Source organism: Perognathus longimembris, chromosome 20 (genome assembly GCF_023159225.1).
Source record: "Perognathus longimembris pacificus isolate PPM17 chromosome 20, ASM2315922v1, whole genome shotgun sequence".
Taxonomy (NCBI): domain Eukaryota; kingdom Metazoa; phylum Chordata; class Mammalia; order Rodentia; family Heteromyidae; genus Perognathus; species Perognathus longimembris.
Window position 1 is genome coordinate 25,505,218 of NC_063180.1, and position 67,559 is coordinate 25,572,776.

Consider the following 67,559-nt stretch of genomic DNA (forward strand, 5'->3'; position numbering starts at 1 on the left):
GAGCAGCGGCTGGATACTGTGACCCATAGGGCAGGCAGGGGCTGGTGTGTTCTGTTTCATAATCTTTCTTTCCAGGGTTCTTCCTGGTCCAGGAGATGTGGGTACAAGTGATGAGTCTTTCCCCAAACATTAGGTCAGCATGCATCCCAAGTAGAAAGAGCTTGTTGCAATAAGAAAGTAGGCAGCCCACGGGTGTGTGTGTGTGTGTGTGTGTGTGTGTGTGTGTGTGTGTGTGTGTGTGTGTTGGCTCTGGGACTTGAACTCAAGGGCAGGGTACTGTCCCTGAGCCTTTTTGCTCCAGGCTGGTACACTTCTACTTAAGCCACAGCTCCACTTCTGGGTTATTGGTGGTTCATGGGAGAAAAGTCTCACAGATTTTCCTGCCCTTGATGGTTTAGAACCTTAGTCCTCAGTTCTCAGCCTCCTGAGTGTAAGGTCTCCATGCAGACGTCCCCTGCCTGTTTAAGTCTCTCCCAGTACCTGCGTTACCTAGGTAACTGGCACACTTGGAGGCAGTTACCTCCCCCTTCTCTGAGGTCACATCCAATCCACCTGGCCATACCTTCCACCTTTCCCTAAATAATCAGGCTCAACAGGAGTCCCATTCTCTTTCCTTTTCTCTCTTGCTGTTTTCCTCTCCTTTCCCTCTTTTTCTCTTCTTCTTTCCCCTCTGTCTCCCTACGCTTCCCTCTTGTCCAGGCCAGCAGTTTGGTCTCCTCCCAATAAACTTTTCTGCCTGAACCATGAGCAAAAGAGCTCAAAGACAGCACCCAGATCTTGAGTTCAAGCCCCACAACCAACAAAAAAAAAAGAAAGAAAGAAAAGAAAAAAGAAAACGTTCTGGTTACTGAGCAGGCTCTTTCCACAGTTGTGTACAAGAAGCCTTCCATCTTATGACACCAGGAGTCTGTGGTGAGGGCAGGAGAGGAGGTGACCTTGTCCTGCAGCGCTGACCAATCTTGGTGCACAAACCAACTCTCCAGGGTGAGGAAGCCACAGGGGAGTGTGGCCCCAGGTATCCAGAGCAACCATGGGGCCCCCCAGGCCCACTTCCTGCTGGGCCCTGTGACCAAAGAGAGGCCTACGGAAGTACAGCTTCACCCATGTCTCCTCCTACTCCTGGTCAGCCCCCAGTGACCCCTGCACCTGTGTGAGGAGCCTGGGGTCTGTTCTGGGTCTTGTGACTCAGACTCACGTGATCATGAGTCCAGGCAGCTGGAGAGAGGGGGTGGGGCAGATCCAGGGTGCCGTGAGGCTGGGCTCCATTCGGGGAGACCTCTGCCAGCATCTCCCACCCTTTCTCCTCCTTGAAGTCACAAGAAGGAGTCATGTCCCCTCAAGGCCCTGGGGACTCCTGAACCTCAGCATCTGGTGGGAAAGGGGGTGCTGGCCCCTGACCCCCTCCAAGACACCTCCACAGTGTAGAAGAGAGGAGCCTGGCTTCCCACCTCTCTCATCTCCCTACACACCTCTCTCTTCTCTCTGCCCACCTCTCTCTTGCTCTTTTCTAGGAAACTCTACAAAGAGTTGTGCTTTACCCTCAGGACCAGACTCCAGGCCTAGTGAATAAACAATTTTCTTTTCCCTCTCCCTCCCTCCCCGCCCCCAGCAAAACCTGGGACCTAAGAAGTCTTAGATTGAAGCCAGGCACTGCTGGCTCAGGTCTGTAATCCGAGCTATTGGGGAGGCTGAATTCTGAGGATAGAGTTCAAAGCCAGCCTGGGCAGGAAAGTCCACGAGACTCTTATTACTAATAAACTACCAATAAGCCAGAAGTGGAGCTATAGTTCAAGTGGTAGAGAACTTAGCCTTGAGGTGGGGATAAAAGCTCAGGAACAGCAACCTGAGTTCAAGCCTCAGAACTGGCACTAAAAACAAAACAAAATTTGGGGCTGGGGATATGGCCTAGTGGCAAGAGAGCTTGCCTCGTATACATGAGGCCCTGGGTTCGATTCCCCAGCACCACATATACAGAAAACGGCCAGAAGTGGCGCTGTGGCTCAAGTGGCAGAGTGCTAGCCTTGAGCAAAAGGAAGCCAGGGACAGTGCTCAGGCCCTGAGTCCAAGGCCCAGGACTGGCCAAAAAAAAAAAAAAATTTAAAAAAGCCTTGGATTCGAGACTTGGCTTAGCCACTCTCCCCTTGGTCCCACAGGCTGGAGCCCTGGGAGCGTCTGGGCAAAAACACTGAAGGACTTGGGTTCCTGTGCAGAGAGCTTGTGCTTGTCCTAATGAGATATGGCAGGTGATTCCCCAGTGATCAATAAATCAGAGGCAATCTGTCCACAGAGTGCTGGTGTGATTTCCTGTTGATGGGTTCACATCTTCCCACAGCGGCCTTCGTCCTCCTTGCCTTCCTCATCTTCCTCTGCCACCACCAGCGCTGTAACAAAAAGAGCTAAGTGGTGGGAAGAATAGAATAAACCAGCACGTGCCCACTAGGACCAGAGAGTGTTAAAGAGAGAGCTAATGGGATGGAAATGAGAAGTTATCCATGGGCTCTGTCCTTGAATCGAGAGAGGCTGAATAGCTGCCTGCATTTTTTATTTTATTTTAGTTTTTTTTTTTTACCTGCCCTGGTACTTGGACTCAAGGCCTGGGCACTGTCTCTGGGCTTCTTTTTGCTCAAGGCTAGCACCCTACCACAGTACCACTTCCAGCTTTTTCTGTTTGCATGGTACTGGGAATCGAACCCAGGGCTTCATGCATACTAGGCAAGCACTCTACCACTAAGCCACTTTCCTAGTCCCTGCCTGCATTTTTAAATAGCTGAGCAACTTCAGGTACTTGGTCCCTTGGTATCTAATATGAAGTGAAGGTTCTAGACTCACTTTCCTGACTTCCTTCCTGTGCAGATGTGGCGGGAATGGGCCAGGAGCCTGAAGTGGACAGCACAGTGGGCGGGGAGGTGGGTTCTCTTCAGTTCTCTCTCTTCCAGAGTGTCATACCTCTCCTAGTATGACTGTACCAGGTGTACATACTCCACATTTGCTCCCCTCAGAACCCTAGAGGAGGACCTCAGAAAGTCACCTACACAGAGCTGGGTCATCACATTTCCACCAGGAAAAAAAAGTGACCCCTGCTTCCCAGAGGCCCAAAGAGGCCTCAGCAAATGGCACGGTGTCCATGGAACTCAGATGCTAAGCCCAGACCAAGCATGGTCTGTGCTCCATGCACGCCCATAGAAAGACCCTGAAGGTCTCTCGTGGGGGCCATGGCCCTTCCTCAAGCCCATGTGGACAGCTGCAGAATTACCACAGTTGGCCTCAGAATTGTGGGTAACCAGTGGTGTTTGGTGTCTCTCCTGTGGACAATGAGGACTAAAGATATCTGCCAGCCAGAGAGCACCATGTCCAGATGCATGCTGGAGGACAGGTAGCCTCCAAATGGAAGACCCTATCTTTCCATTTTGATGCACAACTGACCATTTACCTGGTAGGTGGGCAAAAGGTCTAACGGATCTAGAGCAGGAGATTACCGAGACATAGCCTTCAAATCAGATCACCTACACGTTTCTGCTAATAGTGCTTCCCCGAAACACAACCATGTGCACTCGTCTACTTATTCTCAAAAGATGCTTTCATGCCCCCAACAACAGTATGGCAGAGACAGCGTGACCCAGAGGTTACTTAGTGCCTGGTCCTTACAGAAAAAGTTTGTTAATGCTATGCAGGAGCTAGAGGAGGAACAACGTGGAAAGCTTGATATCATCTCCAATGCTGGCCTAATTTTACATTCTCAACCTTAATCGGTGGGACTCAAGAGAAGAGCATCCAATGAAATGGCCAAAACATGTGTGAAAGAACAGACCTCAGTGAACTCTAGTGGTCATTTTCACCTCAGCCACAAGAGGAACAATCCCCCCAGCACAAACCTGTGATTGATGCAAATGTAGCCCTTCATTTGAAGGACTGAGCTGTGATTGATGCAAATGGGGTCCTTCATTTGCATGGGAGGCAGCACTATGACTCCTGGTACACTCCTTGACAGGTATTCCTATGACACCTGGTACACTCGTACTAGGAGAGGTACGACACTCCGGAAGAGAGAGTGGCAAACATTTTCCACACATACCCTGGTTATGGATGGAAACTCTTCTTGAGTCAGCCGGAAAGATTCCTCCTGTGCGGCCTCCTGGTGCAGCAATCCTAGGCCCCATGAAAGGTTTCTGCTAAACAGAGAGGGAGAGGAGGAGGGACAGGAATCTGATGTAAAGATGGAATTGAACCCCACTAGACATTGGTTTGAGGAAAGCACTCTTTCTCATCTGAAACACAATGGCCATAATGATAGTGGTGATGGTGATGGTGATAGTGAGGGTAATGAGGGTGATGGTGATGGTGGTGATGGGACAAAAGTGTAAAACATGGTTAACTATGAAGGGATCAGCCAGAGTGGGGAGGAGGAAAGGGAATACTAAGAGAAGAAGAGGATCAAAGGAAGTTACAAACACACACAACACACATATATATCATGTACACACACACATAGACACTTACAAATACACATAAGTATCACAAAAACATAGTGAAACCCACCAAGTACTAATTGAAAAGTGGGTGAGGGGAGAGGAAGAGTACGGTGGAGTGAGGTCCACACGTTCAAAGAGCATTCAGAAATATCGCAATGGAACCCTCATGTATTATAAATACACACTAAATTCTAAATTAAAACTTTCCTTTTTTTTTTGCTGCTGCTGCTGTCTTTTTGAACTCTGTGTACTGCCCTATGCTTTCTCTGGGCAGAGCAGGTAGAAATGCAAAGGTTGACCCAGAGAGAATCTGCTAAGACCACAAATGTTAGACCGAGATGTTTCACATACGCCGTGCCTCAAGCCCATGGTCAGGGGTGGAAGGAAAGCTGTGAACTTTCTTGTAAAAATAAAACTCAGTGTAAAATCCTCCCCTCCCCCGTATCCTGTGGGTCCCTGGCCAGCTGGGCTCAGTGCTCACGCAGGCCACACCCTGGCTGGTTGACTCCCGCCATGCTGTCCACACTCGCTGCCCTGCTCTGCGTCGGTGAGTCCTCATGGGAGAGGGGAGAGTTGGGGTGGCAGGAGCAGCGGGTCTCACCATGGCTATATTCCAGGGCTATGCCTGAGCAAGAGCAGCTCTCAGACAAGTGAGTCTTCCCATCAGAGCCCCAGGGTCATCCTTCGGGTTGGGACGGAGTGTCCTTGTGAGAACATCCCAGGGCGTGAGGTGGAGGGAGGGTGCCCTGGAGGAAGCAGGGGCTCCATCTCACTGGAAGGACCCCAGGCCAGCAGCTAAGTGGGAAATGGGGTGAAACAAGATGCATCTCCACCCCCACAGTCTCTCCCCCTTTCAGAGACACTCTCGAAGCCTGCCATCTGGGCCAAGCCCAGCCACACGGTTCCTGTGGGGAGTCAAGTGGAGATCTGGTGCCGGGGAGCGCCGGATGCCAGAGAGTACCATCTGCATTTTGAAGGTGGTCATCGTGCTGTGTCAAGAACCCAAACACCGGGGTCAATGAACAAAGGAGTCAGTTTCCCCATGCAGGTCACACCACAGAGCACTGCCGGGCAGTACAGATGCCTCTACTCAAGTGGAGAGCTGTGGTCAGAGTACAGTGACCCCCTGGACCTGGTGGTGACAGGTGACCGTCCCGTCCCACAGATGCATGCCCACCTCCATGGCCCGAGTCATGGGGGCCACGTCCAATCCAGCCTTTCTGGGGTCCTTTGGGGGAGCGGTATCCTGGGAGCAGAGGGCTGTGGTGGGCAGCTGCAGCAAGTGTCCTCAAAAGCTATCTGAGATGGTTGGGAGCTGGCGCTCATACCTGTCATCCCAGCTACTCAGGAGGCAGAGATCTAAGGATCGCGGTTCAAAGCCAGCCTGATCACCAAAGTCTGTGAGACTCTCATCTCCAATGAGCCACCAAAAAAGCTGGAAATAGAACTGTGGTTCAAACGGTAGAGCATCAACCTTGAGTGAAAAAGCTCAGGGTCTGTGCCAAGGTCCTGAGTTCAAGTCCCAGGACTGGAGTGAACACACACACCACAAATCTGCGAAAATCTGTGATGAAGCTCACATCTGTAATTCTAGCCGGTTGGGTGGTACTGAGGTTTGAACTCGAGATTCTGTGCTTTCTAGGCAAGCACGCCACCGTTTTGAATCGTACCTCCAGATCTTTTTGGTCTGTTTTTGTTATTGTTGTATTATTTTGTTTTGTTTTGAGATGGGGCCTCCTTTTTTGTCCAGGCTGGCCTGTACCAGCTTTTTGTATCGAGATGGGGTCTTTCTAACTTCTTTGCCCACCTGGCCTGCAATCGTGATTCTCCCAATCTGTTTCCCAAGCAGCTGAGATGACAGGCACTCCCCACAGTGCCCAGCTATGGATTGAGATTGAAGTCTCAAGAATCCAGGCTAGTCTCACATCACAATCCTCCTGATCTCAGTCTCCACGCAGCTGGAGATTACAGGGATGAAATACTGTTCCGGGCTTTCCCAACCCCGAGTTTCTGACCTGATGGCTCTGGTTCCTACTTTTCTGAGAGGCATCCACTGTAATGGGTCAAAAGCAGAACCATTGGCAGGGACTCAGAGACACTGTCCTGGAAGCTAGACCCTGAGAGGCTGGAAGGAGAGCTCAGGGATGGCTTGTACAAGACAAACACAGATCTGGGAAACAGAAGAGGGGCGCAGATCTAGATGGTGCTCTCTGGTGTTGGTTGCTGGGTAGCGGGAGGGGCTTGGTAAAGATGCTTCGTACATTGTCACTCGTAGGACTGTACGATACGCCCACCCTCACCGTCCACCCCAGACCTGATGTGGCCCTGGGGGAGCCTGTAACCTTCCGCTGCCAGCTGGAGACAGCCACGAACACATTCTTTCTGCTGAAGGAGGGGCAGCCCAGCCACACACAGCGCCGATCCGGGAATCTCCAGGCCGATTTCCCCCTGGGCCCTGCCACCAGATCTCACCGAGGGACCTACAGATGCTTTGGCTCTTACAACAACCATATGTGGTCTTTCCCCAGTGAGCCCCTGAGGCTGGTGGTCACAGGTGAGGCCATGGTCACAGGGCCTCACCTCGCCGAGGCCCCACCTCCAGCCTCTTCCCGATGCCCACTTGAAGTGCTGGGTCAGGGCATGGGGACTGCTGCTCCTGGAGACACGTTTGGTCACTTATGCATGGGACACCAGAAAGAGGACAGGCAGGGAGACCGAAATTCTTACCTTCATCTCCTTTCCCAGGGAATGATGGAAACACCAGCTTCGCCCCCACAGACCCACCCACCACTTCTCTGGGTGAGTCTCTGGCACTTCTAAGCATTGGGCAGGGGGAGGGGAGGTCAAGGCTTCTCAGTGACATTAGAAATGTAGTGTTCAGCCATGCACCAGTGGCTCACGCCTGTACTCCCAGCTATTCAAGAGGCTGAGATCTGAAGGTAGAGGTTCAAAGCCAGCCCAGGCAAGAAAGTCTATCAGACTCTTAGTCTCCAACTAACTGACCAAAACCCAGAAGCAGGGGTACGGAACAGGTGGTAGAGTGCCAGCTTTGAGTAAAAAGCTCACAGATAGTGCCTAAGCCTTGAGCTCAAGTCCCAGGACTGCTGCATGTACAAACTGTAGTGTTCACAGCCTAGTTTGAATTTGCCTCTGGGTGAGGAGAGGGAGATAAGGTTGATCAAATGTGGCCTAGTGGCAAGAGTGCTTGCCTAGCATGCATGAAGCCCTAGGTTCGATTCCTCAGCACCACATACACAGAAAAGGCCAGAAGTGGTGCTGTGGCCCAAGTGGTAGAGTGCTAGCCTTGAGCAAAAAGAAGCCAGGGACAGTGCTGAGGCCCTGAGTTCAAGCCCCAGGCCTGGGAGGGGGGGGCTCCCCCAGAAGAGGAACCCTCAGGGGAGTGGAGTGTGGGGTAACCGTGGATGGTGTGGAGGGTCAAGAGATGGATCCAGGGCTGCAGGCTGGGCCTCCATTCCTTCCTCTTCCCTTTCCCCTGTCCAGCAGATCCGTGGCAGGCCTATACCTCCACCCCAGGGTGGGAACTGCAGCAGGGTAAGTGAAGCCTGGGCACCAGGCTCTGCAGCAGGAGCCAGGCTGGGCCTTGATGGTGGAGAGGAGGGGGGGCCATCACCCTGTCTCCTCTGACTCCAACCTTCGCCCTTGGGGATCCCACAGCCCAAAATCTCCTTCGCATTGGTCTGGCATTCCTGGTCCTGGTGGCTCTGGCGTGGCTCCTAGCTGAGGACCGGCTCCACAGGAAGCGGGCCCAGGCCCGAAATGCAGGATGGGGATGCAGGAGGCGGCAGACAGTGCAGCGGGACCTTGATGGACACCAGGAGCTGCGGTGCCCACGCAGGGCGAGAGGCCTTGACCTTGGGCTGCGGGAGCTGTGATGGGCGGGTGGAGGAGGGGGCGCTGCAGGAAATGAGGATGGGGGATAGGGGTGGGGGAGGGGCAGGGGCAGCGGCCTCGAGTCAGAACTGAAGGGGTTACTTTCCTTGTCCATAAATCCTCATTGTCTCTGCAACATTTTAAATACTTTATTTTCTACTGAAAATTATACTTTTAATGACTAGTCGTGTGTGTGTGTGTGTGTGTGTGTGTGTTACTAGGGCTGGAATTTATGGCTTGGGCACTCTGTCTTAGCTTTTCTACTTATATCTGGCACTCTACCACTTGAGACACAACTCCACTCCTGGCTTTTCAGGTGGTTAATTGGGGATAAGAGTCGCCTGGAGGAGCTCAGAATGTGGCTTAGAGGTAGACTGTTTGCCTGGCATGCATGAAACCCTGGGTTCAATTCCTCAGTACCACGTAAACAGAAAAGGCCAGAAGTGGTGTTGTGGCTCCAGTGGTAGAGTGCTAGCTTTGAGCAAAAAGCAGCTTAGGGACAGTGGCCAGGACCTGAGTTCAAGCCTGGGAATTGGCAGGGGTGGGGGCGGGGAGGAGGAAGAGTCTCAAGGACTTTCCTGTTCAGACTGGCTTCAAACCAACAATCACCAGATCTCAGCCTCCTGCATAGTTAGGATTCCAGGTGTGAGTCACTAGCATCCAACAAAAACATGTTTGTTTTTGTTTCCTAATACAGGAATCAACCCTTTCAACCAACTACTGCTATCAGCAACCCATTGGATTTTCTTTGAGGGCGGGGGAGGAAGGGCAGAAAGTCATTTTTCTGAACGCCTATTGCTTATACACAATGAGCTTTATTGTGATATTCTCATACACTTATATAGTGTCCTTACATCATATTCACCCCCATTACCCTCTCTTGCTCCTCCTACCTCTGGTTTCCTGTCTATTTTGTAACAATCCCTCCAAAACCTATGGGTCTTATTGTTTTTTTAATGGAGATACCACTTGTCTGAGTCTGCTTTATTTTGCTTAACACAATGATCTCTGGCCCCATTCATTTCCAAGTGACATACATTTATTCTTTATAGCTAAATAGTAAGCCATTGTGTTCCTATACAACATATCCTATTTATTTGTTGATGGACACCCAGGCTCACCGCAGAACGTGGCTGTTTTGATTCGGGCCCCACTGGACATGGTATGCCTGTATCCCTGACGGGTGCTTGCTTCCTGCCTTCAGGGAGATTCCCAAGGAGAGGGCAAAGAGCATGGTTCCAGAATGGGGCAGTTCTGTGGAGTGATCTCCACCTCCTCCCACTCTTGTTGGTTCACGCACCCAGAGCCTAGGGTCCCCTGTGATAGCGCCAGAGTGGCCCTCTGTGCTGAGCCCTCATTCTCACTCCCACCACCCCCAAAGGTCACTGCTGCCCACAATTACTTCCTCTGAAAGTGGCTGTTCACAAAGCTGGAGGCGCTTCCTGGAGAGCAGAGCGCAACACAGTCCAGGTAGGGTCTCTGTCTTCCTCCACCCCCTGGCTCACTTTGGCACTTCAGCCACCACTTCCTCCCCAAAGCATTCAGTCAAGTAGGTTTCCTGAGGCTTCCTGCTATTGCTGCTTTTCTGATGGCGGTGGTTCTGGTTCATGTTTATCACAGTATTCCTTTCCCCTTGTCATCAACTAACATGCTCCTACAACTCAAGCCTTTAGCATTGAGGACTTCTGTGTATGTGTGCCAAGATTTCCAGAACTCTGGATTTTTTTTCTCTTGATCTTGGGACTTGAACTCTGGGCCTAGGCTTTGTCCCTGAGCTGCTTTTGCTCAAAGCTAGCTTGACTCTACCACTTGACCCACAGTGCCACTTCCGGCTTTTTCTGTGATTAACTGAAGAGTCTTCAGGGACTTTCCTCCCTGGATTGGTTTCAAACTGCAATCCTCAGATCTCAGCCTCCTTAGTAACTAGGATTACAGGTATGAGCCACCAGGGCTCAGGGTTGATGACTTTTAGATACAAATTTGTATACAGTCAATCAGATCTACTAAACCAAAGCTTCATTAGAAAATTTATCTTTTGTACAAATGGCATGAAGTACTTTGCTTTACAAGCAAAATGCATTAGCCATCCCTTCATTTGCTTATACTTTGAAGTGTATGCTGAGAATATAGAGTTGCAAATACAACATACTTTTCATGTTTGCTGAGCTGGGCCTCAAAGTGACCACCTGTAATATCAGTGGGGAGATGGAAGGAGGGAAGGAAGGAGAGAGGAAGTGAGGGAGGGAGAAGGATGGCCAGCAAAACCCTCTCTCAAAACAACCCCACAAAACCGCACATTGTGAGTAAAAGGATAAAATCAGAGGATTTGGAAAACTATTCCTCAGAGACCAGGTCTGTCCAGCTACTCCATTTTCATAGTTTTATTGTTATATTAAGACAATTATGCCATTTGTTTATTTGCCTACTGTGATTGCTAAGTGTCTAAGATATTAACTATGTGGCCTTTTATGAAAAAAAAGTTGTCATCCTAGGACAAACATGATTTAAGATATTTTGAAACCAGTTCATATAGATCCATCAAGCAACTGTGAAATGAGACTCAGCTACTCCCAGCTCCTCAGGAGGCTGAGATGATCTGAGGATCACTATTCAAAGCCAGCCTGGGCAGGAAAGCCAGACTCTTATCTCCAATTAACCAGAAGTGGAGCTGTGGATCAAAGGGCTAGCCTTGAACAAAAGAGCTCAGAAAGCCCAGGGGCTGCGTTCACCAATAGGGAAGATTAGTGAGCCTTTTTCCTTGTCTACGTCTAGCATCCAGTGAATCCCAGATCTGCTCTTGAGCACACGAATAAATGAAACTTCAGACCCAGTGCTTTCACTTTGTTTATTATCCATGCGAGAGAACTCTGGTCAAAAGTGAAGAACATGGCTTGTGAGGAAGACAACAGTGCTGGGTGCTGGGGATGCTGTGTCCTTCAGCAGTGGCACCCTTGGGCCTTCCCAGACTCCACCGGGAGAAGAGCATCAGGGACTCAGAGAAAAGAAGTCCCAGTAGGACAGCGCCATGGAGTTGGTCACCTCTTCGATCACCAAGCCGGGGTGGCTGGCCTTCACTTCCTGCAGGAGGTTCTTGATCTTCTCATTTGACGGATCCACCTTCAACCTAGAGGACCAGGGTCCTGAGCACTTTGTTTCAGTGCCCCTGGAAATTCATTTCCAGCTGCCCAAAGAACCTTAATGTCTGTTTCAAGCAAGCTACTCATCTCAGGAAACTGTGTGCCCACGCATGTGTGTGTGCCAGTCCTGGGGCTTCAACCAAGGGCCTGGGTGCCATCCCTAAGCTCCTCTGCTCAAGGCTAGTAGTGCTCGACCCATTTTGAGCCACTTCTGGCTTTTTGGTGGTTCCTTGGAGATAGTCTAACAGATTTTTCCTGCCCAGGCTGGCTTTGAACTGGGACCCTCAAACTCTCAGCCTCCTGAGTAGCTAGGATGGACAGGTATGAGCCACTGGAACCCAGCAGAAAAAAAGTTGGACCCAGAAAAATAAGAATTCTTGCCGGGTACTGCTGGCTTACACTGTTATCCCATCTACTCAGGAATCTTGAAGTCTGTCTGAGGATGGAGCTAGGCCAATGCTGTTCTCTTTGAGGGAAATTACCGGATGAGAAACGGGTCATACCTGAGAGTCTTCAGACCAGTGTTGCTAGTTTTTAAAGCTTCCAAGATCACCTTGACTCCAGCCTGCCCCAAGTTATTCTGGCCCAAGTCCAGCAGGTGCAGCTCCTGGTTGATGGTGAGGGTGGAAGCAAGCTCCTGGCAATACAGAGGACTGATGAAGCAGCCCCAGAGCCTGTTGGGGAAGAGCACAAACACAGAAATCACCAAGTGAATCCTCACCGAGGAGCCCAGCTCTCCCTGGAGCATACTTAACTTGCTGAGGTTAAGAGTGAAGTCAAGGGGAAAACAAATCAACCAGTGCCAGGTAGCCAGGCAGCGTGGCTTGTGCCTGTAAATCCTTGCTACTCTAAGATCAGGAGGATCATAGTTCAAGGCCAACCCAACAAGTTCATGAGCCATCCCCCCCCACACACACCCTTTCTCAACCAATAGCTGGGCATGGTGGCATGAACTCCATCTTTCCAGCTGCAATGGGAAATATGAATAGGAAAATAGCAGTCTAGGCATGCCCAGACCAAAAAAAAAAAGTAAGACGCTATCCTTAAAATAACCAGAGCAAACAAAAATAAAAAGGGCTGGAGTGTGGGTCAAGCGGTACAAGTTGTCTAGCAAGGTCAAGGCCCCCAAGTTCAAACCTCAGTATGAAAATTGAAACAAAAAAAAAAGTCTTTGTGGAGTTTTTTCCTGACAACAGACCCCAGGACTTTTGTCATGCAAGTCCAGGGATGGGGGTACAGACCACCATTCCAGTCATTTCTCAGAAAAGAACAAGTCAACCAGAGAGTGGCTGTGTCGATTTTTACTTAAGAGGAAGTCCTTTTCAAAAAGGACACAAGAAAAATACCTAAGGGATGGGGAGTGGGGGGTAGTTTGTGAAATCCTGATTACCAGAGGAGGTGGTGTGGCTGAAAAGAACTAGCAGCAGACAAAACAATTTGGTTTAAGCTGTGCCCTGGTGCTCACACCTGTAATCCTAGATACTCAGGAGACTGAGATGGGAGGATCACACAGTGTGAAGCCAGCCCAGGCAGAAAAGTCCTTTAAGACTCTTACCTCCAATTATCCACTAGAAAACAGGAAATGGAGCTGTGGCTCAAAGTGGCACAGCACTAGCCTTGAGCACAGAGGCTCAGAGATAGCACCCAGGCCCTGAGATCAAGCCCCAGGACTGGCCAAAAAAAAAAAAACACAAAAATGTTTTAAAGGCTGGGGATGCAGCTTGGTGGCAGAACAATTTCTCATCATGCCTCAAGCCCTAGGTTCAGTCCTTAACACAGGGTGCTGAAGAGCAGCTGCCTGCCTAAGGAGTTCGAGCCAGGCACCAATAGCTCATGCCTGTCCTGTAATCAATCCTAGCTACTCAGGAGGCTGAAATTTGAGGATCAAGGTTCAAAGCCAGTCCAGACAGGAGACTCCTTCAGTCTTATCTCCAAAGAACCACTAAAAATCTGGAAGTAGAGCTGTGGTTCAAGTGGTAGAACACCAGTCTTGAGTAAGAAAAATGTCACTGCCTAGGATTCTCTTTCCAGCAGAGCACCTGTTGCAATACATTTGGCTGAGACTTGGTTGAGAGAAGATAACGGAGCTCACTGATGGGGCATTGCCTTGCATGGAGTTCAGGCCCTGCTCCCAGCTCCCTGAGTACTGGATTGGGGGTGTTCAGGCTCTGCTTTCCAATCCTTGGGGCCTTGGAGAAGCAGCGCACCCAGATCTGCCTTATCTAAGCAGCTCCTTCAGCAGCAGCTCTCTGAATATAGGTAGCTGTGTGCGGACAGCGTCAATGTCACTGAAGGCTTTGCTTTGGAAATCAGTTGAGGAGACACAGACAAAATAGCTAGATTGGGGCTGGGGATATGGCCTAGTGGCAAGAGTGCTTGCCTTGTATACATGAGGCCCTGGGTTCGATTCCTCAGCACCACATATACAGAAAACGGCCAGAAGTGGCGCTGTGGCTCAAGTGGCAGAGTGCTAGCCTTGAGCAAAAAGAAGCCAGGGACAGTGCTCAGGCCCTGAGTTCAAGGCCCAGGACTGGCCAAAAAAAAAAAAAATAGCTAGATTGGAATCTAGGAATGACATTTCCAGACACCTACCCGAGGGTTCTTAGCATGGATTTTCCATTCCTTAAGGCATTACAGAGCACGAGCAGCCCAGCGTTGATGGAATTCAGACTCAGGTCCAGGCTGGTGAGGCTGCAGCCTTCCTGGAGAAGCGCGGAGAGGCTTTGGCAGCCTTCTACCCCGATTTTGCAACGACGCAACCTAAGGGACAATCGAAGAGGCGTCTGTCTTCCCTCCAGTGGCATAGCACAGCACACAGCAGACTCCCGCACACAGCTCACAACCCAGGATAGAACTACACAACTTGCCTGGCCCAAGTGCTAGCTAAATAAAGGATGAAGCTGGGGCTGGGAATGTGGCTTAGCTGTAGAGTGCTTGCCTAGCATGCATGAAGCCCGGGGTTCCATTCCTCAGTACCACATACACCGAAAAAGCCAAAGTGGTGCTATAGCTCAAGTGGTAGAGTGCTAGCCTTGAGCCAAAAGAAATAAGCTTAGGGACAGTGCGCAGGCCCTGAGTTCAAGCCCCAGGACTAGCAAAAGAAAAAAAAAAAAGACTTGGATTTAATTGGTCTAGCAAAATAGTGGTCTACCATGAAAACCAACCACTCCTAATAACCTAAAACATCTGTTATGTGCTGACTTAGGAAGGTAATTCCTCTATATATTACCTTTATAATAAAAAAAAACCAAGCAAGCAAAAAAAGAATGGTTACACTTCACATTTACAAGGCTGTAGATCTCCGTAAATAAAGGCTTTTTAACTAACTTCCTCTTGTGCCCCAGCAGAGGACTGAGGTATGGGACATTTCTGCAGGTGGTCTGCAGATTGACACACAGACATGTGTGTGTGCACATGTTTGCACGTGTGCACACACACACACACACACTACGGGGACTCACACCAAGGTCTGCAGTTGACAACCAGCATGAAACAAGCCCTCACACAGGATTTTCACCCCGAAATCCCCGAGGTCATTGCCGGCCAAGCTTAGATGTGTCAGGTGCTGGCTGATGATGAAGATGGAGGCAAAGTCCTTGCAGCAGATATGGGTGAGCTGACAGTTCTCCAGGCTGTGGAAGCAGCACATGGGGCGGGGGGAGGAGCCAAGGCAGTGAGGCCATTTCCTGTACCCAGTCCTCCAGGCCCCCGTGGATGCCCATCCCATCTCCATCCCAGGCTGGGGACGCCATGGAGGACAGAGGGAGGAAGAACCTCGCCCCCCCATCATGCTCTGCTCCCGGAAGCTGGTGCTGCCCCCTCCCCCATTACCCCCCCTTTCCCCCCCCCTTCCCCGGCTGCGGCCCAGAGCTGAGGGCACTCAGGAGACTTACGACAGTTTTTGCATGGCACACCCTGGCCGCAACAGGGTCTGGCAGAGCAGCTTGGAGCCCGAGTCCAGAATCTCATTGTCCGCAATGTCCAGGTCAGTCAGGGACTGGCAGGCTTGGACGGCCAGGAAGAAGTTGGCCCACTGCTGGGGGCTGACGTCACAGCATGTCCCCAGCCTGGGGCAGAAAATCCAAGTTATACACCTAGAGACCCAGTCTTCGTCCCTTCCCTCAGGACTGCCTCCCTGTACCTCCTCCCTCCTAGACTCCCAACTGCCCTGAACCATCAGATCTGGCCTTTGCTCCAATGGTGCTGAGGATGCCTGTGTGGACCATGTGCAGACTCATCTTGAAGGGGTAAGTTAACTTCTCACGTCCCACCGGCATGCTTAAGACTTAAGCGTGATTTCCTAGGCTCAAAGAAGCCTCAGCATTCCATGTTGAATAACATTTTCTCCAGTGGCAAAGGGGCCACTCAGCTGGGTACCCATAGCACACATAACCCTAGCTTTCTTTTCAAGAGGCCGAGACCCAAGGATGGCAGTTTGAACCCAGGCACTCAAGCCCATGAGCCACATCTCCCCGGAACCAGCCAGGATGGCAGCAGAGGGCCTGGGCTTACCTCAAGGACTGCAGGCGGCACTTCTCATTCTTCAGCATCTCGCCCACCATCAGCAGCAGGCGCACCTTGTCTTCCCGGACACGGCCCTCCAGGGCCAGGTGGGTGAGGCTCTCCTTGCCAATGAGGGCCAGGCACAAGTCCTGGTAGGCGATCTCAGGGGTGATGTACTGAATGCTAAGAAGAGAGGTGCAGGTGGCTCACCTGTAATCCTATTCAGGAAGCTGAGATCGGAGAAGTTCAAAGCCAGTCCCTGGGATTTCCCCATAAGATTCTTGTCTCCAAGAAGCTACTCAAAAAAGCTGGCAGTGGGCCAGGCATCAGGTGGCTCACACCTGTAAACCTAGCTACTCAGGAGGCTGAGATCTGAGGATCTTGGTTCGAAGCCAGCCCAAGTGGGAAAGTCTGGGACTCTTGTCTCCAATGAACCACCAGAAAAACTGGAAGTGGCGCTAGAGCTCAAGCTAGAGCTGTAGCCTTGAACAAAAAGGTCAGAGACACGGGCCAGACCCAGAGTTCAAGCCCCAGGAATCCAGTGGCAGAAGTTGGTTTCAGGACTACTGGTGTTTCCATGAGGGGGCTCCCGCTTCCTTTGTATTCTGAAAACCTGGCCCGGGTCCCCAAAGAACACTCAAATACCACAGCAATGCACTCAACAGGCCGCACGTGACCTCCAACCTCTGACCCCTGACCCCCCAACCCCCTTCCCCAGGGCGGGAAGACACAAGACACTTTCTACTTACACTACTTTTTTCACGAGGCAGGTCTTATAGCCCAGGTATTGGCTGAGCAGCCTCGAGGAGGCGGAGCTCAGAAAGCTCTGGTTGATGGTCAAAGCTCTCAGGTTCAGGTTGGAGCAAATGGAAGAGCAAAAATCAAGCCACAGGGCAAGTGTGCTGCCAAGTTGAAACCTATAACCAGGACCAATTGAGTCAGCCACTAGGCAGGTCAGGAGGACTCACTGCCCTTAACCAGAACAGCACCCTTCAACCCACAGTCATTCTTTTATTTGCCAGTCCCAGGGGCTTGAACTCAGGACCTGGCTCTGTCCTTGAGCCTTTGTGCTCAAGGCTAGCACTCTACCACTTGAGCCACAGCACCACTTTTGGCTTTTGAGTCAATTTATGGGAGAAGAGAATCTCACAGAACTTTTCTGTCCAAGCTGGCATTGAACCATCATCTTCAAATCTCAAGCCTACTGAGCAGCTAGGGTTATAGGCGTGAGCCACCAGTGCCCAGCTTCTAGTCATTCTTGACCTGGGTCAGAGTTTTATTTCTATCACTGTGGGCTCAGTGACTTGTTCTGCTCAAAATGACATGTAAATGAATTGCCAACCCCAACTTTTTTAAAAAAATTTAAAGCCATGGGCTGGGAATGTGGCTTAGTGGTAGAGTGCTTGCCTAGCATGCATGAAGCCCTGGGTTTGATTCCTCAGTACCACATGAACAGAAAAGGCCAGAAGTGGCCTTGTGGCTCAAATGGTGCTAGCTAGGCCAAGCTCCAGGACTGGCAAAATAAAAACTGTGTATAATGCCTAGGGCTGGTCATGTATATGCCTTGACTCCCAGCTACTGGGATGGAATTGGATCACAGTCGAGACCAGCAGCCTTGGAAAATAGCAAGATCTTAAATACTGCAGTCGCACATATCTGTCATCCCTGCTACTTGGGAGGAAGAAGCGGAGGAATAGCATGGCCTGGAAATTCACTCCAAAGCTTGCTCTTCCCCCAATCATCATAGCATCTGGCCTCCCACCTGAAGTGTTAGCCAGGAGACAACTGACCAAGACTGGAAAAGGTCAGACAACAGGAGACTCCAACCAAACAGGACATGGGAGGAGATGAAGACAGCACAGCAAAGCCGGGCTCACCTCCCATCTTGAAGGTAGCAGCTCAGCTGAGCGCTGTCTTCCTTGAACAGCCCCTTGACCACCTGTACCGTGAGCCTATGCAGGCCTCGGCAGTGCTTGAGGCAGAAGGAGGCGTGCATAAGATCCTGATGGCTCTTTAAGATCAGAGACATTTCCTCAAAGGGAGCCAGAGCCTCTTCCACCAGCTCCTTGTCCTGAGATTCATATAGCCAGGAGAAGACCTGGCTCCGCTCCATTTGCAAGAGGAAGGGCTTGGTCTTCTCAAGCGGACACTCCAGCAGCTCCTGTCTGATCTCTGCAACGAACGTTTGGCAGCCGAAGACCGCCTCCAGCTCCTGGGCCCTCTTCTTGTTCAAGAGGCCAAACAGGAAGAGGGCTGTCTGGGCCAGGTCGGGGTTCTTCATCTGTGCCTCTTGGGAGAACAGCATGCTCATGTCTTTGATGTTATCGTCCCCGAGATGGCAGCCTTCGCCTCTGCTGTCCTTGGGCTTCAGGATGTAGAACAGGGCAGCCAAGAACTGTTGGACGGTGGGGTGAATGAAGTAGTAAGTGCATGACCCATAGATCCAGTCCTTCTGAATGATGTGATTGGCCCGGAAAGGGTGGAGCATGGACTTGTGCACCCCAAGTTTCTCCAAATCTTCCAGGTAGAACACAGATACCTGCGTCCACAGCCCCTGGGCAGCCAGGCAGCACAGGAACTCCAGCCCGTGGGCCAGGTCACTGGAGCCAGGGCGAAACTGGTCACAGAACAACTGGAGAAACAGGCCGGTGGAGGTCTGGCAGGCCCAGGCGGGGTCAACACCCCTCTCCATTTGTGGCTGCAGACAGGCACACAGCAGCCTGCACATGGCAGGTGCCGTGCTTATGGCCCACAGAGTTTCATTGCTCTTCAGGGCCTCCAGGGCTCTCTGGGCCTGGGCCTGGTCTTTGAAATGCTGGCGGAAGTACTCCTGCTTATCCTCCTCTGAGAAGCCCTGGATACAGAGGAAGCGTGGCTGGCCGGCTAGGGGGATGAGGTCCCGCAGGGCCCGGGGCCGTGTGGTGACCAGCAGGGTGGCCTTGGGGACCAGTTTCCCCTTCAGCAAGCTGACCAGCAAGACTGGCACGGGGTTCTCTTCCAGCCAGTCCGTGCAAAGATTATCTGCGAGGTCCCACTTGGGGAGCGTCATCTCGTCAAAGCCATCCACGACGAACAGGGCATCCTGGGGTTCCTCCAGAAACCGCATGATGTCACTGTCCAACTCAGGGAAGTCCAGGGAGAGCAGTTGCAAGAACGAGCAGGGCACCATGTGGCTCAGCTCCCTGCAGCTGAGGTAGAAGACCCACGAGAAGGGGTAGTCCAGACTGCCCTCCGCCCACTCCAGAACCAACTTCTTCGCCAGTGTGGTTTTCCCACTGCCCGGGGGGCCATACAGCACCACCACCTTTGGCTGGATGACAGACCGGGGAGGCAGAAATGGTATCAACTTCCGGTTTCTGTCTATGACGCTGAGCAGGTCGGTGCCGAGCAGGTCGGTGCTCTCTACACTGAATTTACTCTTCCAGGCCATAGCCACGGTGTCTCTCACATCTCTCCGCTCTTCCGTTTTGTCTGGGGAAGACATTCAAGAAGGGGAAAATTGGGTTGATGCTGACTCAGTTTTCAGGAATAAGGAAAACTCAAGAAGACCACTTGCCTTGAATGCCACAAGACAAAAAACAACACGCACCTGGATCTTCTACCTCACAGCCTTTCGGTTCTACCCCCTGCATCTGTTCTTCCGTTACTGATGTCTGAACATCCTCTGTTAAAAAGAACAGGATAGGGGCTAGGAATATGGCTTAGCAGTAGAGTGCTTGCCCTAGCATGCATGAAGCCCTGGGTTCCATTCCTCAGTACAACATAAAACAGAGAAGGCCAGAAGTGGTGCTGTAGCTCAAGAGGTAGAGTGCTAGCCTTGAGCAAAGAAGCTCAGGGACAGTGCCCAGGCTGAGTTCAATTCCCAGGACTGGCAAAAAAAAAAAAAAGATTGTAGGTCAGGAAAAAACCAATAGCCCTGCATGCCACAAGACAAAAACTACTCACCTGCTTTTTCCGTCTCACAGGTTTTCACTTCTTCACCTTGCATTTGTTCTTCTATTATTGATGTCTGAACATCCTCTGCTTTTAAAAGAATTATATATTACAGGCTGGGAATATGGCCTAGTGGCAAGAGTGCTTGCCTCAAGTACATGAAGCCCTGGGTTCGATTCCTCAGCACCACAGATATAGAAAAAGCCAGAAGTGGTGCTGAGGCTCAAGTGGTAGAGTGCTAGCCTTGAGCAAAAGAAGCCAGGGACAGTGCTCAGGCCCTGAGTTCAAGCCCCAGGACTGGCAAAAAAAAAAAAAAGCAAAAACAAACAAGAAATAAACATATGTCAGGAAAAAAACCACTGGCTGTGAATGCCACAAGACAAAAACTACTCACCTGCTTTTTCCATCTCACAGGTTTTCACTTCACCTTGCATTTGTTCTATTACCGATGTCTGAACATCCTCTGTTTTTTTAAAAAAAATTATATTATATATGTGTCAGGAAAAGACCACTAGCCCTCATGCACCAAGACAGAAACCATTCACCTGGCTCTTCCATCTCACAGGTTTTCATTTCTTCCCCTTGCATTTGTTCTACTACTGATGCCTGAACATCCTCTGTAAACAGAGAAAAATGTTGTATGTACATATATGTGTAATATATATGCCACAAAAAGACTATTTGTCTGCATGCCCCAAGACAGAAACCACACACCTGGCTTTTCCATTTCACTGTTTTTCACGTCTTCCCCCTGCATTTGTCCTTCTATTACTGATGCCTGAACATCCTCTGTAAACAATATGTATATATATATATGTATACGTATACACACATACATACACACACACATATATATATGCGTGTCAGAAAAAGACCACTGGCCCTCACACCACAAAACAGAAACCACTCACCTGGCTTTTCCTTCTCATTATTTTTCATGTCTTCCCCCTGCATTTGTTCTTCTATTGTCAATATCTCAACATCCTCTGTAAAAAAAAAATATATATATATATGCGATATATATAGATATATAGATATATGCGACTCCTGTTATAAAGACCTGCAGCAGCCTCAAATACACTTAAAACTGTGGGAAAACTGAGCCATGAGAGTAGGAGAGGAAAGAAAGAGCAGAAAAACACTACCAATAAACTCAAACGGAGAGCTACTGCGGGAGTCCATGGTGATGGGAGGAGAGCCAGGAAATCCAGGTATAAAGCCTGAGCTGGTCAGGAACTAAATAGGGTCCCAGTCAGGGGGCAGAGTCACAGGGAACCAGAGCGCTCACAACCCAGAGGAGAAGCTACAGTAACTCCACCCCTGCCTCTAGGAGTTCAGGCACGCCCATCATCTGGGGTGGGGCGAAGTCACCTTCATCCACCAAGACAAGATGGTGCCAGTTAGGCCCAATTCCCTATAACCCACCACATAGCCAAGATGACCCTGGTTAGATCCAGTATCCTTGTTTCAATATATGTATGTGTATATATAGGTATATGTGTGTATAATATATACACCTATATACATAGGTACAGCAATGTAAATCTTGACACTCAGTGTTAGGAAAGTAGATGAGAAAGGAAGCAGGCTGGACTTGATCTTCCAACAGGCAGGGACTGTTTATTGAGGAATAGCGAAGGGCAGTAACCTTCACTCAGGTTGTGTGAGGGAGTGCTTTTGGGGGGTGGATTTGGGGTCTGACCTATATGGGTCTTAGCAAGGAAGCAGAAAATAAAAACCAGGCTGTCGTCTTTTGCGGGCCAAGGGCGGGAGCCCCAGGCTAGGCCCAGGATGGAATGCTCTGCCTGGGGGTGAGGGAACTTTCAGCTAAGCCAAGGTCAGAATGACCCAGCACACACCCAGTGTTTTGCTGGACTGGGGATAATAAGGGCTTGACTGGGGGTAATAAGGCGGGAGTTAATCCTTTGCTCAGGGTTACCTGCGCCTCCTATATTAAGCCTTAGTGCAGGTCAAGAAGGTCTCAACTATGAAGTTCCCTTTCTGTGGGACAACAATCGTAAGATGTTACACATTACCATTATAATTCACATCTCAATGGACAAAGACAACATGGTTGCAGGAAGATGGATGCAATCGGGGTAACATTCTGTTGGCTGAGATTAAGTGAAGCTGCAATGAGAGGGAATGTTCTGGGTGCAGGGCTTGAACTCAGGACCTTGTGCTCTCTCTAGGCTAGCGCTCTACCTACCAGGTGAGCTACAACTCCACTTCCAGCTTTCTGGTGGTTCGTGGGAGATTAAGAGCCTCATGGTATTTCTTGCCTGGGCTGGCTTTGAACCAGGATTCTCATATCTCAGCCTCCTGAGCAGCTAAGATGATAAGCAGGAGCCACCAGTGCCAAGCTACCATATCCTTTAGTGTTCTAAGCCCCCAGGGTCCCCAGCCTAGGACAGGCAAGCAGGGTACTTGCCTAGGATCTGAGACAGTTCTGTCCGCTTCATCTTCTCCAGGATGCTCAGGATCATCCTCTTCAGTCTCACACCCGGCAATCTTTCCTTCAGAATTTCGGCTAGTTTCCTACTGCTGGCCTCTTCCATGTCACACCAGGGGAACTCCTGCAGGTCCACTGCCGACTCGATGCACCGCCTCAGCAGAGATTTGAAGTGCTTTAACTCATCCTGGTCCAACTTTTCCAGAAGGTTCTCCACGTCACACTGTGGCTTCAAAGACATCATGGAGCCCCAAAACAGTACTTTAGGGTCAGGATTAAATAAGAATTGGGAGCAGAGGAGGGGAAACCACTCTGTTTTGTTTGCCAGTCCTGGCGCTTGGACTCAGGGCCTGAGCACTGTCCTTGGCTTCTTTTGGCTCAAGGCTAGCACTCTACCACTTGAGCTACAGCACCACTTCTGGCTTCTTCTATATATGTGGTGCTGAGAACTCAAACCCAGGGCTTCATGCATGTAGGCAAGCAGTCTACCACTAAGCCACATTCCCAGCCTGAGGTAACCACTCTAAACAGGCATCCTCAGGCAAAAAAACAGCAGTTCTTATAGACTTTCTGTCACTGACATTACATACATTAACCAGATTAACAGGGGGGGAAAATATCAAAAGACAGGCTTGTAGGCCAGTGATAAAGTGCCTTGTATGTTCAAAGCCCTGGGTTTGATCTCCAGCACTGCAAATAGATACTATAAAAATATATATCATAGCCAGGCACCAGTGGCTCAAGCCTGTCATCCTAACTACTCAGGAGGCTGAGATCTGAGGATCGTGGTTCAAAGACAGCCCAGACAGAAAAGTCTGAGAGACTCTTCAATTAACCATGAGAAAACCAGAAGTGGTACTGTGGCTCAAAGTGGTAGAGCACTAGCGTTGAGCTGAAGAGCTCAGGGACAGCACCTAGGCCTAGTTCAAGTCCCATGACTGAAAAAAAACAAAAAAACTCAATGCTCACCTAAAGGGAGCAAGGGGAAAAGATAACCAAATTTTTCTACCCACAGGTTCTACCTTGATTGGCTGAATCTACCAAGAAAACCTTGGCTTAAAGAAATTGTATCTTGGGGCTGGGAATATGGCCTGGTGGCAAGAGTGCTTGCCTTGTATACAAGAAGCCCTGGGTTCAATTTCCCAGCACCACATATATAGAAAACATCCAGAAGTGGCACTGTGGCTCAAGTGGCAGAGTGCTTGCCTCGAGCAAAAAGAAGCCAGGGACAGTGCTCAGGCCCTGAGTCCAAGGCCCAAGACTGGCAAAAAAAAACAAAACAAAAAAAGAAATGGTATATTTTTTCCTAACCTGCATGAGGACCCAGATTAGATCTCTAGCACCAGGTATTTTAAAAAAATCAAAGTATCTATACCCTATACCAATACATAGATTTAGCAGCAACTTTTTTTAGGTTGAATCTTTTGTTTCTTCTTTGTAGTGGATATCATAAGTTTTCCAGGTGTGGCTTAAAAGGTACAAGAGGAAGCCTGGCTAGGTGGCTCACACCCATAATCCTCACCACACCTGTAACCCTAGCTACTCAGGAGACTGAGATCTGAGGATGGAGATGGGAAACCAGCCCAGGCAGAAAGAGCACAAGGGACTCTATCTCCAATTAATCAGCATAAAGCCGAAGTGGAGCTGTGGCTCAAGTGATAGAGCACCAGCCTTGAGTAAAAAAGCTAAGCAAGAGCACAAGTCCTCAAGTTCAAGCTCTTGTACTGACATACATACAAAAAGAAAAGAAAGAAATTATACGGGAAGATGTCATAATCATTCTTAAATAGTGTGTGAATAAGGGATTTGAGCATGCACAGGTTGGGGTGGGTGAGGGGGTCCTAGAACCAGTAGTACCCTGTGGAAAGCAAAGCAAAGCAATATTCCACGGCGCTGCATAGCAGGGAAATAAGCTGTCTTTCACAATCACTGAAAATACACCAGGTGCATCCTGAGCTAACACCAGTGGGGACAGCTTGCTTGCTCAACAGCAAAACCAGAGCCACATGGGAAAAAAACGAATGGGCCCAGTGCCTCCTAAAAGAACTCCATGCAGCATAAAGCAGAAACCCCTGCACACAATGCCTTCTGCAGCGCTGTTCCCAAGAGCTAAGTATGGAAACCACCTGAGCGCCTATCAGTCCACGAGTGGATAAACGAAACATCCGCACAGTTCACATGGCAGAGTATTATTCAACGATAAAGAGGGAAATACCAAGCTGCAGGCACATGGCTCACACCTTTAATTCTAGCTATTCAGGCTGAGATCTGACGCACACAGTTGGAAGCCTAGGGCAGGAAAAGCTGTGAGACTTATCTCCTGAAAACTGGAAGTAGGGCTACAACTCAAAGAGGTAGAGCCACTAGCTTTGAGCAAAAAAGATCAAGGACAGAGCCCAGCCCTGGAGGTCAGGCCCCATGACCTACAAAAAAACAAACAGATTTCCTGGAAAATGAAATAAGCCAGATGCACAAAGACAAATACTGTGTGCATTCTCACATGCAGAAGCTAGACCAAAAGGTGGAAAAGCTAAAGGCTTGAGGAAAAAGAGAACTCAGGGTGAAGCTGGAGGTGGGCCAGGGGCTGGGGACCTGCAGAACCCCCCAGAACAGGGAATAGTAAAACTTTTCATTACTGCCCTCAGACAGCAGAAGAATAGATCATTCTAGATCCCTCCAATAGTTAACACCCTTCCACAGAACCGAGCCAAGCTGGGAACACTGACGTCTGGAAGACTATCTCCACTGAACCACCAAAAAGCCAAAATGGAGCTGTAGCTCAAGTGGTAGAATGGCGGCCTTGAGCAAAAAAAAAAAGCTAAGGGACAACATCCGGGCTCTGAGTTCAAGCGCGCTCGCACACACCCATACACACACCCATACACACACACACACACACACACACCCCACACACACACACACGGAAGAGCTAGGAATAGAATCAGGGAGAGTTCACCTCTCAAAACCAGTCATTACTGGTGAGGAGAAAGTGAGCCCCAAACCCCTGAGAAATCCCCCTAGAAGCACCACAGAAAACACCAGACCTGGAAAGTTCTATGAGAGGCAGGAATACAGACAACAACTGCTGTTGGCCTGAGGCAAGGAGAGAGAGCAGAGCAGAGGGGCAGACAGGAGAACAAAAGGAACTCACCTTGCCCAGGTCAGGACTTTCATCCTGCCCCTCTACACTCTGCAGCGACATGGCGCACGAAAGCTGGCCCCGGCTCCGAGCCTGACCCTCTGCCTCCTTCCCACTGCCCGGGCCTTCCTACTGGGGTGGAAAAACAGCCCGGATTTAATAGGTGCTTCTGGGCCACAGATATGGGGCTCACCTGGAAGGCACCAGGCCCCATCCTCAGAGATTCTAACTTAATTGGTCCAGGGTGAGATGGAGGGGGTGGGGGTAGAACTTTTCCAAGCCCCTTGGATGATTCTGAAGATTCAGTGCCCTTGCCCGGTCACCTGGCTCAGGTAACATCAGGTAAGATAACAAGATAGAACAGGAACATTTGAGTGCAACTTCCTAACAAACTGTAAGGAACATCTTCTTCTTAAAGGGCTTGCCCTTGGTGTGTTCTTCATTTCTAAAAGAGCTTGGGAGGGTGGATGAGTGGATGAGAAGAATCCAGTCCTTTCCAGCATAGCTAAGGTTCAGTTAACCAGGTGATTCTTTTGGCAAGCCCTAGGCAATTGTGCTGTGGGGAGGGAGGGACTTGGTGGGGGGGGGGGACTAGCACTGTGGGAGGACACTGGCAATTTTCAGGCCCAGCTTCATCTGATCTCTAGGGGGGTGGGGGTGGGGGAGGGAGAAGACTAGAGGTCCCCTGGTCACCAGTGGCCGATGATATGATCAACCATGGCTACTGAGAAGCCACCATGAGACACACACACACACACACACACACACCCCAAAGTCAGGGTTTGGAGCAGTCTCCTTGTTGAGGAACAAGAAAACACTCCCATGCTAGGAGGGCGAAAGACCTCAAATCCATGGGCAAGAGCTCCTGGACTGGGGATGGAGGGAACCCTTCAGAGCTTTGCCTTGTGCCCCACACTGGCTTCCTCTGGTTACTTAAAGCACCAGACCCTTTAAGAAGTGGGTGAAGGGGGGGCTGGGGATATGGCCTAGTGGCAAGAGTGCCTGCCTCATATACATGAGGTCCTGAGGTCCTGGGTTCGATTCCCCAGCACCACATATACAGAAAATGGCCAGAAGTGGCGCTGTGGCTCAAGTGGCAGAGTGCTAGCCTTGAGCAAAAAGAAGCCAGGGACAGTGCTCAGACCCTGAGTCCAAGCCCCAGGACGGCCAAAAAAAAAAAAAAGTGGGTGAAGGCTGGGAATGTGGCTTAGGTAGAGCACTTGCCTAGCATGCGTGCAGCCCTGGGTTCCATTCCTCGGTACCACATAAACAGGAAAAGCCAGGAATGGCACTGTGGCTCAAGTAGTAGAGTGCTAGCCTTGAGCAAAAGAAGCTCAGGGACAGCACCCAGACCCCCAATTCAAGCCCCAGGACTGGCACAAAAGAAAAAAGAAGACATATAAGTAGATAGATAGAGGTGTAAATACAATAAAAACAAGAGGAAAAATCCTAAATTGTGGGGGAAACCTCAGTCTTCTCCCTTCTTCAGTCCTACTATCTTATTTCGATACCTACAGAACTAATATTGCTAGTGTAAAACGGATGAGCTTGGCTTTTTTGAACATCTAACGTGAAAGGCAGGTGGACCTTTTGTTGTATCTGGGAAGACAGGAGACAGCTGATCCCTACGGAAAGTAATAAGGAATAAGTACTTAAACTCAGCTGCCGTTACAATCATCTGGGGCTTTTGAAAGACACCCCCCAGCCCCCAATCTGGCCTAAAAGCAGAGCCTCCAGGAACTGACACCATGAAATGATGCCCCAATAGGTGAGTTTAACCCACATCTGAGGCTGATAATTACAAGGAAGAATAAAAAAATATATTCACACATGTGGTGCATCTAAAGGTGTCCAAAGACCCTAAGTTAGGGGCCCCAGCTTACAACCAAACTGTTCTGTAATGCCAGCCCAGCATGCCCCATGAAGCCTCTGTTATATAAGACAAGTAATGGGTCTTCTGACAGAAGAGGGAAGATGGACACTTGGACAGAAGGACAGACAGGCACACTCAGGAGGCAGGCACCTGGACACAGAGACTTGGGTACCAAGGCCAAAACTGTTGGCAAAAATGAGTTGGACTGTCACAGAGGTGGCAGCTTAGCCTCAGACAATAACCACAGAGGAGAGGAGAGCAGGAAGCATGAGTTTTGCTTATTGGTAATCATGAGGGATGCAAGGAGTTCTCAGCAATGCGATTGTCCCAAAGCCCAATCACAGAGCTGGTTGTTTCCCAAGGACCAATCATAGAGCTGACTGGTTCCTGGGAACCAATCACAGAGCTGGGGTACAAAGAGGAATCCTTTTATCAGAGCTGCCTCCCACACTGAGAGCTGCATTGGTGCCTGTTTCAGAGAGGTAAGAGCTGTACTCCATTTCCGTTTCTTCACTTCTTTTAGTTGACTCCAAGATGCAATTCCTCCTCTCTTCTTTCAATGCCGGGATATCACACCTTGAAGCCCAGTTGGGGTCTCCACAAAAACTCTTCTCTGTGCAAAGATTGTGTGTGACAGGCAGGGAAGAAACTCTACAAAGTCTTCTGAGTCTTGGAACCGTGTTTTTCTCCTCCTGGAACCCGGGTGTGAGGTCAGTAGTGCCCAGACTGGGGTTGGGCGGCAGGGGAGGCCGCAAGCACTGACCTAGAGACTTGCAGATAGCTGGTATCCCCTTCTAGTCGAAGGCTAGAGTCAGCATGCTTCTCTCCCTATGGGAGATTTAGAAATGAGATGGAAACTTTGAGAAAGGACCCCCCCCCCACCCCCATGCCATGGCTGGAGCCTCTTAGAACCAGCTCCATCCAGATTCAGGACTTCAAACATTGAGTCCTTTCTGTGTCCCTCATGTTTGCAGGAGATTCATGTATGTCTCCTACTGAGGCATGTTTTACCTTCTGAAGGTGAAATTCATTCATTCACCTGTGTTCTGGGACCAGGCTCCTTCAATCACTATTTTCAAGCCTAAAAAAAAAAAAGCGGGCCCAGCTCCCGAGTTGGCTGCGGCCCTGGCCAGCCAGCCTGCTTTTCACAGTTGCGGTCCCTTGGCCGTGACCCTGGCCGGTCAGTATACTTTTTACTTCCCCAATAAGTCCATCTTTTTACTTGAAAAATAAAATAAAAAGGGGCTGGGAATATCACCTAGTGGTAAATATCTCCTCGTATACATGAAGCCCTGGGTTTGATTCCTCAGCACCACATATATAGAAAAAAGCTGGAAGTAGTAGCACTGTGGCTCAAGAGGTAGAGTGCTAGCCTTGAGCAAAAAGAAGCCAGGGACAGTGTTCAGGCCCTGAGTCCATGCCCCAGGACTAGCAACAAAAACAAAACAAAAAAATTAATGGGCTGGGAATGTGGCTTAGTGGTAGAGTGCTTGCCTAGCATGCATGAAGCCCTAGGTTCAATTCCTCAGCACCACATAAACAGAAAAAAGCTGGAGGTAGTGATGTGGCTCAAGTGGTAGAGTGCTATCTTTGAGCAAAAGAAGCTCAGGGACCATGCCAATCCTAGGACTGGCAAAAAAAAAAAAAAAAGGAATTAATGATGTTGGTAACAGCTCAGGGTATTTCCCACCTGCAATGAGTCATGCATGTGCTTCAAAGGCCTTCAAAAGATGAAGCCCTTAGCTAGGTGTCAGTGGCTTGCGCCTGTCAGCCTAGCTACTCAGGAGGCTGAGATATGAGGATCACAGTTTGAAAGCCAATCCACCACCAGTAAACTGGAAGTGGCTCTGTGGCGCAAAGTGGTAGAGTGCGATATCCTTGAACACAGAGAGGCTCAGAGGTAGTGAATTCAAGCCCCAGGGCTGGCAAAAAAAAGGGGGGGGCAGGGGGAGAAGAAGAAGCCTTTGTATCAAGCCAAGGAATTGAACTTTCTCTAAGGAGTTTCTGAAGGGGCAGAATGAGTGAGAGGAGAGCTGTGCCAGGGCACAGGTACCCAGGGTTTGAGAAAGAAGGTCTGTCTGTCTATCTTCTGTGCAGCCGGAAGCTCAGTTCTCCCACTCGAACAGAATGGCAGAGGCTGCAGCAGCGGCGGTCTTGTGCTGAGTTTCAACCTGCAGGCTCTCCTGAAGCAGCTGAGCCAGGAGGAGCTGAGTGAGTTCAAGTCTCAGCTTGGCCTCTTTGCCCAGCAACTCAAGCCCTAGAATGCCCCCCTGGCAGATCCAGTGCGAGGAATCCAGTGGAGATCCTCACCAACCACTGTCCCCGAGACTGGGTAGAGAGGGTGGCCATGCAGGTCTTGAAGAATATCAACCGGGCTGACCTCGCCAAGATGGCAGAGGAGGAATTGAACGGTCAGCAGAGAGGGTCTGAGCTGTATCCGGGGTGGGGGGGAGGGGGGCATTAGTCAGGCAGAAATGAAATGAATGACTGAGCCTCAGAGGATCCCACCTTCCTGGGCATAAATGTGGCATCTTGGAGTCTGCGGATACCTGTCCTTCAGGCCCATGTCTGGGTTAATGGCCCATCTGCCTCCAGTCTCATCTCCTTTCAGTGCTGATAGCTGAAATGTGGTCAGGATCCCACTCTCAGATGTCATCCATGATTTTAATTATGGAACTCTGTTCATTTTCACTCACACTGAGATTTCTTTCCTCTGATGGCCTATCTAAGAGCACTAGCCGCCCTTGCCATGCCTCAGGCAAAACCCATCCAGGGAAGAAGGAAGGGAGTAGAGTATTGGTTAGCCTTTAAAAAAGAAATTATACGGGCTGGGAATATGGCCTAGTGGCAAGAGTGCTTGCCTCATATACATGAAGCCCTGGGTTCGATTCCCCAGCACCACATATATAGAAAACAACCAGAAGTGGCACTGTGGCTCAAGTGGCAGAGTGCCAGCCTTGAGAGAAAAGAAGCCAGGGACAGTGCTCAGGCCCCGAGTCCAAGGCCCAGGACTGGCAAAAAAGAAAGAAATTATAAAGCCGGGCCCTGGTGGCTCACACTTGTAATTCTAGCTACTCAGGAGGCTGAGATCTGACAATCGTGGTTCAAAGCCAGCCCAGGTGGAAAAGTCTGTGAGACCCTTATTTCCAATAAACTGTTCTGAAAAGGCCAGAAGTGGTGCTATGACTCAAGTGGTAGAGCTCTAGCCTTGAACACAGGCTCAGGGACAGTGCCCAGGCCCTGAATTCAAGCCCCAGGACTGGAAAAGAAAAAGAGAGAGAGAGAAAAGAAAAATTAGAAAGAAAACTGTTTCTTCTAGGTAGAGATCACTTTTTTATTTTCCTTTTTAAAAAAATATTTTCCAATGTTGCATTTATTAAAAGTTTACAAACCATATGAAAAGGGGACTCTTACCAGTCTTAAAATGAGTTTACATACAGATTCTTCTCCCCAGAGACACCCACCATTTCATAGCTAGCCTGGGCAGCGCAGGAAAGTCTATGTGATTCTTTTTTTTTATTATTAATTTATTTATTGTCAAAGTGATGTACAGAGGGATTACAGTTTCATACTTAAGGCAATGAGTACATTTCTTACCAAATTGTTGCCTCCTTTTTCTTTCTTTTCTTTTTTTTTGCTCATCCTGGGGCTTGAACTTGGGTCCTGGGATCTGTCCCTGAGAGACTAGCACTCTACCTCTTGAGCCACAGCACCACTTCCAGCTTTTTCTGTGTATGTGGTACTGAGGAATGGAACCCAGGGCTTCATGGATGCAAGGCAAGCACTCTACCGCTAAGCCACCTTCCCAGCCCCTAGAGATCACTTCTTTGCCTAATGGTGCCTGCCTTTGGTTGACAGGTGAGAGCTTTAGCCTCTAGCTGGCTGCTGGCTTCTGGAGATGAGGAAGTTGGAGGTAGAGGGGATACAGAGGGGCTCGTAACTCCACCAGTGTCAGGTCTGTACCATGCAAGCATCCTGTCCCTCTTCCTTTTTCAGAAGCTGCTTCGAGCTCTTGTGGAAAAACCAGTGTACAGCTGGGTGAGTTACCACACTTACAATTTTCATTCTTTGTGTCAGATTGTGGAACATCGCGGGGGCGGGGGGGGGGGGGGAATCACGTTTAATAACCAGAGATTTTACACTGAGTTATTAAGATTGTATGTTGAATATTAAGGATGTAAGTGTGTGTGTGTGTGTGTGTGTGTGTGTGTGTGTGTGTGTATGCACCCAGGCTGGCCACAAACTCCTGATTCTCTACCTCCCAAATGCTGAGATTACAGGTATAACACCTCCACGTTCTTTATTTGAACACAACATATCCATTCAGTTTCACTACCTGTCGTTTCTGTGCTTTTAACAGCAAGAGACAAGATGGTGCATCTGACTGAGGCTGTATGGTCAGCAAGGCAGAAAATGCTGTCTGAATAGAGTGGCTCACGTCAGTAATCTCGGCTACTTGGGGTGGGGAACAGCAATCGGGAGGATTGAGGTTGCAGGCTAAGCCTGGGAAAAACTTAGTGTGACTGCATCTTAACCAACAAGCGGGTGAGGTGGCATACCACACAGGATTTCAACCACCTGAGAAATAACAGAAGGATCCTAGCCTGAGGCTAGCCCTGAAATGGAAAAACACTAGACCCTCCAAAAACATAACTAAAGTAAAAAGGAATAGTGGTTTAAGTGGTAGAGCACCTGCCTAGCAAGTATAAATCTTTTTTTTCTTTTTTCTTTTTTTTTTTTCCCACTCCTGAGGCTTGAACTCAGGGCCTGGTCTCTGTCCCTGAGCCTCTCTAGGCTCAAAGCTAGCCCTCTACCACTTGAGCCACAGCGCCACTTCTGGCTTTTTCTGTTTATCTGTTGCTGAGGAATCGAACCCAGGGCTTCATGCATGCTAGGCAAGCACTCTACCACTAAGCTACACTCCCAGCCCCTCCCTTTTCCTTTTGTTTTTAAAAATTCTTTTTCTTTTTCTGTGATGTTGGGGTTTGAACTCAAGATTTATACATGTGGGCTGGGAATGTGGCTTAGCAGTAGAATGGTTGCCTAGCATGCATGAACCCCTGGGTTCAATTCTCAGCACCACATATATAGAAAAAGTCGGAAGTGGTGATGTGGATCAAGAGGTAAAGTGCTAGCCCTGAGCAAAAGGGAGCCAGAGGCAGTGTCTGGGTGCCGAGTTCAAGCCACAGGATTGGCAAAAAAAAAAAAAAAAAAAGGAAAAGGGAAAGTTTTCTCATCATGGCCAAAAGTATTTGGGGGGTTAGTGATCTGATATCATGAGTAGATTTAAAACTATGACTTGGGCTGGGAAGGCTTAATGGTAGAGTGCTTGCCTAGCATGCATGAAGGAGTTGGAGCTCCACGTGAACAGAAAAGGCCAGAAGTGGGGCTGTGGCTCAAGTGCTAGCCTTGAGCAAAGGAAGCTCAGGGACAGTGCCCAGGCCCTGAGTTCAAGCCCCAGTTCAAGGCTGCAAATAGTAGTTAACTGGAGGGTGGTTTGGACCACAGCCATTTGTGTCCACAGTGGTTCTGTGACCCCAGTGGATGTATGCCCAAGCTGAGCTTCCATGGTGCTTTGAGCCATGGAGCTTGCAACAGGGCAGGGCTCCCAGATGCCTCTTGAGGAGGCACTCCGTGCAGAGGTGCCCCGCCCACCCCACCCCACCTTACCCGACCCTCTGGTCCTTTCTTTTGTGTTTGTTTTCATTTCAGACCTAATAATAGATCCAGGAGGAACCATGATGGTCCCACATGGATTCTGTGTACGCCTGGAAGAACAAGCCACGTTGGACAAGAGAAAATCAGGTTGGTCTTGAAAGTGCAAACAAACACTCTTTCTTCTTCTGATCCCATTTCCCACAACATGAACGGAAGAGACAAGGAGCTCTAGAGAGAATGGAAATTCAGCTGCCAGGAAGGTGAGAGAGAATGCAGTCCAAGGCATCCCTCAGACCCCACCATTTTATTTTTAGAGTTATATTTTTTTGCTGTCTTCAAGTAGTGCCACAAAGGAGTTGCCACTCCACAAATCACCATTGCGCAAATCAGTTTCTAAGTACAACCTCTTCCCTCCATTTTCTCAATTTCTTAGGATGTACATTAAGTATGTGTGGCTGAGTTCTCTTGGTGTCATCCTTTTAAAGGTTGCTTAAGAATGTTGATTGGTTGTGCATGGTAGAATTTACACACCTGTGCACTAAGTACCTGAAGGGAGGACAAAGCAGTAGAAAAAAACAAACATGAATAAAGAAAACCCTTGGTACTGTGGAATATTACTCAGCCATCAGGAAACAAGAAATTATAATGCTTTCAGGAAAATGGGTGTGGCAGGAGATTTTTGCTGGTGTTATATTTTTCTTTGTGGCTTTCATAATATCAACTCACGGGTGAGAAAGTTGGGACAAGCCTGCCTGTCATGTGTGGTCAGCAAAGATTAGTGTCCTGGCTATATCAGGTGACAACACATGGCTTTATTGAAGGACAACTTCGGAGCAGAGATTTTTCTCCTTTTATCCCTCCTGCCTCATGCATTGTAGTGAGTTGATGCTACTGTCCAGTGTCACCTTTCTACCACCCCTCAATAAGTCCTTTTTGTAGTTTTCCTTTGGAGTAACCCACCATGCCCTATCTGTCTGTCTGTCTGTCTGTCTCAACTTCCTACCAGTGAGCATAGGAGAAATATATAGAAAAATGGTAAAGAAGAAACTGCAGGAGCTATGGCTACACAACTTTTGGCCGGGGGAGTATGAGAAGTTCTACCTGGTCACTGACAACTACCGGAGCCTCATCCCACTCTGCGATCCCATTCGGCGGGGGTGCCCCAGGCCACGTACAGTGGTGCTGCTGGGGCCCACGGGCGTGGGGAAGACCACACTGGTGAAGAAGCTGATTCTGGACTGGTCAGAGGGCAAGCTGGGCCCGGCCTTCCAGTGGGCCTACTACCTGAGCTGCAGGGAGCTGAACCACGGCAAGGGGGAGGACTTGTATCAGCTCATCTTCAAGGGCACCCTGGAGATGGAGGGCAACATAGTAAGTGGCCTGCTAGACTCAGAGGAAGTGCTGTTCATTGTGGACGGGTTTGATGAACTGAGGTACAAGGCTGGGGAGATGATAAAAGACATAGCTCCTCAGCGGGGTCAATACAAGCCAGTGCCGGTCCTGCTGAGCAGCTTGCTGAAGAGAATCGCATTGCCCAATGCCACCCTGTTGGTCACCACACGGCCCCGGGCCCTGCGGGAGCTCATGCTGATGGTAGAGCAGCCCATCCTGGTGAATGTGGAAGGATTCTCTGAGGTGGATACGCAGGAGTACTTCCACAGGTATTTCAGAGACCAGGCCCAGGCCCAAAGAGCCCTGGAGGCCGTGAAGAGCAACCACATCCTGCTGGCCATGAGTAGGTCCCCTGCCGCATGCAGGCTGCTCTGCGCCTGTCTGCAGCCGCAGATGGAGAGGGGTGTGGACCCCAGCCAGGCCTGCCAGACCTCCACTGCCCTGTTTCTCCAGTTCTTCTGTGACCAGTTTAACCCTGGCCCCAGTGCCCAGGTGTCCCTGGCTGCCCCGCTAGAGGCTGTGTGCCACCTGGCCGCCCGCACACTGATGGTGCACCAGTCCACATTCCACACACTAGACCTCAAGAAGGTCGGCGTGCAGGATTCCGACCTTTGGCCTTTCCTAGACAAGGGCATCGTCCGGAAGGACCACGGCTGCAAGTGGTGTTACCACTTCATCCACCCCAGCATCCAGCAGTTCCTGGCCTCCCTCTTCTACATCCTGAAGCGCAAGAGCGAGGAAGGCCAAGGCCATCAGCCCCATGGCCACAACGTGAAAGACATGCGCAAGCTGTTCTCCAAAGAGGCCCAGATGAAGGACCCTGACCTGGCCCAGACAGCCCTCTTCCTGTTTGGCCTCCTGAACAAGAAGAGGGCCCAGGAGCTAGAGGGGGTCTTCGGCTGCCAAACACTCGTCACGGAGATCAGACAGGAGCTGCTGGAGTGTCCGCTTGAGGAGACCAAGCCCTTCCTCTTGCAGATGGAGCTGCACAAGGTCTTCTCCTGGCTCTATGAATCTCAGGACAAGGAGCTGGTGGAGGAGGCTCTGGCTCCCTTTGAGGAAATGTCTCTGATCTTAAAGAGCCACCAGGATCTCCTGCATGCTTCCTTCTGCCTCAGGCACTGCCGAGGCCTGCGCAGGCTCACGGTACAGGTGGTCAAGGGGCTATTCCGGGAGGACAGTGCTCAGCTGCCATGCACAGCACAGGACCAGAGGTAAGAATTCTGCTCTCAGTCAAGGGAAGGTGGCTCACACCTGTCATCCTAGCAACTCAGGAAGCCAAGATCTGAGGATCAAGGTTCAAAGCCAGCCAAGGGAGGAATATGTGAGACTCTTATCTCCAATTAACCACCCAAAAATGAGAAGTGGTGCTATGGTTCAAGTGGTAGAGCACTAGCCTTGGGCAACAAGAAGCCAGGGACAGTGCTCAGGCCCTTAGTTCAAGCCCCAGGACTGGCAAAAAAAAAATCTGTTCTCACTTGCTGAGCCTCCTATAAATTCTTACAGGGTTCTTCCATCCTCCATCTCATCCCAGGCTTTCCAGGAGGGGGCCCAGATACTTCTTTCCTCTCTGACTCAGACTCAGAATTTTCCCTCGTGCTAACTTTCTTCCTGTTAATATTCAGGGTGAAGTCCAGGGCTGTCTCTCCTCTCCCAGCCGTGTGGTCTGAGCGTGTGGTCTCCATGTGTTCCCAGCTGTGCTGCCTCTGTGTGCGTCAGGAGTCACTGTCCCTGTTGTGTCCTCACCTCTAGCAGAACATTAAAGCTTTGTCCACAAGGAGTAAACAGGGATTTTCTTTTTTTGTCCTCAGGATTACTTGGTTAATCACTCTTGTTCACAGGTCCGGGGATGACCAGGTCCTACTTGCTCTCTGGACAGATCTCTGCACCATGTTTTGCTCAAACAAGAATCTGATTAGCCTGGACATCAACTACAGCGGCCTCAACAGCTCCTCGGCAGCTGTTCTGTGGGACATATTACCTTCGGCCTATAATCTCCAGAAGGTGGCGTAAGTCAGCTGACTCTCAAAGTCAGACGGCGCAAGGGGGTCACCGAGGCTCTCATGTTTGATACTGGCAGAATATTCTAGATTCCAAACCAGGTACCCCAACACCCAGGAAATGGAGATGCCCTGGGGCCCTTAGCTTTATCAAGATGGAGAATCCAGTCAAGTCATTGTGCACTGCTGGGGATTGAACCCAGGCCATCACACTTGCCAGGCCAGTGCTCCTCCATACGAGCTATTCACCCAGCCCTATTTCAGATTATTAAAACAAGCTGAGCACTGATGGCTCATGTCTGTAATTCTAACAACCCAGGAGGCTGAGATCTGAGGATCACGGTTCAAAGCCAGCCTGGTTAGGAAAGTCCATGAGACTCTTATCTCCAAGGGACCACTGGCACTGTGGCTCAAGAAGTAGTAGAGGACCAGCTTTGAGGGAAAAAGACAGGCAAGGGTCAAAGGTACCGAGTTCACAATGTGCATGTATGCACACGCATGCATGCACATGCACACACACACACAAATAATGTCAAGTTTCAAGCTAAAATATATTGCAATCCTTTGTTTTCTATTTAATGTACAACAGAAATACCAAAACTCTTGATTCTCTTCTTTGTTTTCTGTTCGATAGCCTCAAGAATATTTCCTCAGCTGGGGTGCAACATAACCTGTTCCATAAGGACCTGCTGCCCTTGCTGTGCAAGGTCCTGAAGCACCCAGAGTGCAACCTGCAGGACCTCAGGTACCTCGGCCTGCCACTCGGCCACTGGGTAGCATGCCTGTGTGAGGAAGTCAAGGAAGGGCTCTGGTTGGAGACCAGGCCTGAGGCCAAGGGCGGTGAGGAGCTGGACTGACTGCAGTCCTCGTACAAAAATGGTGAGACTGCGAAAGGACTTCAGGCAGGAAAGGCATGAGACTGTAGTCTCCAATGAACCAGCAAAAAGCCAGAAGCAGAGCTGTGGCTCAAGGGTTAGAGCACTAGCCTGGAGCAAAAAAGCCAAGTGAGAGTGCAAGGCCCTGAGTTCAAGCCACAATACTGGTGTACACACGTGCGTGTGCACGCACACACACACACAATGACTAGGCTGGGAATATGGCTTACTGGTAGAGTGCTTTCCTTGAATGCATGAAGCCCTGGGTTCAATTCCTCAGCAGCAGATGAACAGAAAAAGCCAGAAGTAGCACTGTGGCTCAAGAGGTAGAGTGCTCGCCTTGAGCAAAAAGAAGGCAGAGACAGTGCAGAGTCAGAACACTTGCAGCTTTTTATTTCTAATTGGTGTTGCTGTGCCCAGTCCTAGACCACAGTGTCACATTGTGTCACTGTGTCACACCACAATACCTCAGATAATCCAGGCTATGGTGTGTAGCGATAAGTTCAAGCATAAACTGAGAAGGAAGCCCACTGACATTGGATGCTCAGGAATGACTGGGCCCCGCTTCTCCCTCAGGCTGGGGCCTTGCCCTGCCACCTCTCAGCAATGGGCCGACTTCTTCCTGGCTATCCATGGCAGTCCCTTGACTGTCCTGGGCCTTGTGGACAATGAGGTCCTGGACCAGGGCAGCAAGCTGCTGTGTGAGACCCTGACAGATCCATGGTGCATCATGCGGAAGCTGACGTGAGTCTCCTGCTGCGTCCACTCGGCTCTGGGCCCCCAGGAGCCCAGTGTGCTGGGGCGCTTCTTCTCCCCTCCATCCTACATGGGCTCCCCAGCCCGGATGGAGATGGGGTGGGTGTCTGCGGGGGCCTGGAGGGCTGGGTGTGGGAAATGGCCTCACCGCCTCACCCCCCCCCCACCCTGTGTGCTTCGTTGGCAGCCTGGAGAACTGCCAGCTCACCCAGGCCTGCTGCAAGGATTTTGCCTCTGTCCTCACTGTCAACCATTGGTTGATTCACCTGAGCTTGGCCTACAACGACCTCGGGGATGGCGGGGTGAAAATCCTATGTGAGAGCTTGAGTCACCCCGATTGTCAACTGCAGAGCCTGGTGTGAGTCCCTGCTGTGTGGGGGGAGGGGGGTACACGCGCGCATGTGTACATGCTAGGGATTGAGGACTTACTTGCACATGCTAAGCATCCTCTACCACTAATGGCTGTGAAATGCCTCCCGTTTATTATGGTACTGGATGTCATTCGTCAGAAGTGGGTGTCATTGGGCTAGAATTCAAGGTGCTAGAAAAGCGCCCCATTCGTCCTCCTTACCTTCCCACCACTCACTCCGTGGTACTCTGCATCCCTCGGCCCACTACCCCTCCTCTAGCCTCAAGGCCAACAGCAACGTGTCTTGAACTGGAGTCTTTCTCCAGCATGCCATTCTTTTCCTAAGAGTTCTTTGACGCTTGGCTTCCACGAACAAGGACCCTCGTGATTGCACTGGACCCACTCGCCCCCACATACCCTCAGTCATGGCCGTCCCTTCTGTGTGCCATCCTCTATTCGCCGATGCCAAGCAGTAGCTGTCCATCTTTGGGGGACACTCTCTATCCCCTCCACTCTGATGGGCAATTCCTGCATCTACGCTCTCAAGCTTGAGCCAAACCCACAGCTCGGGGTGGAGGACTGTGGCCTTGTGCCTCATGCCAGGTAGGACTTAACAGGTTCCGTGTGTGTTTCCTTTTCTATGCGGCTGGCATCCAGACTGTGGCATTGCAACATAGGCAGTGATGGCTGCGAGCACCTCTCCAGGCTCCTCCAGAAGCAGTCGAGACTCACATACTTGGATCTGGGGCTGAACCCGGTGGGGGATTCCGGCATGATGGCACTGTGTCAGGCCCTGAAGAGCCCACTCTGCCACCTCCAGCGTCTGTGGTGAGTGAGGATTTGCGTTGCCCCTCGGCCAGCTGTGACTTGCCCTTCCCTGCCCACAGGGAAACAGAACTCCTGGCGAGATGCAAAATTTCCCATGTGGTACATCAGTGTCTTAAAGTGCAAAGAGCCGACTCACTGGCTCTTATCGGCCTTTGTCTAGAAGCACTGGCTGGTTCCCTGAGTGACCCTGTCCTGCCCACAGGTTGTGGGACTGCTCCATCACTTCTACCAGCTGCGGGGAGCTCGCCGAGGCCCTCCGCAGCAACCAGAAGCTAGTCACCCTGGATCTGGGCCAGAACACCTTGGAATCTAATGGATTACTCAGGCTGTATACAGCCTTGCAATTTCAAAGGTGCTCCCTGCAGATACTCAGGTATGCTTTGACTCCTCCTGTTTCTTTCCTTGGGGGCAAGGGGGTTGGTGACATTCATTCGAGGCATGACATCCCTGGCACTCAGCTTCGTCCACTGACACATGGCCAAGGGCTGATCTATCCATTCCTTCTATCACACGATGGCTGAGTCTGGAATGAAGTTGATACTCAGGGAGAAATCAAGATTTCCTAGATTGTCATGCAGGGGAGCTGAGGTGATCAGCCACCATCTCTTTAGGGAAATCAAACTGCAGATCTCATTTGGAGCTTTGGTACCAGAATCAGCCTTGGAAACCATTTCTCCAGAGTAAAGTCTGGGGCTCATGAAACCAACTACTTGTGCATCAGAGGCCAGCTTGATGTTGGGCTCTTTGTTTGTAACCTTGGCAACAAGGAGCCATGGGCCCTCCCTAGAAGATGTATGTTGGTCCTGGGGCTTGAACTCTGGGCCTGGGTGCTATCCCAGAGCTCTTCAGCATAAGGCTAGCACTCTACCACTTGAGCCACAGTGCCACTTCCTCCCTAGAAGTTTTAGAAAGTCTCAGATGCAAAAGAAAGATGACTGGTGACTTAAAATCATAATGTTGTAGAAGGAATGTAGATGGTACATTCACATCAATCGTAGCCTTAAGGTGGCTTGTGAATCAAAAGGACATAAACTGCTAGGCACAAGGGATGATAGGTGTGGCTACTCAGGAGGTTGAGCTCTGAGAGATCTGAGGATCACAGCTCAAAACCAGATCAGGAAGAAAAGTCCAATTAACCACCGAAAAGGTGGAAGTGGAGTTGTGGCTGAAGGGGTAAGAGCACCAGCCTTGAGCACAAAAGCTCAGGGACTGTGCCCAGGCTGAATTCCCAGACTGGTGTGTCTCTCAGCCAAAGCACAACACAATCACTGCCCAAGGGTGCAGAATGAGGTTCAATACCAACTTCTCTCCCTATAAAATCAACATGGAACGCTTATGTCACTGCACAGAATAGTCAAAGGAAATTGATGCTCCACAAATGAGATCAATGACAATGTCTAAGCATGGCACTTGGGAATTTGGAATCAATCTCCTTGGAGCAGTACTAACATCCCCCCTCTCCCCCCCCCCCCCCCGCCACCTCTTCACTTGCATTTTGGCCCAGGTTGAAAATAAATGAAGCAAATCCTGAAGTGAGGAAGCTGCTAAGAGAAGTACAAAAAGTCAACCCCCAACTGATCATCGACAGCAACCACAGAGAGCCCAGAAAAAGGAGACCTCAGGACATCCCTGACTGAGCCACTGAAAATATCTATCCGCCAAGCCTCAGCGTGCAGTGGGTACCGTGCCTGGATGAGCTGGGCGAAGTCCGAGCCTTCTTTCTCCCCTGGTGGACATAAAATGAGCACCAGTCACTGACCCCCACTGGGCGTGAAATGTCCTAGCACTGGTGTGCCGAGGAAAATAAAAGCAAATATGTTTAAGAATAGAGGCTGTGTTTATTCACGGGTTCTGGTGAAACTTGAGAGGAGATGTTTTATTTGAAGAGAATTCAGCTAGTATAAAAGAATGTGCTAAGTGTTTGATTGCATTGATTATGCTCTCTACCAATCTTCACTCCATTCTGTATTTTTTCCCCTTGTATTGTAGATAAAATCTGGGTCCTTGCACATGCTAAGCAAGTACTCTACCACTCAGCTACATCCCTATCCAATTCTAGTATATTTGGACCCAACATAGATAACTGCCTGCCAAATACTCAACCAAATACTTCTTCTATAAACCCACAATATTTGGGAACTTTTTCTTTCAGCTCTGGGTATTGAACCCAGGGTCTCCCACATGCTGAACAAATGCTTTACCATGGACCTGCATCCCCTAGCTCAATTTTGGACCTTATCACCTCTTTATTCTTGCAAAGCAATGTACAAAAGCTCAGGGACAGCACCCAGGCTGAATTCCAACTGGTGTGTCTCTCAGCCGAAGCACAATGCAATCATAGCCCCATGGTTGCAAAATGGGGTTCTGCACTGTTAGGGTGTCAACTAGACATCACCTGTCTCCCTATGAAATCAACATGGAACTCTACATCACTGCATAAAATAATCAAGAAAGGAAATAGATGCTCAACAAATGAGATCAATGACAATGTCCAAGCATTTTTAATAACAGCATGAACCCCTGAGTAATAGCAATCCTGGTTTTTAACAAAATTCCAAGACTACACTTCAAATATACTCCTTTGGTCCTAAGGTAAACTGCAGGTTGAACAGTTGAAACAATGTGAGACTTTTCTATTGTCGTTCTGCTTACCACCCACAAAGCTCCACAGATTGGCTTCTGTTTTCTGGGAAGTGACCCTCCTCAGAATGCTGTGCCCCGTGACAGGAAGGGGAAATATTTCTAGTATAATCCCAAGTGACTCTAGGACAGGTAGCCCCACACAGAAATAAAAAGAATTGGGGAGCAGGGATTTTTCTATTAGTATTTATTGAGGCAAAGATCATATAACATAAAATTAAGCTTAATTTTTTTTGTGAGGGGAGTCCATTGTCGGGCTTGCACTCTGGACCTTGGTACTGTCCCTGTGCTCTTTAGCTCAAGGCTAGAGCTCTGCTACTTGAGCCACAGCACCACCTCTGGTTTTCTGATGATTCACTGGAGAGAAGAGTCTCACAGACTTTCCTGCCTGGGCTGGCTTTGAACCGTGATTCTCCCATCTCAGCCTCCTGAGTAGTTAGGATTACAGGCGTGAGCCACCAGTGCCAGGCCTCCCTTAGTCTCACTGAACAGATGGTCAGTGAGAAGACGCTGGCTTTGCTCTCTGCTGGAACACCCGGGAGTGTGCCCTGCCCTCCTCTCTACCCCAAAGCCCTTCACCCGACTCATGCCCACTCTTCATGCCACTTCTCCATCCATGGCCTCTCTCAACTGTGGTGATTCCTGACCTCTAACAGTGGTGTCTGTGTTTCTGAACATCAGCTCCATCCCCATCCTGACTGCCATGGGATCTGGGGATCCTGGGGAGCGGTGGCAGGGGCCTCTGCACAGCTCTAACTCTGTGCAGCAAGGGTTTCTTCTGGCTGTACCAGTCCTCTGCCAGAAACCCTGCCAGGAGTACCAGAATCAGGACACCGAGACATATCCGGATCAGGTTCCCCTTGGTGTAGTCCTGGTGGGCAGGACCTGGCAGGAGGACAGGAAGGAGCAGATGACAGAAAGAGGCAGGAGCAGGTGACTGGCAAAGGCCATAACCAGGCCATACCCTGGCTCATCACAGCTGTCTGATCTGAGAACTTCCTCCAGTAGCTGAAATGCCTATGTCCTTCCTGGAGGGTCCCGCCTCTTCCCACCAAGGGCCAGTACTGGGCCAGCCCCATGTTAACACCTAACATTGTGCCTCTCCCAGTGTCACATCCCAGGGCCCCTTCAGTCCCTCCTCCCCCAGACAGAGAAGAAAGGGCCAGGGGAAGAAAGGGAACTTCTTTCTCTGGCACTTTGGAAAGTCTCAATGTACCCTCCCAATCCTTGCCAATTTTGGTCTTTTTTTTTTTTTTTTTGCCAGTCCTGGGGCTTGAACCCAGGGCCTGGGTACTATCCCTGTGCTCACGGCTAGTGCTCTACCACTTGAGCCACAGTGCTGCTTCTGGCTTTTTCTGTTTATGTGGTACTGAGGAATCAAACCCAGGGCTTCATGCATGCTAGGCAAGCCCTCTTCCCCTAAGCCACCTTCCTAGCTTGATTTTGGACTCTGTGCCAATATTTCACCTTCTCCCTCTAATGTTTTACCTACCAGAACCCAGGAAGACAGAGCTTCAGTCCCTGTGCTGAGAGAGGACCCTGCTCTGGGTAAAGACATTGAGGCCAAGACGGGAGGATGCACTTACCAAGTGGAGGGCTGGAGCCTTCTAGAGATGCAGCGAGATCTGTAGGCATCTCTAGGAATCCAAAGAAATTGGGTGTGAACAAATAAAACCATTTCTCCTTTTCGGAAACAAACACATGCCTAGCAGGCAGAACTGCAGAGCTTCTGAGGACAGCATGAACTACAGACACAGTTGCTCAGATGCCACCCTTCCTTAAGGAACAGAAGACACAGGAAGTGGTAGGAAAGACAAGAATGATGGCCAGGGGAACCAGGAGACTTGAGTGGCTCTGAGTGGCTGGGACCCACAGAAGGGTCCTATGGAAGATGCAGGAAGGTTGCACATAAGCCAGTCTGCATTCTGAGGGAAAAGTAGAAGATTTTGGAAACTGAGGATGGGAAAGAATTCGATCATAGCATTAGAAAGAACCTTCTGAGGTCAGGGGCCTAAAGGCAACCGGGGTTGTGTGGGCCTGGTAGAGAAAGCTAAGCCAGCCTTAGAGGTCTGTCTGGTGTGGTTAACAAAGGCTCCACATGGAAATGGGATTGCATGCAAGCAGGGAGAGCTTGCACTTCCTCTGAGAGAGGAGTGTGCAGTGATGGATGAAGGTCTTCCCATCAGAGCTTGCTGTCCACCATCTTGGAAATGGCCACCCTACCCAGAATGCTCCTCTGCACCGGCTTCAGTGCCCACTTCCTCTACCATTCTCTACCTCCAGACCAAGCTTTCTAGGTTAGGGTCAGAGGCCTGATGGAGTAGATTAAAAGCACACAGCCCCACCAGCATATTCCTTTCTGCCAAACATTAAATATCCAGTCACTTACCAGTTGTGGAGACATCTGTTGTGGCTGAGATGATTCGATTCCTGGAGGCCTCTATGATTATTAAGGAAGTATTGTCAGTTCTTTCCAGAAGTTCCTACTCTCCAATCCCCCTTCTGGATATCTGGGCTCCCTAAACCTTCTTTCTCTGATGCACCAGTCATGAGGCAAATTCAAAAGAACCCTGAGACTTAAGCCTCCATCTCTCCATAGCTAGAAATGATTGGAACAATCATGAGCTGTGGACACAGAGTTATTTCCTCTGGGGTTATTGTTATTACAATTGGAACACTGTTATAAACATCTGTGAGCAGGATTTTATGCAAATGTTAAGTGTTGAAGAAATGTATGCAGATGAGAGCAAGAAGAGGGACCCTGTGCCCCAGGCCTGAAGGAGCAAACCCTCCTGAACTCACCAGTGATGAAGGACAGGGGCTGTATGGACAGCTGCCCAGGAATCCCAGACGTTCCTGATAAGTCAGAAAAGGAAAGAAGTTTGTGTCTTGCTGACCGTGGGACCTGGAAAAACCACCCAACATTCCTGATTCCTGATTCTGTTTCCTTGCATAGAGAATGAGTATGGAGAAGCTTCTAGACAGGCACACAGGAAAGCTGCTAAGAGGAAACAGGGAACATAAGAGTGAAGATTAAATCCAGTCAAAATACTGCATGTGCATGTGTGCAATCACAGTGAAACCCTCTGAGCAATTAGAAAACACACACACAAAAAAAAAAAAAAGTGTATGCTGCGCCTTTCCTCTGAATTATGTAGTTAATTCACATCTCACTGCTGTGACTAGAACCCGGGCCTTGTGCTCCAAGCGCAAGCTCTACCACTGAGCTGCATCCCCACCTGTATGTTTTATTTTTAGTCATAGTTACAATACCATACATTAAATGTATCATCTTACTTGGGTTATTTTTTAAAAGTATTTAATAACGTTGGTTTCTGTTCTCTAAGAAAGTAAAATTATACAGTCCAGAAGCACCAGAAAATGGGGCGGGAGGGTATAATAACCCTTCCTTGATATGAATCCCAAACAATTGTTACCATTTGATGTTTGTTTTTTAGCAACCTGGATGACCAGTTTTTATTTGGATTGTTACATCCTTGGAATTACACAGAAAAAGAACTTTAAAAGATATAAATCCAGCCGGGCACCATCTGTAATCCTAGCCACTCAGGAGGCTGAGATCTGAGGATCAAGATTCAAAGCCAGCCCGGGCAGGAAAGTTTGGGATACTCTTATCTCCAATTAACCACCAGAAAACCAGAAGTGACTCAAAGTGGTAGAGCATTAGCCTTGAGCAAAAAAGCTCAGGAACAGGACCCACGTCCTGAGTTCAAGCCCCACAACTGACAATATATATATATATATATATATATAATTCCAATGATTAACAGTAGGCAGAAAGACTGAAGGAGGCAGGTTTTACAGTGATGGTTCTCTTGGGTGCTGACACAGGGTCTGCCAGGGCAAAGGGAGAAGCCTGGGCCTTCAGCCCTCACCTGTGACGGTGAGCACCAGGGGCTCGCTGGGAGCTGACCACAGATACGGGGCCTTGCTGGAGAAGCTGTAGCAGCGGTAGGCCCCGCTGTGGGCGGCCGTCACGGCGGTGATGGGGAAGGTGGCCAGGTACGATTTCTTGGCCACCTCATAGGGCCTTGTGTCCCCCTCCTTGGATAGCGCGAATTGGTCAAAGCCATATTGGGTCTGGCACTGTAGGGTCACATCCTCTCCTGGGGAAACTGAGGGGCTGGGATGAGCTGAGAGGGAGGGCTTGTTGTAAACTCCTGGGAGGAAAGAAGGGTTTATTAAAGACAGGGATGAGGAGCTCCATAGCAGAGTGGAAATGCCCCTCACCTTAACTCCCAGCTCAGGAACTTTTCAGCCATCCCCCCCCCCCCCATCCCAGGAAGTCACCCTCTGCCTGGAAGTCACTGCCCTCCTTCCGGGGGGTCACACGCACACTCATAGAGTGGCTGAGGAGGCGTGGCTGTGCTCACACCACAATGTCTGTGTCTGGGGATGTGGGGTTTTGTGCTGGTCCTACAGCTTGAACTCAGAGCCTGAGCTGCTTCGCTCAAGGCTAGTGCTCTACCACATGGAGCTACAGCGCCACTTCCAGCTTTTTTGTTGTTGTTGTTGGTTAATTGAAGAGTCTTCCAGACTTTCCTGCCCAAGCTGGCTTCACACTGTGATCCTCACATCTCAGCCTCCTGAGTAGCTAGGATGACAGGCATGAGCCACAGGAGGCCCCGCTTCCCCTCTACATGGGAGCTGACAAAGGGGAATGACTGCACTCGAAATGAGACATGTCAAGCATTTACCACAGCCCCTAATGCAGGACAAGCCCCAGAGATGATGTAGGGACACCTAAGTATAAGCCTGCCCTGGGCTGTGGGCTTGTGTCCCAGAATTCAGTAGCTATATGTCAACTTTTTACCCTCCCCCAGCCCCAGTGCTGAGGGCCGTGCAGCCCTGGGACTGGCAGGTACCCCCACATTCCCCTCCAGTCACCAGTGGCGATGAGCTCCAGCCGGTCACTGGGTGGGGACCAGAGGCTCCCATTCAGATAGGAGCAGTGGTAGCACCCCGCATGGTCTCTCCTCATGATTGGGATGGAAAGAGAGTCCTGGTCCTCATAATTCCCAGACCCCAGTTTCTCCAGGCGGTACAAGTCCACATGCGGCGGGCCCTGGCACCGGATAGTCACCGAGCTGCCCAGGGACACCAGGGAGCTGGGCAGAGCCCGCAGGGAAGGCTTGAGGAGCAGGCCTGGAAGGTAAGCGCACAACAGAGGTCAGCCCACAGCAAAAAGGGGCCTCTCCTGGGGTCCCTGATCCCTTCTGATATCCCACATCTCACAGCTGGACCCAGAGGACCCGGGGACTTGGGGAGGAAAACTCACCACTCTGTGCCATGATAAGGTGCCCAAGACACAGTCCTGAGGAAAGAGGAGAACCCACACAGTGGCAAGGCGCTGGCCTGTACACTTTCTCCTCTACAAAATGTGGGGCGTGGAGGAAAGTGGGGGTTCACACGTGTGTAGGTCCTCACCAGTGGCCGTGAATAACAACTTAGAATAGCTCGAGCAAAACACACCACCTCCCTGGGCCTCAGATTTCCCACACAAAATACAACCAGGCCTCCAAGGTCCCTGCTTGAAATTTGTGAAACCCTTGGTGGGGTGCACGGGGCCCATCCTGCAGCGTTTCCCGGGACTTACCGAGGCAGAGGAGGGCCCTGGAGGAGGGTGATAACATGGCTGCTCCGCCAGTCCTGAGTTCTGTGGCCAAGGAGGGCAGGAAGGCTGGGGAGCCTGGAGCGAAGGACAGGATGCGATGATGGGGGAGGAGGGCCCCCCTCCCTTCCTCACCAGCCCTGGCTTTTCCTCACTGAGACTAATCAAGCTGAGGCCGTCCCCTCCACAGGAAGACTGGCACACAAACCTCGAGGGGTGCCACTTATCTCCTCCCAGCAGCCGGGTGTCCCGTCACCCCTCGCCTCCTGGGGCACTATGTCCCCCAACAGACTCCCTACAGCCACTAGAGAAATGTGCCCTGGCTTCACACCTTGCAGGGTATCTGTAGTGATGTTTTAAATTGGAACGTAAATGTTGGCAAGGATGTGGAAACACTGGGTGCCTCCTGGCACTGAGGTGGGAATGTGGCCCAGCCACTATGGAGGGGCATTCATGTCCTTGAGAGTGAAACATGTTCAGTGGGGGGCGAGGAGGGAAGACCCCACACGTACTGTGCGTGCAGTCATGGAGCCGCGCTAGGGGCACACAGGCGGTGGCTGCAGCCCCCCTACAGTGCCCCCTCCTCGTCCAGGTGGGACAGCCACTCCTCCTGTGGCTCCTCTGTGGGTTGCAGGACTCAGAGCTCCATCTCTGGCATTTGTGTTCTTAATTACTGAGCTTTCTGGGGGTTCCCTCGATTGTGCACCCCAGACAAAGGACTGTCCCACTCTATCCTGCACCTAACAGGGACATTGTCCCCTAAGACTGCAGACCTCGGCGACTGCTACCTCTACCACCATCTGGCCTCATGTGCTGCTTGTGTGTCCTGCCTGTGACAGCCATCTTAGCTTCAAAAGGAGCACACAGCCATCCTTCCCCACTCACAGAGAAAAGCACTCGTGACTCAAAAGACATTTGGGGGAATTTTTATTACTAAGAATCGAGTTTGAAGTTGGAACAACCATAGGAACTGGAAGGAGGTGGTGATCGCAGCCTCTGTGTGTCCCTGGGGGGGCCATGTGGTACCAGGCCGGGTCTGTATCCACCTCCTTCAGGAACCCAGCCACTGGGCCAGGACAGCGGGTCCTGGGCACAAAGGCACAAGGGCGTGAGCTCCCTTCACTGGGTCCACAGGCCACAGGGCAAGTTCACAGTGCTCCTTCTGCAGACCCCAGGTTCAGAGGAGGGGAGGGAGGCCACACAGGAGAGCCTGCCACCCTGGCCACCACTGCTGCTCCTGAGGGGCTTCCTCCCCTTCGGATGGCCGGTGACGCCCCCGGGCAACAGGTCACACGCCAGCCAGCAGTGCCCACGCACCTGCAGTCCAAGTCACTGAAGCCACATGAGACAGTGCCAACACTGCCCCTAGAGGACGAGGCGGGCGCGCACCGGGCATCTCCAGCCAGAAGGTTCCCTGGCTTGCGTGGCCCACCATGCCCCCTGGAGGATGACAACCGCGTTGCTGCCTGCTGACCCTGGGGCAGACCCGGCAGAGGTTACCTGGGCAGGACCTGTCCCCTCACGGAGGACCCATGGGACACCTCCAAGCCCACCAAGCGGGCACTTTCAGCCCAAAGCCTCCGAGCTATTTCCTCGTCTTCAGCCTCAGGGGCTGGCACCTTCTCTTTGAGTCCATCAAAGTACTTTCCGGAAACATCCTCCAGCTCCTCTGCCACGGCCAGGTAGGTGCTGGGCTGGGCTGCCAGCTGGGGGCTCTTGAAGAGCAGCCAAAAGAAGGGCCCTGCAACCAGCACACACACTCAGTGCACGCAGGCGCGGGCGCTACCCTCAGAGGCCCAGCCTGCAAGGCCAGAGGCTGCCCTGGAGCCCTAAGGAGCCCACCCCCAGGCCTTTGTCCCTCCCCAGGCACTGCCCGGGAAAATCCTCCAGAGGCAGGGACCAGCCCAAAAGCTGACTCCCCAGGGAGCCTTTAGATTCCAAGGCAAATGGATGCCTTATCCTCTGGGCCAGCCCACTCACCATCCCATCTTCCCGTAAGATCATTTTTACCTACTAAATGCATCTCATGGAATTCAGCTTAAAAGCCTTGGTCCCACTAGAAGCCTCCCAGTGTAACAGTTTATGTGGCCTACATTGGGCCAGGCCCTACACACACACACCCTGCACAGGAGTGCCTCATCTGGCTGAGACTGTCAGGTGGGTTCTATTCTGGTCCTGGCTGTGCAGATGAGGAAACTGAGGCTAGGGAGGCACTAAGGCAAGGCACTCAGGAGGTGGAAGATGGTGGACTGCAAGTTCCAAGCCATCCTGCACTACATGTTAAGCCTGACTCGATAGATAAATAGAGGAATGTAGAGCCAGGCAGGAGGGCACCTGGTTCCCCGGTGGCTCAGCTAGTCTGGGGTGAGTCAAGTGACCCTGGGCACAGTGGCTCCGCCCCATGGCTATCAGTCAGTAGGACTCTGAGGGGAGAAGACAGAAAGAGGCTAAGAAAGGGGCTGTCTCCACTGGGCAACGGTGGCCTGTAACCCTAGCTACTTAGGAGGCTGAAATCTGAGGATCACGATTCAAAGCCAGCCTGCGCAGGAAAGTCCATGGAACTCTTCTCTCCAATTAACCTCAAGAAAACCAGAAGTGGTGCTGTGTCTCAACATACTAGAGCACTAGCCTTGAGCTAAAGAGCTTAGGGACAGTGCCCAGGCCCAGAGTTCAAGCCATATGACAAATAAAAAAAGAAAGGGACATCTCTGAGGGTGGGTCCTGGGCCCCCAGAAAGGTCAGGGGTGGAAGGGTCTGTGCAGGGACTCACCAAGCGTGAAGCTGGAGAAGGAAGACTTGTGCATGCCTGTGTGTCGGCCCAGCTCTGTCCTGGCCACGCCAGGGTGCAAAGCATTGGCAGTCACACCCGTACCTGAGGAAGTACAGAGGGGGGTCGAGGGGTGAGTGGTTCACCCCCTCCCCAGGAGGCTCTGCAGCCCACTGGGCTCTGGGTCTTCCCTGTGCTATGTCATCCACACACCTGCATCCATGCCAACCTTCACTCTGGAACCCGTGTCCAGTGGCTCCTCTTATGAAGCAGCTGGGCAGCATGGTTGCCCTACCCAGCATGCACCACAGGCAGGTGCAAGGTAGAATGCTGAGCTGCAAACCTGGATTCAGCACACTAGTCACCAGGAGCATCCTCTCCCACATCCAGCTGTGATAACCATGTCTGCAGACATTGGCAGATGTGCCCTAGGGACCAAAATCGCTCCCAGGTGAGAGCCACTGGTGTAGAACACCAGAGGCTTAGAAGCCTGTCCATGAGAGTCTGGTGAAGGCCAATCATTAGAATGGTGATTGATTAGTGATGTCTGCCTTGGGCACAGAGGTGCACATGTGGTATGATTGATTAGTGATGCCTGCCTCAGGCACAGAGGAGGGCATGTAGTATGAGAGCCACCCCTTTGACCACACCATCTGGAGCTACAGCCTGTCTTATAAACCCAGGGTCCCAGAAGAGATGTTCTAGGAGGAGGAAGACCAGCGAGGCGGGCCACTTAACACACCTTGTAGCCGCCGGCTCAGCTCCTTGGTGAAGAGGACCACGGCCAGCTTGCTCTGACAGTAGGCTTCTTTGGTGTTGTAGTTCCTCTTCTGCCAGTTCAGGTCATCAAAATCTATGTGTCCAGCGATGTGGGCCAGGGATGAGAGGTTGATGATGCGGGAGGGGGCTGAGGCTTTCAGCTTGTCCATCAGCAGGTTAGTTAGGAGAAAGTGACCTGTACCAGGGTCCCAGACAACCAAACCCCACTTATTTCTCACTCCCACTATTAACATACAGACATCCTTCTTCTCCAAGTCCATGAGTGCCTAAAACTCACTTTCAGGACACTATTCAGCCCAGACTCTGCATCTGGAGACAAGACTGTACATCTGCAGGTTGATCTGGCCTTGGAAAATATTGAGAAATGTCCTTTGAGGTATTACAGAGTCCTCTAGGTGGCAGAGGTCTACAGGGCATGTCAAGCTCTGTGCAAATGCTCTCATGTAAGTCACATGAGCACCCACAGGCTTTGGTACCCAAATGAGGGCCCCCTCTCCTCCTGAGCTGCTAGGTCACCCATAGTAGCTACCCCACTGTCCTGACAGTGGACCAGGTCCCAAGCAGGCCAGGACACCCACAGGCCCCCACGCGGGTGGAACCCAGCCTCAGCCCAGGCAAACGATGGCATCACAGTCACTGGCCCAGAACTCACCCAGATGGTTGACACCAAACTGCATCTCGAAGCCATCCTCAGTGGTCCAGTGTGGGCACCGCATCACAGCCGCATTGTTGATCAGAATGTCCACTCGCTCCTCTTCTGGAAGATGGGTGAGGACAGAGACGGGCCCTCAGGGCTGACGACAGGGGTCCTGGCCAAAGTGGCCTCTTTTGGAAACAGAGTCTCTGCACAGGTCACCTAATCCCATCAGGACTAGGGTGGGCTCCTCCCGTCCCCCCTGGTGCCCTCCTAGAGGAGAAGCCCTGGGCCCTCATGAAGAATAAACAGGAGAAGCCTTGTGAGGGCGGGCCAGAGGTGGGAAACCCCACATCAAGGTGTGGCCCAACTAGTTCCTGCTGAGCTGGGGGCAGAATCCACCCTGTTTCTTTCCATGGCTTGTTTGTGGCTGTCTCCCTGTGTCTCTCCACATGGAGTTCTCTATGTACATTGGCCCCTGCCTCTGTGCCTCAATTTCCTTTCTTTGTTGTATTTTTTCTTTCTTTTTTTTTTTTTTTTTGGTCAGTAATGAACTCAAGGCCTGGGCCCTGTCTCTGAGCTTTTCTGCTCAAGGCTACCACCTGGAGCCACAGCACCACTTCCAGTTTTTCTGGTGGTTCACTGGAGATAAGAGTCTCAAGGACTTTCCTGCCTAGGATGGCTCTCAACTTTGATCTTCAGATCTCAGCCTCCAGAGCAGCTAGGATTACAAGCGTGAGCCACTAGCACCCAGCTGAACTTTTTATTCTATATTTTCTTAGCAGTACTGGGGACTGACCTCTGGGGCTCCCCAGGTGAGGCAAAACCACTAGGGGCACACACCAGTCGTTTTCCTTTTAATCTAGATAGAGTTTCACGTTTTTTGCAGAGCTGGCCTCGGAATGGCATCCTCCTACCTCTCCCCTAAGTTGCTGGGATTACAGAAATCTGCAACAGGCTCCCAACTTCCTTTTTATGAGGACAACAGAGATATTGAGATGGGGTCCACCCTGGTGCCCTCATTTTAACTTGATTACCTTTACCAAAAAAACTCCTGCTTCTAAACAAGGTCACCTTGTGATCAAGGCCCCAATGTTTCTTTTCAAGGGCATACAACTGAACCCACAGACTCCTACTAGATGCCCAGCCCCTACCACACAGGGACCACCATCTCCTTCACCTTGGTCAGTCAAAATCACAAGCTCTGGGGCTGGCCAGACAAGGGTTCAAATCTGGGCTCTACCAAGATACAAGGACACCCGCACATCCAGGTTCATTGCTACACTATTTACAATAGCCAAGATACAGAAACAACCCAGATGCCCCACAATAGATAAAAGAATCCAAAATATGTAGTACCTTTATACAATGGAATTTTTACACAGTCATTAGAAAGGATATAAGAATGGCATTGGCAGAGAAATGGATGGATCTAGAACAAACCATGTTGAGCAAGGTGAGGTAAGCCAAGATCAGAGAAACAAACAGATCATATTCTCCTTGATAGGCGGAAAATAGATTTAAAACACAACCAGATATGACAAAGTGTACAGAATTCTAGACACCCATACACAGTGAGATCCAAAGAGAATAGTATTAGGAGAAAAGCACCAAGTTGTAATAGCCAAGCACCTCTTCTCTCTCATATATATATATATATATATATATATATATATATATATATATATGAACTCCAAAGAGAAGAAAACAAAGTAACTTTTCTTAATTTGTCTTATCATTTTTAGATGACTCTGTATTCTTTTTTTTTCCCAGTCCTGGGGCTTGAACTCAGGGCCTGAGCACTGACGCTGGCTTCCTTTTGCTCAAAGCTAACACTCTACCACTTGAGCCACAGTGCCACTTCCATTTTTTTCTGCTTATGTGGTGCTGAGGAATCAAACCCAGGGCTTCATGCATGCTAGGCAAGCACTCTACCACTAAGCCACAGTCCCAACCTGACTCTATTCTTTACCTCATACACTGTGTGATACACCTGCACATCTGAGGGAAGGTGAGGAGAGGGCACAGAATCAGTGGAAAGCAGGTGAGAATGTGCAACAGCAGGGCCCAGGGGTTGCATTGGACATTGATGAAGATGAACCACACAATGCATGGACCGAGATGGGAGGGAGGAAATGACAGAGAAGGCGGGAATAGATGATACTAAGAAAAAGAAAGCAATGTACTTATTACCTGACATATGTAAAGGTAACCTCGCTGTATACCACCTCTAAAACAATAATAAAGTAATTTCTTTTTTAATCTTGGCTCTACCCTGACCTGGCCTATGACCCAGGACAGGTCACATAGCTTTTCTGTGACTCAGTTTCCCTCTTTGTAAAATAGATAATAGCCTGCTCCAAATGTGTAATTATGACTCATGGAACAAGAATTTCCTAAGCACCTGTTACCCTGCCCTGGGTATACAGGGTGGACCAGACACTTAAGGGCCTGCCTTCAGCCAGCATGGCTGACAGCCAACACATACTCCAGAGTCCTCCAGTGAAAGGCGCTGCCAGGAAAGCCAGTAGTGGGGGGCAGCGAGTGCTGGCGGTGCTGGATGCACCAGAATCTAGGTAGAGAGCCTGGTCCTGGGCAGCAGCCACCCCGGACCTCAGCCTACCAAGACAGCATTGTCCACCTACCTTCGATGACCTTCGTCGCAAACTCTCGGATGGACCTGAGGGAAGCCAGGTCCAGGTGCCGGGCACTCACGCGATGATTGAGCGTCTCCCCACGAATGTCCCTGGCCGCTGCTTCACACTTCCCCATGTCACGGCAGGCCAAGATGACATGGCCTCCTGGAAATCAGGGACAGAGACACATTAAGAGGAAAACACAGAGCCAGGAGTCATGGCTCACCTGTCACCCCAGCACCCTGGAAGGCTAAGATTTGGAGGTTTGCAACTTGAGGCCAGCCCAGAAAAAAGTTCATGAGACCTCATCTCAACCAACTCAAAGCTGGGTGTGGTGATGCACAATTCTACCATCCCAAGTATGTCCGAAGTAAAATAGGAAGATTGCAGTCCAAGCTGGCTAGGCACAGAGAGAGAGAGAGAGAGCGCGCGCAAAAGGGGCTGGAGAGGAGGCTCAAGCAGTAGAGCACCTGCCTAGCAAGTGCAAGGCCCTGAGTTCAAACTCCAGTACTGGTCAAAAATCAAAAATAAAAGCTACCCCATGAAACTTCCCTAGAGAAGATAAAAAGATACACTCCACCAAAACCTTCTGTGAAAGGTAGAAACACAAACATCCCTCCTCAGATCACTGAAACTCAGGCCTCAGGGTCACCACTAGGGAACCACACACAGAGCCAGGTTCTGCACACTGCATTCATACGCACTCTCCAGGACACACACAGATATGGGACCCTCACTCTGAGCCCCACAAAGAGGGTGGATTTTACCTCTTCTGGCCAGTTCCAAGGCAGTCTGTTTCCCAATGCCTGTGTTGGCTCCTGTCACAATGACTGTCTTCCCAGGTATGGTGGCCTTGCTGGGGCAAAGCCCACCTGTGACATAATCCCTGAAGGTGAGAGCACAGTAAGCTTTGGTTTTTGTTTTTTCAGTATTGGGCTTTGAACTCAGGCCCTCCTCACTTGTTAGGCAAGCATATAACCATTGTAGCCGCACCTATTTCAGTGCTTCTGTTCCAGTTTGTTTTTCAGATAGGGCCTCGTACTTTTCCCGGCCTAAGACTATGATTCTCCTACCTCCACCTCCTGAGTAGTTGGTGCTACACGAGCACCTTTATTATGGAGGTAGGGTCTAACTATTTTACTCTGGCTGCCCTTAAATCACAACCCTTCAACTCCTGCTTCTAAGCAAGCCCAAGACCTTGAGCTCAAACCCCATACAACCACCAAAAAAAGGGGAGGAGGAAGTGGAGGAGGGGAAGGGGGAGGGGGAGGGGGAGGGGGAAGAGGGGGAAAGAAAGGAAAGGAAGGAGGAGAGGGAAATTACTGCCCCTTCCCTGAGTTTTCCTGAAGATGGGAGGTAGGGCTCACAGTGTACATGAAATTCTGCTTAAATACTTTTGTCATCCCCAAGTGAGGTAGCAGCAAAGCCATTTCTCTCTCATCTTAATGACCTGCCAGAGGCTACTGGGTCAGAGATAAGGATTTAAAACCAGATCGGAGCTGGGAATATGGCCTAGTGGCAAGCGTGCTTGCCTCCTATACATGAAGCCCTGGGTTTGATTCCCCAGCACCATGTATATAGAAAATGGCCAGAAGTGGTGCTGTGGCTCAAGTGGCAGAGTGCTAGCCTTGAGCAAAGAGAAGCCAGGGACAGTGAGTGCTCAGGCCCTGAGTCCAAGGCCCAGGACTGGCAAAAATAATAATAATAATAATAATAATAATAATAATAATAAATAAAAACATTAAAACATAAATAAATAGGGCTGGGAATATGGCCTAGTGGCAAGAGTGCTTGTCTTGTATACATGAAGCCCTGGGTTCAATTCCCCAGCACCACATATATAGAAGACAGCCAGAAGTGGCGCTGTGGCTCAAGTGGCAGAGTGCTATCCTTGAGCATAAAAAAAGAAGCCAGGGGGGCTGGGAATATGGCCTAGTGGCAAGAGCGCTTGCCTCCTACGATTCCCCAGCACCACATATATGGAAAATGGCCAGAAGGGGCGCTGTGGCTCAGGTGGCAGAGTGCTAGCCTTGAGCGGGAAGAAGCCAGGGACAGTGCTCAGGCCCCGAGTCCAAGGCCCAGGACTGGCAAAAAATAAATAAATAGATTAGATAGATAGATAGATAGATAGATAGATAGATAGATAGATAGATAGATAGATAGATAGATAGATAGAAAGATAGATAGATAGATAAACCAGATCAGCTGGGTGTCTGTCCTTTAATTTCTGTATTACAGTCTGTGTACTTTTTCTTTTTCCTGCATGAACCAGTCTCTAGACATTTGCTAGGTGAATTAATTGACCGATTCTGAATCCAGAAGGCGGCCCGGGGCAAGAGCCACAGGCTTAAGCAAGCACCAGGCCCTGAGCTCGGACCCCAGAACCCACCACCCCCTCCTCAAAGCAAACGTCAGGAAGAAATGAACCAAAATGCTCCCGAGGCCCCACTGCTCCTCGGGTGACCCTGGGCCAGCGACCCCTCTCCCGCCCCGGTGATCCCTGACCCCCGCCTCCCCCCTGGCCCTGGCCCCGGCCTGGCCCCGTCCCGAGGCCCGTGGCTGGCGGGCGCGACGGGGCCGGGCCGGCGAGGGCAGGAGGCCGGCGGGGACAGGTGCTCACTTGAACAGCACGACGCCACCCACCGCTGCGCCCAGCACGGACATGGGAAGCAGGTAGCGGTTCATCCCGGGAGGTGCGCGGGCCGCCCGCCCGGAGCCTCTGAGGAGGAAGCGCCGTCTTGCGACCTCCGTGCACGGCGTTGCAGCCGCGACGACTCCACGCGGGTTTCCGGAACCCGGCAACAGGAGGCGGGGCCTGACCCAGCAGGGGGCGTGCCTGGTGAGCGGGACCGGGGTGACGCGATCTGTAGGCCCTGTTGCCGACGCGGGGGATGCTGGGAAGTGTAGTTTCAAGACTCGAGGGCGGGAAGAGGTCGAGGGGAGTGGACAGCGTCTCTGGCGAATGACGTCACGTGCGGGTAGGCGCCGCGCGGTTCTGGAGTGGAAAGACTGCGGGGTTTCCGCTCGCCTCCGGGACGGCCGGCTGCTTTTTGTGTCTGCTCCTCTGGAGCCATGGGCCAGCCCGACTGCCTCCGCATTGCGCACACTGTCCAGAGATGGGTAGCCTAAGCCTGGCAGGGTAGTGCATGCCTGTAAAGTCCTCTCCAGAGGCCTCGACAGGCAGGCGGATGGCAAGACTGCCTCAAAAGCAAACATACCGACGAAAGGTTGGGGCGCAGAGGTGGCTTAAGTGGCACACCACCTGCCTAGCATGCCACTGGCCGGGGTCCAATCACCAGTACTGAAAAGAATAAAAGAAACAATGGAGGAGGTTGGGGCCTGAACCCGCACCCCTCCACCCACCCCACCCACCCACCCCCGCGTCTGATGGAGGAGGCAAGGGCCCAGATCTGAGGGAGGAGGGCTGGGGCCTGGACCCCTGGGTTTGAGGGAGGAAGGAGGGCTGAAGTTTGAACTTCTGGATCTGAGAGAGAAAAAGAGCATTTACACTTAAAAATCGTGCCCTGGGCCTGTAATGGTAGCTCATACCTATAATCTAGCTACTTGGAAGATTATGGGGATCCATGTTCAAGGTCAGCCCAGGCAGGAAAAAAGTTCAAGATGCCCCTTCCAAAAAGCTGCATGTGATGGTCTTTGCCTGTTACCTGAGCTAGCCACTGGTAGACTGTGCCCAGGTCTGGTCTGGAAGTGAGACCTTATATTAAAAATAACTAGCAAAGGGGGCTGGGAATATGGTTTAGCAGTAAAGTGCTTGCCGAGCATGCATGAAGCCCTGGGTTCGAGTTGTCAGCGCCACATAAACAGAAAAGGCCAAAAGTGGCACTGTGGCTCACGTGGTAGAGTGCTAGCCTGGAGCAAAAAGAGGCCAGGGTCGGTGCTCAGGCCCTGAGTTCAAACCCCAGGACTGGCAAAAACAAAACAAAACAAAAAACCTAGCAAAAATATCAGGGCTGGAGGTGTGTCTCAGTGGTAAGAAGTCCTGTTTAGCTAATGTGAGAACCCAAGTTCAAACCCTGTACCAAAGAAATGGGGGAAAGTGCACTGGGTTCCATTCCCCAAACAGGAAAGGTAGGGAGGAAGGGGAGAAATAGGAAGGAAGGAAGGAGGGGAGGGAGGGAGAGAGATACATGTAAACAGGACATATCCCAGTGCTGAGAACCTGCCCAGCATGCCCACGTGCGAGCTCATTAAGACTGATAATATCTCAGCTATCAGATTGGCAGGGCTGAAATCTCCAGTAATTCCCAGTGTTGGCAAGGACGGGGGAACTCCCTGAGGTGGGCGTGACAATTATACAGAGCTCCTTAAATCCCATTCATCCACCTGCTGGCAAAACCCCCAGCAGGTGCGTGACCCAGCTAAGCATCTATATACTGAGGGTGTGGCTGGTCGTTTGAAAAGAAATAAATGTAGGAAGCTTCTTCACGGGCTTGGCTCTCTCGTAGTGAGATGCTATAAGCAATAAATCAACCTTACACAAAATTAAATCTAAAAGCAAGTAAGTATTGGCTGGGAATGTAGCTTAGTAGTAGAGTGCTTGCCTAGCATGCATGAAGCCCTGGGTTTGATTCCTCAGTACCACATAAACAGAAAAAGGCAGAATCGGCACTGTGGTTCAAGTGGTAGAATGTTAGACTTGAGCAAAAGAAGCTCAGGAACAGTGCTCAGGCCCTGAGTTCAAGCCGCAGGACTGGAGGGGGGAAAAAAAGGAATTATGTAAATAAGAAATTCAACTTGGCCATGCCTTGGTAGATCACTGGCCTGTAATCTTGGCTGCTCAGATTGAGATAAAAAGGACAATTTGAGCCAATTCCCTCCTCTGAGGCCTCCTACTTCTTTCCCAGACACTCCCTGTCAGGTTGGAATGTCTGAGCACCCCTGTACAGAGTTGATGTTTACAAATTCCTGATAAGCACTGGGTGCTGTCCCAGGTGCTGAGAAAGTTGTCCTTCTGTGGCCTATGGCTCCCATGTACCCCATCCTGTGTCTTGTGTCTGTCTGTCTGTCTGTCTCTCTCTCTCTCACACACACACACACACATCTTCCCTCCCTAGTCTAGATTCCACATGAGAGAGAAAACATATACTTGTCTTTCACTTAACTTGATGATCTCCCATGCCATTCATGTTCATGCAAATAGCATCATTTTATTCATTTCCATGCCTGGCTAAAACTCTATTGTGTATATGGACCATCTTTTCTGTGTCCATTCACCCACAAACCTGTGCTCTGATTCCCTACCTTGGCTGTTGTGAACAGGGTGTCTCTATGCACAGCCATGTGGTGGCTCATGCCTGTCAGCCCAACAACCAGAGTGAGCACAGATAGGAGAATCACAGTCCATGCCAGCCTGAGCATAAATCAAGGCCCTCAGAAAAAAGCAACACACAAAGGGACTGACGTGTGGCTCAGGCTGAGAATGCCAGTTGCTTGAGGTACTGAAGAACAAGCACCTGACTGCAGAACTATGTAACCCAGGCTGGTTTTGAACCCTAGATCTTCCTGCTTCTGTCTCCTGAGTGTTGGGACCACAGATCTGGCCACTGTAACATCCAGACTGTGATGAAATTAGGGAGTTAAACACAGGGTCACTGGAATTGGGTAAAACTTGGGAGGAGCCCAGGAAACCTGGAATGTGTTCTGGTCAATATTACCTTGTTCACCATAATTGTAATCATTAATTGCCAATTCTGCTTCTTAATGTCTGCTTGCTTGCTTTGCCTAACTTGCTGATCACCTGTGTGGTTTTCACCTTTAAAAACCCAGCCCTACTGAGGAGAACAAACTAAGCAACTCAAGGGCAGCAGGGAGGGGGGAAAAACTAGAGAAAAAGAAAGAACAGATTACGTGAAACAAAAGAGATGTATATGTATATATCACCTGAGCTGGAAGGAATTGTTTACAGTTACTAATCATAGAGGACATAAGCATTGTAGACTAAAGTGACAATGGACATTAAGGACAGGCTCTCCGTTTATTTTAAATTTTGGTTTTGGAAAAAAAATAAGAAAGCAAGGGGAGTGGGGGGAGGGGCTGGGGGGAGGAGGGAGAAAAATGAGAAAGGGGATAACAGGTATGACAAGAAACGTATATGTATTCACTACCTTAAGCATGTAACTGTAACCACTCTGTACATCATCCTGACAATAAATTTTTAAAACCCAAAACCCAGCCCTACTGAAGCTCAGAGCTGCACCCAGCTCCCCGAATGGTGGAGTGCTGACACCGTGGGGATATTAAAATCCTAGCCCGATTAACTGTCTTGGAGTCTCCTTTGAATCCGGGATAAAACACTGCAGGTCTGTAGGTGAGTTAAGAGCCCACCTTGGTGCCCAGGATACAACAGCTAACTCTACACCCAGCTACCCCAGCTCTGTCTGGACCTCCTCCTCAGCCCCACGGTCCCAGCCAGAGAATCAGCTAGGAAGACCAGTGTCCCTCGGGGAGAACAAGTTGAGGGGCAGAGAGCTGAGAGCCAGAGGCCTAGAACTGAGGCGTGAGTGTGGGCGTGGCCTGTGTGGGAGTGGCTTGTGGTGGGCGTGGTCAGAGTGGGAGAGTTCCTGCTGAGCCGAGGCACAGCCCTGAGTTCAAACCCCAGCAAGCTGTATTGGTCAAGTGGGGATCCACACTCAGGTCCGCGGGGAATTCTGTCCCCTTCCTCACCCTAGCCCAGGCCCGCAGGACCTACAGCTCCACGTGGACCCCTCCCAGAGAAGAAACAGTTCCGCCCGCCCCCAGGCTGCTCCGCCCCCGAGCTGCTTCCCCTGGCTCCTGCCTGGCCGGTTCTCAGGGCCCCTCCACCCCACCCCCACCCACGCCCCCCCCCGCCGGGGAAAACCTGTCCTGTCCCCTGAGCTACCAAGGTGACAACCCTGCTTCCTCCGTCTAAGTGACCCCACCCCCACCTTCCTGACAGCTCCGAGCCTGGACTCGGAGGCCTGGCCAAACATCTGAGTCTCACTGACCTGTCAGTGTCCAGTCTGTCAATGAGTGTCTCCCTCCCCCCTCCCACCGTCACCCCCGGCCTGAAATCATCTCCACAGCCCTGCTGCCCCCTCCACCTCCTCCTCATCCACCCTTTCCTCCAGAGATCTTCATCCACCACACCCTCCCTGGAGACATCACTGGGCACTGGCCTCACCTATCCTCCCCTGTCTGCAGTAGGTGCTCAGTTGTCCACCCACATCTCTTCAGGATGTTGTGTACAATACCCCCAATTTTCAGAATGTTGCTCTTTACCCTGCAAGACTCCTATTCACCCTCCAAAACCCCACCTGGTTGGCACAGCAGGGCAGGCTTCCTTGCCTTGCTCCTCTCTCCCAAAGCAGCATGAGGAATTTCTCTGGGGGTAATTCAGTGTCTGATGCCACCTCTGTTTGTACGCACCCCAAGAATTGTGACTCCACATGGCATCAGGTCCATTTCCTCTACAAGACTTTCTTCTTGAAGGCCCAGGGTACAGGTCAGAAACCATGATAGACAGGCGGCCAGTGGCTCATATCTGCCATCCTAGCTACTCAGGAAGCTGAGATCTGAGGATGGGACTCGAAGCCAGCAGGGCAGGAAAGTCCATGAGACTTTTATCTTTAAGCACCAAAAAGCTGGAAGTGGAGCTGTGGATCAAGTGGTAGAGTGCCAGCCTTGAGTGTAAAAGCTCAGGGATAGCACCCATGTCCTAAGTTCAAGTCCCAGGACACACACACACACACACACACACACACACACACACACACCCCTTATGCATTAAATAACCAAAGTATATCTTTTCCTTGTGAGATTTCATCAAGTCCCACAGTCTGGGGTGTAAGGGCGGGGGGGGGAATGCCAGAGTAATCATGTCAAATAAACCATGATGGAAAAATCAGCCTCTCAACTGGAATTTCAAACTTGGAGGGGAAACCCAGCTCAGGAAACACAGTACCCCGAGCTGGGCATGGGGGCAAGCTCAGGCTTAGAGATGTCATCGGCATGGATGGGAGGAACCCACACATTCACTCCACCACAAGAGGTGGCCACGGGCTGGACGGGTTGGATCGCGCTGGCCACTGTCCAACCCTGAGATTTGCAGCCTCCACCCTGGACTGAGTCAGGCAGCCTGGGCCTGGCCCCCAGGTATTTGGGAATCAAAGGCACTGTGTGGAGAGAGGGCGGGGCCCCCTGCCCCTGGGAAGGAAGGAGGAAAGAGGCTCAGGCCAGGCATGCGGGTGGAGCTCCGGTTTCAGTATCAGCCTCTGCTCTGGGCAACTGGCACTGCTGGGCAGACCAGACAGGGCATCCTGAACTGCCCCCAGTGAGGAGCCAGACCCCAGCCTCCTCCCCCAGACCCAGGGAGTCCAGACCTCAGCCTCCCCCCTCAGACCTAGGAGGCCAGACCCACTCCTCCCTCAGACCTAGGAGGCCAGACCCCAGCCTCCTCCCCTCAATCCATGGAGTCCAGACTCCAGCCTCCTCCCTCAGACCAGGGAATCTAGACCCCAGCCTCCTCCCTCAGACCAGGGAGTCTAGACTCCAGCCTCCTCCCTCAGACCTAGGGTCCAGTCCTCCTCCCTCTGTTCTTCCCCCATCAATGAGGAGCGAGGCTGCACCTTTTCTGGCTTCTGTCACAGTGGTGTGGACATGTGGCAAGTGACCTGCCAGGCTGTAACACAAGCACCAAGGGCTCATGGCTATCAACAAGCTCCATCCAGCTTCCTGAAGGCTGCAGCTGCCGCTTGGGCCTGGCCCCGGCGGAAGGGGGCACACTTAGTCCCTGCTCAAGTTGCCATTGGAATCGAAGTAGCACAGAGTAAACACACAAACAGGTAACATGGTATAGGAGGCACTAGCGGAATGTAGGATAAATAAATGTAGGGGAGAGAGCACCAGAATAGGGGCAGGGTAGGCACTATTTTAACCAGGATGGTAAGAAGGTGACATTGGAGCTAGGACCAGGAGGAAATGCAGGGAGAACTCTACCAGGAGAGGATGGCAAGTGCCAAGGTCCTGGGGCAGGATGGGGCCTGGGGTTCCAGGAGCAAGAGGGGAGCCAGTGTACAAACTCACAGATCAAGGCAGAGGAAGAGATGAGATCCAAGCTGAGTCTCTAAGGTCCTCACAGATGCCCACTTTTGTCCAGGGGGAATCAAAGAGACACGGGTGGGTTTTGAACCGAAGAATGGGATCCTGACTGTGGGGTCGGGTGCCCATTGTGGAGGGGGTGAGTGGGGCCACTGATGGCTACTGCAGTGGTCCCTGTGAGAGACAGAGGCGGGGGGGGGGGGGAACCACTGATGAAGGGGAGGACTGAGCGTTGGTGTCATGGTCCCCACTGGGCCCAAGTGTCAGGTTTTCTTCCGAGTTTCCCACATAGCCAGTGTGTGCCCAGAATTGAACAAGTTCCTCCGAGCCAGTTCCCCATCCGTGAAGTGGAGACCCACTCATGACACAGGGATAAAGCTAGCACAACACTGTAGGTGTGTGTGTGTATATGTGCATGTGTGGACATGCGTGTGAGAGTGTTTCCCTGCATAGGCCAGGATGGACTTGAACTCATGATCTCCCTGCCTCGACCTCCTGGCTTGCACCACCATGCCCAGTGATTTCATCAGTCACAAAAATACTTTCCAAGTCATGGATATTCTCCAAACTCTTAAAATACCCAGTGACTTTTGCTATTATTTCTTTTTGTTTTTTGAGACAGTCTCACTACATAGCCCAAGCAAATGTAATCAATCATCCTTCTGCCTTCGCCTTCCCAGTGCTGGGATTCCAAGAGTTCACCACCATGCTCAGCCACAGGAGATGATGTTTTTGAGGGACATTTTGGGGTGGGGGAAGGGCTCTGAGAGACTGCGGCTTCAGTGGCCAGGAGTCCCCCCAAGCAGGGACTAAAGCTGGCCCTGAACAGACTCATGCCCTGAACTCAAATCCTCCACTGCACCCCCATTGTGACCAGGACACCTGCACTGGTGGCCTAACCTCTCTGAGTTCCCACATATGTGTGTTAGAGAACCTGGGGAGCAGGGAGCATTCACAGGACCCATAACATCACCCTGTTGCTGTCCTGGTTCTGTTGTTACAGCGGACACCGGGAGCTTCCTGGCTCCTGGCTCCTGAGCCCGCCCAGCCCCGCCCGGCCAGCTCAGCGGGCAGTGCCAGGTGAGCGCCCTGGTATGCGGAGGAGGACGGCCGGGAGGGGGCAGAGGAGGAGCCAGGAGAGGCCGGAGAGAAGGGGAGAGGAGACGGGCTGAGAGCAGGACAGTGCTGGGCAGGTGAGGAGCCCCGAGACCTGGAGGGGGGCTGGAGAAATGGATTCCACTACCTGAGGGGAGACGTTGAGGCCAGACCCCTGGATCTGAGGGAGGAGGCTGGGCCTGGACCCTTGGTCTAAGTGAGGAGGCTGGGATCTGGATCCTTGGATCTGAGGGAGGAAGCTGGGCCTGGACCCTGAGTCAGAGAAGACAACTGGACCTGAACCCCTGGGTCTGAGAGAGGAGGCTGGGCCTGGACCCCTGGGGCTGAAGGAGGAGGGCTGGGCCTGGACCCCTGGGGCTGAGAGAGGAGGCTGGGCCTGGACCCTGGGTGTAAGGGAGGAGGCTGGGATCTGGATCCCTGGATCTGAGGGAGGAGGGCTGGGTCTTGATCTTCTGGGTCTGAGGGAGGAGGCTGGGCCTGGACCCCTGAGTCTGAGGGAGGAGCTGGTGGGACTGGGTCTCTGCAGCCAGGTCAAATGCTCACATCCTCTGCCGTCCTGACACCTCCAGGTGGGCAGGAGCTCCCAGGTTGGCACCATGAGCACCTCAGGGTAAGTGCTGCCCCCTCCCCGCGCTCCCCTTCCCTTCCCCCTCCCCCACACCTGCCAATCCTGTTTGCTGCAGCCCAGGCTGGGACACTCAGGAGGAAGGGCCAGCCTGCGGTCAGCAGAGGGGTGGGGTCCAGACACGCATGTCCACACTGGGCCGTGGCGTGACCCTGGCTGCCTCTAGAACTCGGCTTCTCTCATGGGACAGGGGATGATTTCAAAGCTGATGGGAGGAGGCGGGAACCCCCCCCTCCATGCCTCAGCCACATCTGTCCCCCTCTGCGTCTTCAACATCAGCCCTTTGCTAGAAAATCAGGTTATAATGAGGACCTGGGGTTCTCGGAAGGGGCTGAGGGGACAAAGCCGTCTGAGGTGACATAGGAAACAGTGAGCTTCCCAGCCCCCAAGGTAACCTAGCTGTGTGGACACTGCTGGTAGGGCAGGACTTCCATGAGAGGAAGTCTCAGCCACCCACCAGCTCTGTTCTGAGCTTCCAGGATGTCATGGAGATTGGGATTTAAGAGCTCTTCTTAACAGGAGACTGGGCCAGGTGGCAGTGGCTCATGCCTGTTATCCTAGCTAGTCAGGAGGCTGAGGTCTGGGGATCTTGGTTCAAAGCCAGTCGAGGCAGGAAAGTCTGTTAGACTCTAATCTCTAATGAACCACCAGAAAACCAGAAGTGGCGCTGTGGCTAAAGTGGTAGAGTGCTAGCCTTGAGCAAAAGAGCTCAGAGACAGTGCCCAGGACCTGAGTTCAAGCCTCACAAATGACCAAAAAAAAAAAAAAAGGAAACAGGAGACTGGGACCAGCGGAGCCTGAGGGCTAGGGGTGGGAGGTGGGAGGCAGTTCTCTCTCAAGGTACCAACTCCCATGTAGTGAGCAACACCTCTGTGCTTGTCTCCCAGGCTATATACAGCCCCACCAGGCAGGTGCTATGTGACAAAATGGGAAACTGAGGCAGGGAAGGTTAAGCTCCCTCCATTCCCCGGTTTTTCTGGGGCTGAGGTAGCATGAAGGGGGTGAAGGCAGGTATTCCTGACAGTGGAGACTACACTGCCCACACAAACAGTACCACACCTTGCTACTTGTCTCTAAACACCAGCTTAGACCCTGCCCTTCCTGGACTAGCTAGAAACCCTCCATAGGTCCTCATAGCTTCATGAGTGAGGTCTTGATGCCTGGCCTGGGGTTCTTGTAGGATCTTCCCTCAGTCCTCTCATTCTCTTTTCAGCCCAGAAGCTGCCCCCAAACCAAGTGCCAAGTCTATCTATGGTGAGCTGGGGGCCAAAGGGCACTGGGACCTGTGAGGAAGGTTTTGGACAAGAGGGGGCTGGGGGCTGGTCCCCTGTGTCTGAGGGAGGAGGCTGGGGTCTAGTCCCCTGGGTCTGAGGGAGGAGGCTGGGGGCTGGTCCCCTGTGCCTGAGGGAGGAGGCTGGGGTCTGGTCCCCTATGTCTGAGGGAGGAGGCTGGGGTCTAGTCCCCTAGGTCTGAAGGAGGAGACTGGGGTCTGGACCCCTGGGTCTGAGTGGAGAGGGAGGACAGAGGGTCCAGTCGTAGCCTCTCTGTCTCTTTGTCTCCTAGAGCAGAGGAAACGTTACTCCACTGTGGTTATGGCTGATGTATCACAGTATCATGTCAATGTGAGTTTGGGGTGTTGTCTTCTGTGAAATAGGTGGGCCTGTAACATTGTTGAGAAGTGTTGGGACAGGCTGGTGATGTACAGGTTTGTTCGTTGGGCCGGGCTGTTGATGTGGTACAGGTTTGTTATCCCAGCACTTGGGAAACTGAGGCAGGAGGATGGTGAGTATGAGGCTAGACTGGGCTGCATAGTAAAAGTCTCAAAAACACGCGCACAAAGCAAACATAGAGAGAAACAGGCCTCGCTGAAATCTGACTTTCCTCGGAACAAGTGCTGCCAGCCTCAGGGACAAACAGCAGCTCTCCTGATGACCAGGGGGCAGCCATGGCCTGGACCAGCGGGGCCTGGCCGCGGGGGCCCCGTCTGTGTGACAGGCAGCTGTGGAAGGCTGTGTGGAGGAAGCTCACCCTGTCTCTCCTGTTCTCCATGGTGGGCCAGCATCTGGTGACTTTCTGCCTGGGCGAGGAGGATGGTGTGCACACGGTGGAGGATGCCTCCAGGAAGCTGGCCCTCATGGACAGCCAGGGCCGCGTCTGGGCGCAGGAGATGCTGCTTCGCGTGTCCCCCGACCGTGTGACACTGCTTGACCCTGTCGCCAAGGTGCGGGGGTGGGGGGGGAAGTGGAGGGGAGGAGGGACAGCGGGGTGGGACACGGCTGGGCTGCGCCCCGTGAGAACCCCGGCCTGTGCTGGCTCCAGGCACTCTGGCAATTCCCTAAACCCTCCTGATGCCGTCCCGCGCCTGCGCCTTCGGGCAGTGTCATCGGCCTCCGTGT

The 67,559-nt window shown here is 51.2% G+C and overlaps 6 protein-coding genes across 11 annotated transcripts in view; 3 read left to right on the top strand and 3 right to left on the bottom strand.

Annotated features, from left to right (window-relative positions):
- The first annotated feature begins 4,982 nt into the window (after nucleotides 1–4,982).
- LOC125368136 (natural cytotoxicity triggering receptor 1-like) lies at nucleotides 4,983–8,362 on the top strand. Its single transcript, XM_048368992.1, has 7 exons — nucleotides 4,983–5,016; nucleotides 5,087–5,119; nucleotides 5,327–5,614; nucleotides 6,745–7,023; nucleotides 7,215–7,289; nucleotides 7,971–8,021; nucleotides 8,145–8,362. Exons 1-7 carry the CDS (start codon nucleotides 4,983–4,985, stop codon nucleotides 8,360–8,362), a joined length of 978 nt encoding a protein of 325 aa, XP_048224949.1.
- Nucleotides 8,363–11,200: 2,838 nt separating this feature from the next.
- On the bottom strand, nucleotides 11,201–25,738 carry LOC125368137 (NACHT, LRR and PYD domains-containing protein 7-like). Its single transcript, XM_048368993.1, has 12 exons — nucleotides 25,718–25,738; nucleotides 25,537–25,653; nucleotides 22,365–22,608; nucleotides 19,590–19,664; nucleotides 17,878–19,471; nucleotides 16,750–16,917; nucleotides 16,010–16,183; nucleotides 15,391–15,564; nucleotides 14,959–15,129; nucleotides 14,090–14,257; nucleotides 12,001–12,171; nucleotides 11,201–11,484 (listed from the first exon to the last, which is right to left on the bottom strand). The coding sequence occupies exons 1-12, from the start codon at nucleotides 25,736–25,738 to the stop codon at nucleotides 11,346–11,348; spliced, it is 3,216 nt and encodes a 1,071-aa protein (XP_048224950.1). The 3' UTR covers nucleotides 11,201–11,345.
- An 8,349-nt stretch (nucleotides 25,739–34,087) lies between these two features.
- On the top strand, nucleotides 34,088–40,892 carry Nlrp2 (NLR family pyrin domain containing 2). Its single transcript, XM_048368994.1, has 8 exons — nucleotides 34,088–35,661; nucleotides 36,289–36,456; nucleotides 37,082–37,192; nucleotides 37,899–38,066; nucleotides 38,266–38,393; nucleotides 39,105–39,255; nucleotides 39,458–39,628; nucleotides 40,760–40,892. Exons 1-8 carry the CDS (start codon nucleotides 34,088–34,090, stop codon nucleotides 40,890–40,892), a joined length of 2,604 nt encoding a protein of 867 aa, XP_048224951.1.
- A 1,587-nt stretch (nucleotides 40,893–42,479) lies between these two features.
- Gp6 (glycoprotein VI platelet) lies at nucleotides 42,480–47,249 on the bottom strand. Its single transcript, XM_048330203.1, has 7 exons — nucleotides 47,195–47,249; nucleotides 46,804–47,061; nucleotides 45,792–46,076; nucleotides 44,698–44,751; nucleotides 44,285–44,335; nucleotides 43,482–43,532; nucleotides 42,480–42,780 (listed from the first exon to the last, which is right to left on the bottom strand). The coding sequence occupies exons 1-7, from the start codon at nucleotides 47,205–47,207 to the stop codon at nucleotides 42,545–42,547; spliced, it is 948 nt and encodes a 315-aa protein (XP_048186160.1). The 5' UTR covers nucleotides 47,208–47,249; the 3' UTR covers nucleotides 42,480–42,544.
- A 150-nt stretch (nucleotides 47,250–47,399) lies between these two features.
- Rdh13 (retinol dehydrogenase 13) lies at nucleotides 47,400–57,138 on the bottom strand. 2 transcript variants are annotated; one of them, XM_048330202.1, is made up of 7 exons: nucleotides 56,965–57,138; nucleotides 55,112–55,230; nucleotides 54,354–54,509; nucleotides 51,727–51,831; nucleotides 51,037–51,249; nucleotides 50,298–50,399; nucleotides 47,400–47,605 (listed from the first exon to the last, which is right to left on the bottom strand). In XM_048330202.1, the coding sequence occupies exons 1-7, from the start codon at nucleotides 57,027–57,029 to the stop codon at nucleotides 47,403–47,405; spliced, it is 963 nt and encodes a 320-aa protein (XP_048186159.1). In that variant the 5' UTR covers nucleotides 57,030–57,138; the 3' UTR covers nucleotides 47,400–47,402. The 2 variants fall into 2 exon arrangements, with proteins under 2 accessions (XP_048186159.1, XP_048186158.1); XM_048330201.1 differs by lacking the exon at nucleotides 47,400–47,605 and adding an exon at nucleotides 48,438–49,268.
- Nucleotides 57,139–64,587: 7,449 nt separating this feature from the next.
- Eps8l1 (EPS8 like 1) overlaps nucleotides 64,588–67,559 on the top strand; it is a 9,316-nt gene continuing 6,344 nt past the window's right edge. The window contains exons 1-5 of one of the 5 annotated variants that reach the window (XM_048330189.1): nucleotides 64,588–64,615; nucleotides 65,108–65,148; nucleotides 66,377–66,417; nucleotides 66,727–66,785; nucleotides 67,223–67,384. In XM_048330189.1, the coding sequence (XP_048186146.1) occupies nucleotides 65,135–65,148; nucleotides 66,377–66,417; nucleotides 66,727–66,785; nucleotides 67,223–67,384 (276 nt within the window). In that variant the 5' untranslated portion in view covers nucleotides 64,588–64,615; nucleotides 65,108–65,134. Of the gene's footprint in view, nucleotides 64,616–65,100; nucleotides 65,149–66,376; nucleotides 66,418–66,726; nucleotides 66,786–67,222; nucleotides 67,385–67,559 lie in introns of those variants that run through there. The other 4 variants (XR_007208398.1, XR_007208399.1, XM_048330188.1 and 1 more) reach the window with 4 other exon arrangements.

Coding starts and splice junctions, on each gene's coding strand:
- LOC125368136 (XM_048368992.1), top strand. CDS start 4,983: ATGCTGTCCACACTCGCTGCCCTGCTCTGCGTCG. Junction 5,017..5,086: donor CGCTGCCCTGCTCTGCGTCG/GTGAGTCCTCAT, acceptor GCTATATTCCAG/GGCTATGCCTGAGCAAGAGC. Junction 7,024..7,214: donor CCTGAGGCTGGTGGTCACAG/GTGAGGCCATGG, acceptor CTCCTTTCCCAG/GGAATGATGGAAACACCAGC.
- LOC125368137 (XM_048368993.1), bottom strand. CDS start 25,738: ATGGGGCCTGGTGCCTTCCAG. Junction 25,654..25,717: donor TGGGGCCTGGTGCCTTCCAG/GTGAGCCCCATA, acceptor CCACCCCAGTAG/GAAGGCCCGGGCAGTGGGAA. Junction 14,258..14,958: donor TGTCAACTGCAGACCTTGGT/GTGAGTCCCCGT, acceptor ATTGTCCCTTAG/GTTGCGTCGTTGCAAAATCG.
- Nlrp2 (XM_048368994.1), top strand. CDS start 34,088: ATGGTAAAGAAGAAACTGCAGGAGCTATGGCTACACAACTTTTGGCCG. Junction 35,662..36,288: donor TGCACAGCACAGGACCAGAG/GTAAGAATTCTG, acceptor TCTTGTTCACAG/GTCCGGGGATGACCAGGTCC. Junction 37,193..37,898: donor TGCAACCTGCAGGACCTCAG/GTACCTCGGCCT, acceptor CTTCTCCCTCAG/GCTGGGGCCTTGCCCTGCCA.
- Gp6 (XM_048330203.1), bottom strand. Junction 44,336..44,697: donor GCCCCTGTCCTTCATCACTG/GTGAGTTCAGGA, acceptor TAATAATCATAG/AGGCCTCCAGGAATCGAATC. Junction 43,533..44,284: donor AACAGATGTCTCCACAACTG/GTAAGTGACTGG, acceptor TTGGATTCCTAG/AGATGCCTACAGATCTCGCT.
- Rdh13 (XM_048330201.1), bottom strand. CDS start 57,029: ATGAACCGCTACCTGCTTCCCATGTCCGTGCTGGGCGCAGCGGTGGGT. Junction 54,510..55,111: donor CTTGGAACTGGCCAGAAGAG/GTAAAATCCACC, acceptor CCTGATTTCCAG/GAGGCCATGTCATCTTGGCC. Junction 51,832..54,353: donor TGCGACGAAGGTCATCGAAG/GTAGGTGGACAA, acceptor CCCATCTTCCAG/AAGAGGAGCGAGTGGACATT.